Source organism: Silene latifolia, chromosome 1, assembly GCF_048544455.1.
Source record: "Silene latifolia isolate original U9 population chromosome 1, ASM4854445v1, whole genome shotgun sequence".
Taxonomy (NCBI): Eukaryota; Viridiplantae; Streptophyta; class Magnoliopsida; order Caryophyllales; family Caryophyllaceae; genus Silene; species Silene latifolia.
This window is the reverse complement of record NC_133526.1, coordinates 166,281,899-166,353,987: the sequence shown is the minus strand read 5'-3', so window position 1 is coordinate 166,353,987 and position 72,089 is coordinate 166,281,899. Positions and strand designations below refer to the sequence as shown.

The following is a 72,089-nucleotide window of genomic DNA, read 5'->3' as shown; positions in this document are numbered from 1 at the left end:
CCTTAAATAAATGGGGGTGTTACAAAGTGGTATCAGAGCGAACGATCCTCGGGCCTAAACCAATGAACCCAATGAACGTAGGATGTGTCTAAATAAAATGAACCCCGGGAATAAACGGTAGGAGCTCAAGACGGTTAAGAAGGCGCCCTTAATGCGTGCTCTTTTGCCCTCTCAGTTTTGAACCAGGCAACCCAAGAGAAAACGAGTGAATGGGGTAGTTAGAAGGAAAACCTTGGATATAAGCTAGTTGATGTATACCTTGAGACCTAGTGCTGAAATTATGATATTTCTCTGGATGGATAATCAATGAAGCGTTGGATTGTGGTAATCGTGAGCGTGAGAATAATTGCGAATTTATGATATTTATCTGGATGGATGTGAATGACGTGTTGATAGTGCTATTATGTCTGGTAATATGTGGTTATGTGATCCCAAAGCCATGCTAGTATAGTATCGTGATCGTAATGAGAGACACCATTGAATTGCTTATTTCTAGTCGTAGCAAACGTGATTAGATGTAAGGGGTAGGTCGGGATGCGAAAGGACTTCTATGGGATAGATGTTTACGTAAATACAAAAGTGTGAGATTTAAGTTAGGATGAGTTAGTATCGATAGTATGGTTGTAAGAGCTTGGAACATGGAAAATGAATGATTTAGTGTTGAAATCCGTTTTGTTTGATTTATACTCTGTAATTGATCTTGCTGTCATTTCCTTTCTGTTAATTTTCTATGGATGAAAATTTTATGAGAAATAGCCTCGTGAGTTAGTGTTCTTTTGGCGTTGGTTTCATGCTTATAGGGTATACGGATTAAGAGTAATAAATGTTTTAGTGGGCTGTGGTCGGGAAGTTCCTGTGCAGTGATGTGTTGACCAACGGTTTTGTAAAAATCCTCATTTAATTTGTGTAAATGATTTTGCGTAATTCCAACTCCATCGACTAGAGGTTTCGCATACGTTTCCAAGTTGATAAGCCACGAAAATTCTTGATGTCTCTATATTAAATGGTAAGCTTTGCAAACTGGCCCAAGTTTCGGACCAATTGCTGTCACATACTTGTTTGGACCAACTGAGTTGTAAAATTCTTTAAAAATTGAATTCTTGAACTTTCGACCTCCTTCTTTTTATCACGAACTATTAACTCTCTGTATGTTATGAAAAGTAATGTAACCCAAGTTTTCGTTGAACGGCTGTTTATTCGTGATTTTCGAAAGTTATAACGTGAATCATGACCGGTAAAATGTGCGTACTATGTGAGTTTTCATATAATTGTTTGGTTATTTCATGAGCCTTACTAATGTGATCTTATAATGTTTTATATGATGATAGTAGCACGCGTGTTCAGTAGTTATATATCTTAACAAGTGATAAAATTAAAACTTAGCTGATAACATTGTTGACATGATAGCATGAGCAAAATTGGGTAGCGTAACTTGATTATTAATCGAGGGTGAAATGTTTGTACGAGTCCAGTTGTTTGCATATTTTGTGGCATGTTGTAATACCTCTGTTGTTCATCATATTCGTATAGTGGTCGGGTATACATAAATATAAAACTATATTATCATATCTTGGTAAATTTGGTGGCGTTAAATGTCCTAATGTACTCGCATGAATATTTGCAATAATGATGTTAAATATTTACACATGAACGGTAGTAATGGTTATGTCTAAATGTTCCCACATGTAGGATGTCATCTGAGTCCTAAGGTCCTTTATGTGAGTCTGTGTGCCTATAGTTATACTTATTGCTTTCATTGCATTAAGTTATTTCAGTTGAACCTAAAACCTACAACATGATAATAAACAGTGTTGTTATTCTTGTTATTGAATATGTTCGTTATTACAATGTCGTAAAGCACTAAAGTGATTCTTGCAAATGCATGGGTATGATATAAAGGAAAACTGTTTGATATAACACGACAATTGGCATATTTATATTCTCGTGTCGTTACTATCAATTATATTAACATGAAGATTGTTATGATAACTATATTGACAATTATAATAGGATAACCCTTTGATGATTCACATGATATGCATTGGTTTAAATGATAGTCGTTATAGTTACATTTAATTGAGTCTACGAGTGTCTAAGTATTTAAGTCGTGCAAATCAGTGAAGTGTCCAAGTTGCTAATCTTTTACTATAGCTAGAATTCTACAAAGTATAAGATGATGCATGTATGTTTAAACTCGTTATACGATATCGTTTGTTTTGCTGAAAATGAGTTGTACTAAGTTGCTGGACACAATTGAACGATATGGTTGCTATGATGTCAAACACATGTGGGATATGGAAGTAGTGTTGCGTTGGCATGGATCATATGTTGTTACTTTTATTAGCGAATATGTTTCAGAATTTATATCAACAAGTTGGCCAATTCGTGTTGTATGTCTGATGAGTAAAAAGGTCTTGATTACGTGTTATGTTTTCTATGGTTTCGAGGTGTTTAAGTAATGCTCATGTACCGCATATTTTAATACTCCTGGTGATTTATTAGTGGTAGGGCGGGTCAATTGTTCGAAATTAGTAATGGTTTTGACTTGGGAGAGGAATTTGGTGGGGTCAATGTTAGATTGTATGTTGGTTTACGTGTATTCTGCGGTTGATATTCCTAAAGTGGTTGTTTCCTGGTAGATAATGCGAACCTGTGATGATCCCTGAGTTGACCAAAACCCTGGTATTACAACAGATTACCCGAAAACTTGTTATATATCTTTCGTACACTTAAACCTCGAGGATGAATCCCTTGTCTTAACACCCTTGTATCTAAATTTGTTAACCTTCCATTTTGTAGGATGGATCCCTACAATGTACACCCGCAAGAAGATTACATGTCACTTGATGCCGACTTTAATGAACATTGTGAGAGACTTTGCACTTTGCCATGGACATGTATGGCCATAATGGACACCCCGAGTATTTAACTAATACTCGATTAAGAGCGTATACCCTTATCGATTCTATTCCCGACTACGGCATACTAAAGGACAGCAAACGCTTCTATATGAGAGAGTTGACCACCCATTGCATGAGGCTATTCCGTGACCCCAATTTCTGCGGCGGGGCCAAATACCCGCCCGAGCATACCTTCGACTTTATAGCAGGCGACCTGAGATACGAATTTTACGCTAATGTACACGATGCCGAAAGTACGTTGAACCACCCATGCCAGACTTCGGGGAAGAGGTGAACCAGAAAGGGAATGACATAGAAGTCACCAGAAACAGAGGAAGCGCGACCTAAGGACCGTTAGGTTAGGGCTAGTAACACCATGATTGGTCTGTTGTGAAACCGTGTAAACCTTTGGTTCCTTCTTGTTGTTCTTTTAGTTCGATGTTGTGTTTTAAGTCAAGCATGAACTAAGTAATAAGTGATACTTGTTGACAATCAGTTAATTTCATAATAAAACCTTGTTTTCAACTTTAATGTTACTGCGCAATCTTTTGGTCATGTGTTCTTTTCTGATTACATGTTGTTGACAGTGTTTTGCTACTTTGGAATATGAAAGTTGAGGAGAGGTTACGAGGACGTAACCATGTTTTTAGTTGGGTAGGATTGTAAAATCTTAAGGTTTATGTCCCACTTGTGTATAGATTGTGGTGTTGATCAGGTTGTAGATCGTAGTTTGTTCAAGCTAATGTTTCGCTGATGTTTCGTTGCGTGGTACCCATACAAATGAGTTCTCTATGTTGTGTAATTAAACTGCTGCTGTTATGGCGCTCTGATAGTTGCACGAGTTCATGAGTGGTGATAGATTTGCATGAAGTAAGTTCCGGGACGTAACTTCTTTTTAGGAGGGTAGAATGTAACATACCGTTTCACCCGCTTAAGTTCATGAGTTCTGGTACTAGGAAATCTGTTTTGGTAACCGCGGTGGTACTTGGAGGTTTGGTAGATGAGCGAACTTCGGGACGAAGTTCATTTTAAGGGGGGAAGACTGTAATACCCCGTATTTTATATAATATAATTAATTAAACGGATATTATTATATATTAATTATTATATATATTATTTTACTAATTATGTCGGGATGATAGTTGAGTCGAGTTAATGGTGTAGTCGTGTTGATATCGTGAGACCAAGTTACTCGTAAACTTGTGAGACGGGTTTAACTGAATGATAACTTACCCATACCCATGACCCATATCACGTTACCCATACCCATGACCCATTTACCATCTAACTTAACCTTTTAACCTAAGTTTAACCTAATTTTACCCTAACATTTCTAAACCCTACTCCCTCAACCCGCCACCCTCCTTCTCCAACACCTTTCTCAATCTTCACGCAATTCGAGGGAGAGAGAGAGAGCGTGGGCATTAACGGCGCAGCAAGGAAGAGATAGGGACGTTTGTCGACACTCATAGGCGGCTCTGGCGGCGGTAGTGGTGGCAGGAAAAGGTAAGAACGCAACCCTCTCCCCTCTGTTTTCTTTGTTTCTGTCGGGTTTTGGAGGGGGTTGTGCGGGTTTGATTGAGGATGTTAGTGGTTGTTGGCAGGGTGAGGGGGTAGAGTGGTTAGTGGCGAGTGTAGTGGTGGTGGTCATGGTGGTTATAGGTGGTGGTTGTGGTTGTGCAAGGCGGCATCGACATGGGGGTGGTAAACGGGTTTAGCGGCGGGTTTCGAGGTGGGTTTAGGGGTTGAGTTGGGGTGGCACCACTGTGGACTCGGGGGAGGTCGAAACAGTGGTGACACGGTGTCTGGGTTCGTGGGATGACGGAGAGCAAAGTCGTGGTGGTTGGCAGGGGTAAGGTTGTTGGCTGCGGTGGTGGTCAGGAGAGAAAAGGAGGTGTTTGGTGAGGCTCGGGGTTGAACCAGGCCAGTTGACGGCCGTGGTTCACCTCGCCGGCGAGGGTCGACCCCAGTGGGGGTGGTTCTTTGGTGGTTGGGTCGAGTGGGTGTTGGGGTGGTGGTTGACGCGGCCCCACGGTGGCTGTGGTGGCGGGTGAGTGCGTGTGAAGGGGGTGCGGGCTGTTTTGGCTTTGAAACGGGTTTTTCATAATTTAATCGTTATGTTTCGTAGTGGGGCGTATTCTAAATTAATTAATTAATTCCCGAGTGCTTAAAATGTTTAAAGACGGGTTTGAGTCGGGATGGTTGAATGGTTTAAAGTAATTCGGGTATTTCTTAAATCATGTAACTCGTCTAATCTTTTATTTATCATATTAGTTATTTAATTTATTCTAGTCGGTTAAATAATTCAAGTCTGGTTTTGAGTGGATGATTATAATATTTAAGTTACAATTTCGGGAAAGTTTCTATTTTGGGAAATTCTGTATTTAGTAGTTAATAATAATAAATATTATAATTCGTTTAGGTGACGGATTCGTGAAGGATCGATAATCAAATTCATTGCCTTAGTTCGACTCGCTTAATCGCTTAGTTGGATTTTTGGCACTTTGAGGTAGGGGAAACACACTTGACTCCTTATTGTATTATTGAATTGAGTTGACTTGTTTGTGTTTCATATGACCAAGCTGAGATCGTTGACTTGTTCGTGGTTGTGATTGATGTTGTGTTTCATGTAATGAGGTGGGGTTGACTGAACTGTTAGTGTTGAGTATATTATTCCAATATTTTGATAGCTGGCATGATTTCATTCATTAATATACACATTGTGTTGCATTATTACTGTTGAGCATTTCATATGCATTGGAGTTGGAGGATGGTGAAGGAGTGACGATGTTGAGATACGATGTGGATTGTGATAAGGCCCAGGCGGGTTCTGCAGGACTTGCCCTGGTGTCCTCAGCTGCGAGCTGGCAGATCGGCTACGGTCGATATATATATAGTCTACCGGGGATCGGTATGGCTGGGTTGTCCGGGTTATGAGATATGAGAAATGAGATATGAGGTATGAGTTGAGATGGAGATGGAGGTGACGGAGGATCATGCATATCATATTTTGTTGTTTAATTGCTTTCCCTACTCAGCTTCGCGGCTGACCCTGTGTATTCGTGTACGCCTGTGATGATCCAATTATTGGGGAGCAGATTGACAGGTATTTCAGAGACTGATGGGAGATGGCCGGGAAGAGAGTTGGATGACGGACTTAGTGCCTAGGCCACCTTAGTCTTATTAGTAGTTTTATCAGACTGTATCTTTTGGGCATATTTTTGGAGGCTTTGTTTTTTTTATTCCAGTTGTAATATCACTTTAAACATTTTAATAAAGTACTGTGTTTCTTTCCTTTGTATCTACTACCTCGGGTTTCCGAGATGGTAACACCGTCATTTATCTGAGGAGACCTAGTTCAGGCCCTTAAATAAATGAGGGTGTTACACCGCGGGTCATGAGAGGAGGGAGTGGGCTTTCCACTTTCTCCTCATTTAACTCGTGATCCGACTGATCCGACTCGTCTCGCTAAAATGTATATGACGCGGTTTTTATTATAAATCGTCATCGGTTATCGGCTATTAAAACATCAACTAATAATACGGGTTAGTTGAATTATTAATACATGTCCGACAAAGACGATATTGTATAATTTACTCAATATACATTAATTAAATATAATCGTTTATATTTAATTTGCGAATTAACTGTTTAATTCGCCTTAGCCCATAATATTTAATCCGTATTAAATATAATATCTCAACATCACATTTTGACTAATTACTAGTCAAATAACTCGGACTAAATGGTTAGTCAAAATTGGCATCTACATGACTATTTTCATCATCACGTCTCTCAAACGTATCCTATAGGTGTGACTTTTAGGGACCAGTTGATCGCCATATCCGTATGACAATAACGTCAAACTTATCTAGCAAGCCAACCGTTATTGATAAACGTGGATCAACTGATAATAATACCAAAAGTATGCCCTTTGATCCTTTTAGAGATTTATAAGTCCTTGCACTAACTGTTAAGGACACCAGCCCCAACAAGCTCCCACTTGTCCGTACAAGTGTATGTGCAATGCCGTTATCCGCACTAACTGGAGGACACAAGCTCCAACAAACTCCCACTTGTCCGTACAAGTGTATGTGCGATAACCGATTCTCATATTCATTTAAAATTTCTCCCACTCAATGTAAAACAATTTGCAGATCCGGATCCGCAAAGGTCGTATTTTACAATCGATCAGTATCAAGAGTGGTTTCCCCGACTAGAGAGTAACTTAACCGATAAAACGAATCCGTATCCGAGCATGGCCATGCATTTCGATTCTGACTCCTCGAGTGGCCCCGAGAAATATCGAGTACGATAAAGGCTGAATATTTCCTTCAACTCGACTCCTTCCGATCTAAGCACAACATGAAATGACCCAGAAAAAAATCTACTTGGCCCCCTGTTACGGATGACCGTGAGAAAGAAACCAAAGTCACCCAAAATCTGCCGTAGTCTCAAGAGACAGTCGATAGTCAAAAGAATCGACTCTTAGGATCACCATGGAGGTCCTATCCACGACCGGGCACGGAATGTTATAAAACATTTAGGACTCCACGTCGATGTCACAATGGTGTCCTACGAAATATCCGTATAAATCGCCTCTGTGATTGGTCAGTCAACCGGTTGACTTATGGCTCGTTGAACCCACCATCAACCAACGTCACAAAATAATTGCCAGAGTTATCAGCTCATGTGGGCAATTAAGGACTGAAAAATATAATGTTCGTTCAGTTCACTTTTAGTGTTCAAAATTGTCGTACAATTCCACATGAAAAACAAAATATATATAAAATATCAAAACGATGATGTCGTATAGAGTACAAAAGCAAATGAATCTAATCCATAAAAGAGTACTACAACTTAGGAACACGTTTAATTCCCATGGAATTAACGTGCCCTTCATGCTTATCTTGTCGTAATGGTTTAGTGAGAGGATCTGCTATGTTATCATCTGTAGCAATCTTGTGGGGTAATATCTGTATAAGACCCTCTAAATTTAGGACTATAACGTAAATTTAGCATGTGAAATATTGTCATAAACGAAATACAATAGAAAACGATAAGGATTAAGAATCAACTATTACAAATGAAAATCCAAGTTTGTCAAGTGCAGAAACAGAAATAATGTTTTTAGAAAGACTGGGTACATAATAGCAGTTATATAGAAATAACTCAAATCCGCTAGGAAGCTGGATCACATATGTTCCCCTCGAGACGGCAGCCACTCGTGCTCCATTCCCGACACGCAGGTCCACCTCACCCTTTACGAGGGGTTCGATGTTTCGGAGCCCCTGCACATGATTACACAGATGAGAACCACAACCAGTATCTAGTACCCAAGTTCCGTAACTTGCGTGGTTAATCTCAATCATATGAATAAAAGTAGAAGAGGAAGAAAACATACCAACAGGTTTAACACGACCTGCCTTTATGTCCTCATGGTATACGGGACATGTACGCCTCCAATGCCCAGTCTTGTGGCAATGGTGACACTCCATGTTACCATCCTTGCTCTTTGTCGCGCCTGATGAGTTGCTCGACTCACCAGGACCACTCTTACCTGAACCCGACTTCTTAAACTTCGCCTTACCTCTGCTAGGTGCTTTAGCTTTGCCCTTACCCTTGCCTTTGTTTGACACAACGAGAACATCTGTTTCATGCTCCTCTGAACTTCATGTCCTTCTCGGCCCCGTACGAGAAGGAGTGCGAGTTCATGGGGAGTTTTCTTCAAATCATTCATATAGTAATTCGCTCTAAAGAGCGCAAAACCATCGTGGAGTGAATGAAGCATGCGGTCAATCACAATGTTCTCGCTGATTTTACAATCAAAGGTCTCACTTCTCGACATTCTCAATCATGCCGAGAATGTGTGGGCTAACTGGTTGGCCCTTTTCGAGTCTCGCATCAAAGAAGCGAGTGGTATGCTCATAGGTCACGATTCTCGGTGCTTTCGAGAATTCCTTAGTGAGCGTGGTGAAAATCTTGTTTGCACCATGGGCTATGAAGCGTTTCTGCAAATTGGGTTCCATTGCAAAAATGAGTACGTTTTTAATCGCACCCGCTTCCATACAGAAATCGTTAAACTTGGCGATTTCATTAGCTCTAGCCGTGGGACCTGGGTTTGCCGGGATGGGCTCTAATAGATATTTGAGCTTCCCGTCGGCGCGCAAGACATTCCGTAATGCCGCCTCCCGGTCCGCGAAGTTTGATCCATCATTCTTGATCGAGTAGCGATTCATCTGATTCATGAAGATCCGAAGCCAGGACTCACGGTCCAATGTGGCACTTGGCATTGGGTCGTTAGTAGGACCAGCCATTTCGTTATAGCAGTTATGAAAATTCGTGTTCTACACTGAAAAAGAAAGGAAAACAAAAACGAAATAAGCAACTCATCGAGGTGATTTAAGTCTATTTAAAATTCATTTTAACGTGTAGACTCTCGCACTTGCATAATTGATCTCCCTCAAGAATCATACAAGTGATCCCAAGACTCAATTTCTGTAAATTGATAAGCCAACTGTTTAGCTAATTCTTCCGTAAGAACTCTTGGTCGATAGATTTCCATAAATCCTATCTATAGTCCACCATAATCACAGGATCGTACGAGTGACCATAGTGTTGAGATAAAATAGGTCAATCAGTTCCAACTTACCCGACGTAGAAGGGGTCATATTATGCCTACCGACGAAGAAGGGACTCATTGGAGTTTGACCTATAAAGACCGTTCTCAATTTTTGTTTATACGAGGAAGATCCCATCAACAAAATTATAATTCATTTTAAGTGAACGAATAACTAGCGTCTGCGTGAATGAATTAATTTAGGTGATGGCTTAGCATTGATCGTGTGACATGAGAATGTCAAAGAAAACTAACTCGTGACCTCTATATGTGTCAGTTTTCATGCAATAAATAGGTGGTTTGGTTTTTAGGCGGAATATGATGCATATTATCGTTACGAAAAATAAATAAAAGAATGCAATACGTAAATAAAAATTTCCTAGTGTGGCCTATCCTAATAAAAAGAACATAAAACAACTTTGGAATCCACCGTTGGACCCGAGAAGCTTGTCTTGATGTTCCATCTTGATCCATGTAGCGGGAGTGAGCATCCGGTCTCCATCTTTGGTCTTCTCAAAATTACAATTTAAAATTTACAAATATAAACCTATTTACATTCTAAATAAAAACTGTAATTACAAGTGAAAAATCCAAAACGGAGATACGAGATCTCAAAATACAACCAAGACCGTGTTCCATCATTACGGTAACACGTTCTACTAAGGCCACACTAAGTTACAACAGATTGTAAAAATAAATACGTAATAAAAGGCATTCAAAAACATTCAAAATTAACGATAAATAAAAATGCATCAACTAAAAACAAATTCATTCGTGACATAATTCCGTAATTATGTTAAATTTATCCAAACCACCTTTTAATGATTAAAATTCATGTGATAAAACCGCTTCTATCAATTTAATTTTAATCCAATACAATCCGTTACTTTAAATACGCTTTAAAATAACTTAATGGTACGTGTGTGAACCGTTTCACAATCATAGCGAGTGTACAATATCCGTATAAAGTACATATTAAGGCCAAAAGAAAATTTAAAACAAAAGAATAAATTTTCAAAGCTGCCAAACCAAAATTCACTCGATCCAGGGACATAAGTGCTCGACCGAGGAATAAAAGAGCTCGATCGATCGAACGCTAGTCGATCGAGAGGATTGCCAAACGAGAAAGTGCTCGATCGACTACACACCTTTGGAGGTCGATCGAGTACTTTTATTAGCAACACTGTTCGATCGAGTACGAGGAGGTCTCGATCGAGCAGTCAGGGTTTTAAAAGCGGTCGATCGAGTGCAGCAAGGACTCGATCGAGTAAAACAAGACAGAAAAACCACTCGATCGATTTAAAAACTTGCTCGATCGAGTACAAAAATTTCTGGAAAACTTAAAACCCTCGAGAAACAGTTTGTCAACACAAAACTTATTTCAATTTTGATCAAAACCTTGTAAAATTAAATCAACAAATTGCAAAACATAAACATATTGCTACAATGATCGTGTAAAATAACAATATGCAACGGACTATAACCGTATCAGCCGTGTAAACACAAGACACGGTTATCAAAACACAAAAACGCAACAGGCAAAAAAAAAAATTTCTGCCGTGAGAAATAGGCTGATGCCGCACGGTTTTTAAGACAAAAACAAGATCGTTTCAAATCGATTTATGAAAAATCACAATGAAAATTTACGTGGCCTCGCTCTGATACCACTTGTGGGGTAATATCCGTATAAGACCCTCTAAATTTAGGACTATAACGTAAATTTAGCATGTGAAATATTGTCATAAACGAAATACAATAGAAAACGATAAGGATTAAGAATCAACCTCGGGTCCTTTGTAGTGCGGCGTAAAGAACAGAAATCAACAGAGATTTCCTCCTAATAGTTGCACCCAAGACCGTCTGAGACTATGCCCTTGTGCTAGAAATGCTTTCTAATTGACTTGCAATATTGAGAAAGCTATTGTGAGTTTTGTCGATGTGAGATCTAGGTTTCAGAGAGAAATGATCTCCAAAACCCTAGTTTTTCTGTAAATGAAAATGTCTAGGTCAAAAGGAGAGGGAGCCTCTCCTTTTGTTGTCTCGGTCCGCGGGTCATGAGAGGAGGGAGTGGGCTTTCCACTTTCTCCTCATTTAACTCGTGATCCGACTGATCCGACTCGTCTCGCTAAAATGTATATGACGCGGTTTTTATTATAAATCGTCATCGGTTATCGGCTATTAAAACATCAACTAATAATACGGGTTAGTTGAATTATTAATACATGTCCGACAAAGACGATATTGTATAATTTACTCAATATACATTAATTAAATATAATCGTTTATATTTAATTTGCGAATTAACTGTTTAATTCGCCTTAGCCCATAATATTTAATCCGTATTAAATATAATATCTCAACATCACATTTTGACTAATTACTAGTCAAATAACTCGGACTAACTGGTTAGTCAAAATTGGCATCTACATGATTTGTATTTTCATATCATCACGTCTCTCAAACGTATCCTATAGGTGTGACTTTTAGGGACCAGTTGATCACCGCCATCTGTATGACAATAACGTCAAACTTATCTAGCAAGCCAACCGTTATTGATAAACGTGGATCAACTGATAATAATACCAAAAGTATGCCCTTTGATCCTTTTAGAGATTTATAAGTCTTTGCACTAACTGTTAAGGACACCAGCCCCAACAAAAGCTCATATCATAGAACCAACTATAATTTTTATTCCTTTCTTTATTGAAGTTTGGTTCATTTATAGGAACATCATTTTCTTCTAACACCACGTTGGATTCTTTAACAAATTTGACACCTTCATTGAAATCTTTCATATATTTAACACAGTAGTCTGGAAGATGTCCAGTATGACCACAGTAATTACAAACCAAATATTAAGGTAGATTCACGTATTTTCTTTTCCTGAAATCTCGTTCGGAAGGAGTTGATTTGCACTTAGCGTGGTCTCTACGACCATACCACTCATGTCCTAAACCCATTTTCATATTATTATCTGATTGCTCAGTCAGAAAATTTAGGACACGTGTGCTACCTTCCCACTTATCGTGGACCTTTCTAGCATGTAAAAGTAAGTCTTTTAGAGACCGAATCTCTTTATCACATTTAGAATGATCTGACTCAATAACCTTAGGGGGGGTGAGTCTCTTCATAGGTGTCACAAAAATTTTGGAATCTATTATCAAGAACTCGTACCATTTCAGTATGTAATTTTTTAGTGATTGATAGTATGGTTTTAGATTCATTCAATTGCTGAATTAGAGACTCAATTTCCTTCTTTTGATTTGAGATCACGGCTTCTCTTGCTGTAGCCTTTGATTCTAGAAGCTCTCTGACTTTCTTCCATTCTAAGGTTATAGCTTCATTAGCTGTAAACTTGGCTTGAAGATGCTTAATGTTGAGTTTCAGATCTGAGGTTATAGCTTCATTAGCTATAACTTTATACTCAAGAATCTTCTTCTCAGCATTTGTCGTTTCTAAAGTTGTAGCAATATTAGCTGTAACTTTATATTTGAGCTTCTTAGCCTTAGCCTTAAGAAGTTGATTCTCTTCAGCAATATCAAGAATCTGTTCTTTCAGATCTTTCAATTCCAAATCTTGTTCATGACATTTATCAAGAGATCGCTCAAAAAATTCAATTATGGCGTTTTTGGACAATTTCTTAACGCGTTTTTTAAGCTCAAGATAACTTACCTCCTCTTCTTCATCTGAGCCTGATTCTCCTAGAAAGCAGCAGTTTGAATCCAAGATGTCTTCATCACTGTCAGAAATTAGGTCAAGACTTACGTTGCTTAAGCACAGATTAGCAACTTCTTCATCTTCAAACCCTTCTGACATGGCTGTAGCAACCCTATCAAAAATAAAACCAACCGGTCTTTATAAAATGTAGTAGAGGCAGTCGGGTATCATATCCACAGGGAGATGGGAATTCTATAAGTTAAACTAAGTCTGTCTAAGTAACCGTTTCTTGGGGGTTTTGAGTTGTTTTAACTGAACTAAGGAGCAATAAAAGAGGAAATAATTAAAACAGCAAGGATTGAAATAGATGTGAGCAAATAGAGAGAAATATGCTAGGATGTCGGTTCACCGTGATATCACACAAATCAGCTAAAGGTAGGTCAGTCGGTCTGATGTGAGAAGGGTAAAGGAAAGGTCCTCTCGGTCCGCTATCCGCCCTAAAATACTACTAACTTAGCTTTCACCCTCATTAGTGTAGTCTATTGTCCATAACAGGTCTATTCATTCCGATCTACGTCTGAATTTAACCAGTTTAATTACTTCAGTTGCATGCATTCAACCTAATAATTAAAATTATATTGCTATCAAACAATTCTCACAGCAAAACCTCCTAAACTGATTAAAGCATCATCGTTTTACTATCATGGTTCCCCTAATCCTAGCATTAGAGAATTTAGCTACGCATAAATGCAAATAAAACAATAATGAAAGATAAAAAAATACTAAACATGGTATAAAGAGATGTGCAAAAGAGAATTAAATTAAATAGGAAGAGAGTGGAGAAGTTACACAAAACAAGATCCGGAAAATTAGAAGAGCAGAGTGACGTCCAACAGAACAAAAAAAGGTAAAAAGAGGAACTCCCAAACCTAATTAACTCTCTCCTATTTATAGGAGAGATATTTATTGAACCTAAGATACGATAACAAGATATTAAAATCTTGCGTCAGATAGAAAAGTACTCGATCGAGGACATTAGAACTCCTCGATCGAGTAACTCCTAGAAAAAACCTCTCGATCGAGCACAAAAAGTACTCGATCGAGGACCACCAAAAAGGCACCTCTCGATCGAACAGAAAAAGTACTCGATCGAGCACTATAGGACTCGATCGAGTGGTTTCCAGCGCGTAATTCCTGCTTCGCGCACTGAACTTCAAACGGCCGCCATTTCTTCGTTACTTTTCGAAAACAAGAGATTTTTGTGGCGTTGGAAAGCTAAGAGGATACGCTTTCATCTAAAATTGGAATCACTTGAATATCTGTTTTAGAACTCGAGATATGGCTCCTCAAAGTAGGTACTAGTAATTTGAAGCTATTCTTTTGCTCGCCTAGCTTCTTTACTTCTACGCGCATCAAATAGTAGTTTCCAAGCTCCGACTCAACTCATCTCCTAAATGCATGCATAGGGACATGTTCTAAGCTTGATTTCGTTTCTCTTTGGTTCATTCCTGCAAATAGGACAAGAGAAACCAAAGTAGACAATTCGGGGGACATTTGTAGCTTAATACTACGTAATATGCATAGAAATGCGTGCAAATAAGGCTTAGAAAGACTATATAAAATTCACGCATCACCTTCATCATCTTCTGTGTCGAGTCCCCCAACATGATGCCATCATAACTTGTTTGAATTATTTCTTGGTCTTTTCACGTTTTGTTTTATCTTTAATTTTCTCCCATGTGGGACAATCCTTAATCATATGATCGAATTCTCCGCACTTGAAGCATCCTCTATTACCAAAAGTGTTTTTCGACTCTGAGACCTTTTTGTTGAAGGACTTATTGTTATTTTTAGTTGATTTTGCTTGCTTATTTCTAAAAATTCTTCTTTTAAAGCGTTTAGCAAACAAAACCGTTTCATCCTCAGTATCAGCATCGACATCTTCACTAGCAGAAGCTTGTAGAGCCATACTCTTATTTTTACTGGACTAAGCCTCATCATCTTCCAGGACGAGTTCATGAGTCATAAGAGCTCCAATAAGTTCTGCATAGGGTAAGGCTGTAAGATCTCTACATTCCTCCATTGCTGTGACCTTAGGACGTCATTTCTTAGACAAACTCCTAAGGACTTTCCTAGCAATGTCCTCAGATTCAAATTTTCTGCCAAGATTTTTCAGCTCATTAATAATGCTAGAAAAACGTGCTGACATGCTATCAAGCGATTCATTCTTCTCCATCGTAAAGAGTTCGAATTTTTGAATCAACAAGTCAATACGATATTTTCTAAGAGCTGACGTTCCTTCATAAGCCAATTCAAGACCATCCCATATTTCCTTGGCCGTAGTACAAGAAAAAAAAAAGTCGAATTCATTCGATGTCATGTCGTTTTACAACAGGCTTATCGCTTTCGAGTTTTTCTCAGCCTTCTTGTAATCAGCCTCCACATAGTCTTCTTCCTTTTTCTCATAGGTAGTGCCTTCTGAAGATCCGACCAAAATTTTGTTTGGTCCATTCTTAATAATCATCCAGCACTCCAAATCGTGTCCTATTATATAGTGTGTCATCATGTTCTTCCAAAGCCCATAATTCTTCCCATCAAAGACGGTACAGTTAAGTTATTTGGAGTCCATTTCACACGTGTAAAGCGGAGGAAAAATAAAATAAAAAGATAGACAGATCAGCCTCTTTGCGGTTAGGCAATCAAGAGCACGAGGCTCTGATACCAATTGTAGAGTCTATCGATCCGAAATACTCGAGAGAGGTTGGGGGGTGAATTGAGTATTAAAAATATAGCCCACTTTTTCGAGTATCTTATATAAGCGTGATTAAACAATTACTTAAAGTTTACCAATTAAACTTTAACTAATTAACTACACGATGAAAAACGTAAATAAAAGAACGCAAGGAAATGACACACGTGATTTTCAAGTGTTTCAGTTTCACAAGTCGAAACCTACGTCCACTATTCTCGATTAATAATTTTAGTACCTTTCTCCGGATTACAAAATTATCAACCCACTCGTACAACTAACTCTAGCTGTAACTCAAATTCGAGTACCGTTAAATACTCTGACTTGTCTAACTTACGTTAATAAGAAAGCACTTGATTGTTCTTCTAAGTGTTCACACAATTGAACGTATAAGAAACAATATAAAGTATTATGATCTAATAACGTAATCTTATGGAAATAAAAAAACAAATTAAAGCACGACTTTTCGTAAGAATTTCGAATTGCAAAAACAAATAAAATACTTGATAAAGAATTTTGACTCGATTTGTTTGCAAGGGAATTTTAATATCGCGAAAAGTTGTTCTTGAAATAAAAAGCACATGTGTATATATAGTGAAGGAGAGAACTAGGGTTAGACGAAAACCCTAGATGTGCCAGGAAGCACTCAGGATTGTTTATAAAGAAACAAATCTTATTTTCCTATTTTGATCCATAAATATTTCGTTTAGGTAAACTAAGATAAATCAAAATAATTGTTTAAGATATAAAAATATCTTATGTCAATCTATTTAAGATTTATCACAATAGATTACTTGTGCAAGGAGAGATGACCTAAACACGGCTCATAAGCCCACTACGGTCGAACCCTAGCCGAAACGAGGAAGTGGATTAGGATTTAGGTTTAGATAACTTAGCAAACCCTAGGTAGCATGATGACTCGTAAGTCGTTTTACTAACCAATAGGATAAACACAAATTATTCAACCTAATTAAACCCGTATCTCATGTCTATCATACTTACACATATTTTCGAAAATATACAAAGAATTTGAGCTTTCGAAAATTGATTTTAAAACCTTAAAATCGTGCCTTCAAACTGCAACCTAAAGTTATAGTACAAAAGACTATAACATTAAGCTTGGTTAAGTAAAGTCATAGGTGAAGTAACTATAACTTTACCTTCCCAATATTATTTCCAAAGATGCCATTATTAGATGACGTCCTATACTAGGTAATCTTCCTGGAGATCTTCAGTAGTAGGATCATCTCTTCATCTTGATCATAAGCTCTTCATCTTGAGCTTCTTATAGACTTGATCATGCCTTTTGCTTGAGTGATCATCATACTTGTGAATGAAGTAGTCACAATGATGCTTTAGGAATCTTAAATGTTATAACTCAAGCATCTATAACATTACTACAATGATACTTCACAAATATTCAAGGATATAGCCATGGATGCTATAACATTACTTGCTCTTATCGTACCCTTCATTAAATCTAACAAAGATTAACAAATGATTACATGCAAAGAGTATAATACATTACAAAGCACACTTGTCATTATCAAAACAAATCATATAACTATATGGTCCAACAAATGTGATTTCTTCTTAAGTTAATTACAAATAAGAGATTACCTTCTCATTAGGCATTAATTGTGATTTCATTGTATCTAATTAGCCTTGTTGAATATCTCATGCCTATATCTTCTTGTTGATTAACCTAATGTATGTGATTTCTACTTGGTAAATTAATGAGTTGGGTTAATTGATTAAGTGTGTATTCCTTATCTTTAACCATTATTAAGGAGATTTAGGGGAAAAATCTCCACAATAAGGTAATAGTAATTAATTCAGGAATTATTTGTGTCAATGATCAACCATTAGAGGACCACTAATAGGATTGGGTTAAGTCTTAATTAAACTTGATAAATTTTCATCTTAAAACTTGTTTGATTGATTACTTGCTACTAACTCTTATTTGAATGTTGTCTTGCTTTTGTTACTTTTGAAAACCAAACATGTAGATACCTCATTTCTACACCTCCCGCCAACCACCCGGTGATGATTGGGCCGCATGTTTGATACGCGGAACGATTTTATGACAGTTCGTAAGTTCATCGACAAGTGATAGCTCATACACTCGAGTCAACCCCTTGGTCGTCATCTACGCACCGATATGGTCATTTTGACAGTAATTAGAGTTCATTTGTAGTCTGGGTCAAAAACCGCTTCATTTTCTAAAAATCGTTTAAAATGCCGAGTCGGAATATTCCAGAATATTTTAGAATTCTCTGGATATTTATTCCTAATTTAAATTAATATTTTTTAAGTAAATATCTTCCGTATATTGTGTTTTATGGAATAAGGAAGTGTATATCTAGCGAAATTGCATAATAAAATGCGGAAATATTTCTTGCTGAGGAGGAAACCTGTAGGGAAAGGACCCAGCAGGTGATGCGCCTCTTCCAAGGGTCGCAGTGGCTGCTGCGCCTCTTCTCCAGCCCTCTTTTCACGCTTTTCAGAATATTTCCGTGATTTGTTTCCAAATTCATGTCATTCTTAAACTCCTCCATATGTTTAGTATAAATAGAGACCTTCGGTCTCCATATTTGGCACGCTAGTGTTCCGCCCCTTCTTTCTCTCTCTTTGCATTCTAGACCATGCTATTGCTTTCGACGCCTACGTGCTTGATCAATCGACCACGTAAGCTCAGATCCTTCTGAGTCCCAGTCACGTTGCATAGACCGACCAATTTGACCGACTCCACTTTTAATCAACCTAATCAATCTTTTAAATCCTCTAACAAGGGCATTTTCCACGCTTATTCGAGTCGAGAAATCACTAAACGATAATTTTAGTCAATCTCGTTTCGTCAAACATGTAAGTCTGAGGGTGTAAATCCCATTTATTTATTGTATTTTTATTTTGTATCATTAATGTAGATTTATGTCAAGAACACGTTCGAAAACCGATTTAAAATCCATCTTTTAAAACTGTTTTTACAAAATAGCGGAAGTCAGATGCCGGGAAGAAATGCAGGAGCAGTTGCGCCTCTTCGAAGGATCGCAGCATCTGTTGCGCCTCTTCCAGGGGTTGCTTGCTGCTCCTGCTCTTCTTCTTCTTCCTCGACTTCTTGCAATTTTTCTTTTCTCTTATTCTTTTGTTTTTCTTTCGTTCCTTTTGTTGTTTCAGTACATAAATGATGTTTTAACAAATCCTCTTAAATTACAATGCTTAAATTGTCTTAGTCCCGTGTAATTCAATACTTGCGGGTTTTCGCCGTTTTAATTCAAATCGATTCTTCGGGGTTTCGACTTGTTCATGTCAATGTTCTGGAATCCTAATTTGATACATAAGTTTTCTTACTTGTCAAGTTTCGTTAATCTAACCTCAAGTTTCATTCTTTTTGTATTTCCGACACGAGTTCATTATTAATCATGTAAACTGCTGTAAATTCTCGTTTTTAATTCGCTTTATGATTTGTCCAGATGCACGTTATCAATTAAAGCACTTCAATTTGAGTTTAAAAATGATAATCCATCCTAAATCTACCAATGAACGATAACAATCTGCGATTCTGACTTCACAGCCAGAACCCAACTCAAGAACAGACGCAGGAAGTGCTGCGCCTCTTCCAAAGGACGCAGCAGATGCTGCGCTTATTCTGGGTTGGCTTCTGTCCCTGAACTCTTTCTCGCTTTGACGTAGCTTCCAATTACGGTTTAAATCGACTATTATTCATCTTATCACCTCTAATCTGCCGTATTTTTGTATTTTAATTCCAATTTTGTTTTCTTTTTATTTTCTTCTTCGAAATCCCGTCTTTGAACGTGCTTTTGACGTAGATCAAATAAAATTTGTGATTATTGTAATTTTAATTATTGTAATTCATTTATTATTATTATGTATGGTTTATTTATCTGGCATTCACATGTAATTAATCTAACTTCCTACTTCGACTCAATTAATTGCTAAATTGTTTGTTAACCGACATAGTTTAACTTCACATGCTAGGATTAATCCATGTTTGTTGCATTGCATGCATTACATCGACGACATATCAAATATGAACAATTTCCCTAATCATTAGTAGAGGCCGCTATCGAGGCGGGCGGGATTAGGTGTTCGAATTAAAGAGCTTCCTCATACGTACCCTCACCCCTTACTCCAGTTATCTCTGGACATCCGTGTCCATCGGCATCTCGCGAGTCATTCTAGACATGGAATGCTAAGGGTAACGAGTTCTTATTGTTCATGTCATTACTTTGTGTCTTGACATGACACGAGGTATTCGAACGGTTTTCAATTTTTCCATAATAAATTGGTGGCGACTCCACAAATGCAGGCTTATTCAACCTTTCACCGGTTTTAATGCCTCACCAATCGGTAATGGCCCATGACGTACTTGGGTGAATTAATGAGTTGGCTTATTCAACCTTTCACCGGTTTCAATGCCTCACCAATCGGTAATCGGTAACTTCACATGCTAGGACATCCATGGGAGAAGTGTCGCCGCCTCGAAACCAACGCGCGGTTACGCGCGACGCGGGTGGCCCATGTCCATAAAACCAAAAACCCCCCTATTTACTTACATACTTGTTTGTTGATTACTTTACAACTGTTCTTATAACATAATTGAAAACACAATACAAAACCCCCCTTCTCTTGGGTACGATCCCCTTCTTACTACTTTACTTGTCTTATAATTAGTTTAAATTAGTATTAAGTGTGGCTTATAAATTGTTAATTTGGCCGTCTTAACTAGCGACATTTTAGGCGTGTCAAATTTTGGCGCCGTTGCCGGAGAAGATAACGGTTTTGTTAGTGTTTTTTGATTGTGTTTTTAGAGTAGTTGTGTGTTTTTGTGTGCTTTGTAGTGTAGCTAGTTTTTGTAAATATTAGGATTAGTTTAACTAGTTTCTATTGCTCTCTTGTTTGGTTTAATGGCTTCTCTTGATTTTCCTCAATTTTAGGATGAAAAATATTACAAGTATTTTGATAGGTTGGGTGAGTATGTCTCTAGATGTCGATACCCATATCGAACTTAGGAGCTATGTCATATGGTGTTTAATGGTTTGAATGATGAAACGGTGTTATATGTTTATCATTTAAGTGAGGGGAAGTTTAGATATATGTTTAGCTATGAAGAGAAGTGGGAATTTTTTCTATACTTGGCTAATGAAACTTATCATTGGGAGTTTCAAAACTCTCAACAACCCCCTCCTAAAACTTCATCCTCTTTAGAAGACATAATGAAGACTTGCTACAAATCAAGTTTCAATGCAAGTCACCACTAAGGAGTTTCAAACCACCTTGCTCCAACTTAATCAACTCACCAATTCTAGAATTGTTAATCTTGAAACTCAAATCAATCAAATTCTTAGTTATATTGAAACAAGTAATATTGGTGAAGAATTCGTCCACACTCTAAATGAGTCTCAATTTGAGGATGAAGATTTCTTTGATGATGAAGATGATAGGTGTGACTTGATACTTTCATTGGCCTCTCCACCCATTGAGCTTACTATTGACATTCCTTGTACCAAAGTTGATGTTTCATACCTTGGGGATGATTCCTTGATTCATAGTGACTCTTGTTCGAAATTGATTTTTGAGGAGTCGTTGAGTGAGGTGTTTGAGAAATAAAATCAAGAAGGAATGATTTGTGAGGTGGTTGAGGTAGAAAATGCGAAAGTTGTGGTTCTAGAGGATGTTGGTTGTGACCCTCATTTGACTAAGAAATTAGTAAATAAGAACTTTGAAGAGAATGTAAATGAGGGAACTAAAAATGTGTGTGTTGAGGTGTGGCCACACAAAGAGGAACCTCCCCTAGTTTTATTGAAAGAGCCGCCCCTTCTAATTCCTAAAGAACCTCTTGTGTCCCCTCACTCCTACTTGGTTTTTACCAAGTCCAACCCCTCTTTTAAGGAGACTTATTGTGACATTAATTTGTTTTTCGAACATGAAAGGTCAATGAATCACTTGTCATATGCATATGTTTTCATTGTTCATGCTTGGTATGTCTTGACTTTCTATTATTGTCACTTCTCTTGTTTGTGGGCTAACATGTTTGATAGGTTACTAAGAGCATTATATTGAGTTGCTCCACTCTTGACCATTGGTATAAGACGAGGCTTGAAAAGGCGTCGAGCAAACGACGGAAACCAAAAGCGCTTTACGAGAGGCAACCCGTACTCCTTCTTTAATGTTTTTATTGTCTTTTCCTAATAATGGATTATGAGTTGTTACTTGTGTGTAAAACTCAAGTTCTTGAGTAGTGCACACAAGGTGTTTATGAAATGGTGCAAGTGATTTATTAAAATCTTTTGATAAGTCCTTGCTTGAGAGTAAAAAGTATCATGCTTGACAATTCCACCAATGCTCCTTATCAAGCCCATTCAAGCTATCCTTGTGTCCCATTATTCCCAAGCTCACTTTTTGACACAATCACTACATACATCACCACTCTTCTTTGCCTAATTGTCTAAACACCTTATTTCCCTATCATTACCTCAATCATGTGGAATCACCTACAAAAAAATTCCCACTTTCACTCCCACAAATCAAACAATGAAAAAGAAGTAATAAAAAGTTCAAATATGGAGGAGTTTTGTTGGAAAAATGGTGAAGCATGTTGAGTTATCATTTTGCCCATGATTTGTGCTTGGTACACCATGATAATACCAAGTTAAGTAGATGAAGAGGAAGATGTAAGGTGTGAATCTTTGAGCTCATCATCGAGAGTCGAGGGTGTTGGTGGTGTAAGTTAGTGAGCTTGTGAGATGGAGTTGAACTTGTTAGAATTTGAAGAGAAAGAGGGTGTCTCAAGTCATTTCATTGAGGTTGATTGTGATGTTCACCTTCACTTTGGGGACAAAGTGAAAAACAAAGTGTGGGGTGGACATGAGTTGGTAATATCTTGTATTATATTTCATTCCATGCATTGCAAAAAAAACAAAAAAAAATGAAAAAAAAAGAAAAAATGAGAAAAAGAAAGACAAGAAAAACCCGGCTAGGATGAAAACACAAAAGGGCATCCTAGGCAAAAATGGGAAAGTGGCCGAGATCGGAGTGAAAACCCGAAAGGACGTTTCGGGCAAAAGAAGAAATGAGTGCGAGCCACGAGAGTAGAAGTGAGGAAAATGCTAAACCGAAAACCCGAAAGGGCGGTTTAGGCAAAATGAGAGAGCTAGGAAAAGAAAAATGATGAAATATTGATTTCTTGTCACATATTTTACTACTTCCTACATGGTGTTGGTGACATAAGAGGAGGAGTGAAAGAAGGTTGGAAGGATAGGTTAGAAGTGTGCCAAGGCTACGTGGGGGATTTGGAGGCCTATCTTATGACTAGCACTTGGTGCATTTGGTGTTTGAGTTGTTTGGATGATATTGTTGTTGTTGTTGTTTGATTTGTCATGGATTGTGTTGAAGTATTTTTGGAGGATTTTGAGGTTGTCTAATTATTGAGTTTGTAGGTGTTTGATGCTAGATAACCTTGTGTTTCAAATGGATGGAGTGATAAGGGGGAGAATAAGGAGGGTGTTATGTTGGATTGTGAAAATGAGATTGAATTGGTGGAAATTAGGATCATATTAGATGAGGGAAGACATAAGGAGGGCGCGTGAGTGAAGAGCGACTCTTGATTGGAGGATTTAGGTCACTTACATTTGTGATGATGTTGTAACGAAATAGTGACCATGTTGATAATGTGATGAGGGTGACATAAGTAGGATGAGGTGTGAGAGAAGAGGGGTGGATCGATTGAGCTTACCCATACTTATTTTGTGAGCCTTTTGTTGATTGATTGCTTCTATAATTGTTTGCTCGGGACGAGCAAAGTCTTAAGTGTGGGTTATTTGATAGGCTCGTATTTCTAATATCTATTTAGCATATTTTAAGTACAATAAAGCGACATTGGGATGCGGTTTTACATGATTTACGTCACTATTGCCGTTTTTCGAGTGTCGGGGTAATAATGGAGTTTTGAGCAATGATCGGAAGCAAAGGCATGTCTTGAAGTCTACCATAGAACAAAACATTTAAAAGCAAGAAATAAGACTAACTAGGACATGAAAAAGTGAAAGGATGAAGCAGTTGAAGATTTGAAGCTTCGTTTGCATAAGGATTGAGTTCAAATGAGTATAACTTGTGTTCTAAAGCTCGTATCGATGCAAGGTCAAGTGGAGGTGAAATATTATGTTCTTAGCTTTCCAACGACATGTCACACGCCTCATTTGGCCAAGTAACGAGAGAGATATGACCTTTTGAAAAATGCAGTCCATGGGCAAGGGCGCAACGTGCGCCTTTCCCAAAGCTATAGGGCGCACCGTGCGCCTATTCTGGGTGTTACGCGTTTTGATTACGGGCTTCCATACAACTTAGGCCCATTATTTCCTCTTTGACCTAGGACTATATATAGATGAATACCATTAGGGATTCATCATCATATGCTTTATTTTGTTAATCAAATTGTAATTGAAGAATTATCATCTAATTTGGGTTTGAGATCTATTATGGAGAACTAATCTCCTTGCTTAATCCAATCTCAAAGGTGTAATCTTTGGTTTTAAGACACTCTAATCTTTCCCTAATTATTATTATTATTATCGTTAATCTCTTGTGTTTATTGTGTTAATTGAGGAAACCTTGTTTAATACAAGCAATTAAGTGTGATTTCCTTGTTGTTTAATTAAATCAATTTCCTCAATTACATGTTGTTAGGTTGTTAAGTGTGATTTCCTTGCAATCTATTATGCAACACCTTGTTATTATCTTAATGAATGTGATTTCTTCTTAAGTTAATTACAAGTAAGAGATTACCTTCTCATTAGGCATTAATTCTGATTTCATTGTGTCTAATTAGCCTTGTTGAATTTCTCATGCCTATATCTTCTTGTTGATTAGCCTAATGTATGTGATTTCTACTTGGGTGAATTAACGAGTTGGGTTAATTGATTAAGTGTGTATTCCTTGTCGTTAACCATTATTAAGGAGTTTTAGGGGAGAAATCTCCACAATAAGGTAATAGTAATTAATTGGGGAATTATTTGTGTCAATGATCAACCATTAGAGGACCACTAATGGGATTGGGTTAAGTCTTCCTTAAACTTGATAAATTTTCATCTTAAAACTTGTTTGATTGATTACTTGCTACTCACTCTTATTTGAATGTTGTCTTGCTTTTGTCACTTTTGAAAACCAAACCAAAACCCCCCCTTTTTACTTACATACTTGTTTGTTGATTACTTTACAATTGTTCTTATAATATAATTGAAAACACAATACAAAATCCCCCTTCTCTTGGGTACGATCCCCTTCTTACTACTTTACTTGTCTTAGAATTAGTTTAAATTAGTATTAGGTGTGGCTTATAAATTGTTAATTTGGCCGTCTTAAGTAGCGACATTTTAGGCGTGTCACCTACCCTCATATATAATTGGCATGACATTAATTAGATAACATCCAATGAGCAATAAATATATTTGACCTAGTCAAATGTTGTTCTTACATTTGACTCTTATGTCCTCTCCTGCATGGCGCCTAGCCGGGGCTGCTACGCTGCTCTGACCTCATTGATAGCGGTAGCTGGAAATATCAGGTCCAACAATTGCCCTTTATCTTCTCATTATCTTTCTGTCAAGCCAATAATGAGGAGATAAATTCATTACGACCATAGATAAAGCTTCATTACGCGCTGACACCCATTCCTAGGTTGTTGTTTATCTTATGTTGATAATGGTTCATGCACCGGCACGGTATCATGGGCAGTTGTAATACCCCCTGGACACCTCAAATCACACGACCATCACCATTGCCCAAAAATGAACTTTCTTCATACCCACCATTTTTTGCCACACCTTCAATTCCTAGTTCATCATCCATGGAAAACGAAATCTACCCTCTCAAACAATCCTTAGAGCATCAACAATAAAGAGGAAGATATGATTCTCTTAGTTTTTATTTCACCCTCTCATTTGCTTACACATCACTTTCTGCATGACACACCTTCATTTCCACTATATTCATCCTCTTATATATTTTTGTCCACGAGAGGACCCTTTTATCCATGCTGTACCCATTTATTTGCATTTCAACTTCTAACAAAAGAAAAAAATAAAATGTAAATAATCAACATGAAATAATATAATAAGATAGTTGTCACAAAGGCCATGTTCTACTTCCTCTAATTTTAGAGAAATCAGTGCACATCATCGTACTAAGATAATGTTCTATGCATACTCCTCAATATAGAGGGCCTCCTCTTAGAGAAGAGAGAGTGCTAAGAGGATGCTTTATCCTCTCTATTGTGGCTGCCCTTAATTGCACCGATTATGTCTCAATCTACAACTGGTACCCCCCATCCAAATGGTCTAGAGCACGGCTTTCAGGCAACTGAAAGCCCATCTTCTGACACTGCCGACCCTGTCCAGGCCGACGCTGGGGGAGACGCTATATCTATATTTAGCAGTTACCTCGGCCACGGTCGTCGTAATCGTCGGGAAGAAAATAAGCAAAGCAATACCCAATTTACTTTATCAGCCATACACTGCTGGACGCCGAAAGAAATTACCCACTAATCGAAAAGGCAGCCCTCGCCGTCGTCGTTGCCGCAAGGAAGCTAAAACCCTACTTCGACGCACATCCCGTGACGGTCTTAACCGACCAGCCATTGGAGAAAGCCTTAGAAAAATTCGAAAAATCCGGCAGACTTATCAAATGGGCAGTGGAGCTCTCCGAATTTGGCATTCAGTACAAGCCGAGGCCTTCGATAAAGGGGCAAGCGCTTGCAGACTTCCTGGCCGAGTGCACATATCAAGAAGAATCACATCCCGGCGTGTGGGAAGTGTATACCGACGGGTCCTCCACGGCGAACACTCAGAGCGGCATCCTTATCATCAGCCCTAACGGAAACGAGTTTGAGTACGCCTTGAAGTTTACCTTCTCGGCCTCAAATAACGAATCCGAATATGAGGCGGTGATAACTAGAGTCGAGTTAGCTAGAGCTGCCGGGGCGGAGCATATTGTGTTGAAAACAGATTCGCTCTTAGTGACTAATCAAATCCGAGGAGAGTATGAGACTAGAGACGATGGGATGGTAAGGTATCTGGAGAGGGTAAAAGCTGACACCTCAAAATTGAAATCTTTCCAAATACAGTGCATCCCCAGGTCTGAGAACAACCGAGCCGACGCTCTCTCAAAACTTGCCAGTTCAAGCATCAAGAATGTCGGTCGAACCGTCTTTGGTGGATATCGAAATGCTAAAAGCATCACCGAGACCGTCGGCATGGTGGGCGACATCGAAGCCGAGACGACGTGGATGACTCAGATAATGAAATACAAGCCGACAAATGAGTTGCCGGAGGACCGCGATCTGTCTCGAGAAGATAAGAAGGATCGCCGCAAGGTACTCAGTGTTCGAAGGAGAATTGTACAGAAGGTCCGTAATAAGACCACTCTTGAAATGTGTCGGCCCAGCCGACGCGGAGGTTATACTGACAGAGATTCACGAAGGCATATGCGGACATCACATGGGGGCGAGAACGCTAGCCCACAAAGCTCTCCGAGCCGGCTACTTCTGGCCTACCATGCTGAAAGATTCTAGGGCAAAAACCAAGAAGTGCAAGAATTGTCGATGCATGCTCGTGTAATACATGCACCTTCCCGAGACCTACAACCAGACTTAGTCCCCTACCATTTGCACAAAGTGGGGGATGGATCTATTAGGACCATTTCCGACGGCCTCCGGAGGAAGGAAGTACCTGATTGTCGCCGTTGACTACTTCACCAAATGGGTCGGGTCGTCATGCATGCTGCCAAGACCACGACGGCCGTAAGAAAGGTGATTTGGGAGAACGTCATAACTCGTTTTGGGTTACCCCAAGTCATTGTATTTGACCACGGCCGAGAGTTTTGGAGCGACATGGTGATGAATTGGTTGGAAGAGCTCGGTATCAAATTTGCATACTCCTCCGTCCGCCACCCTCGAGCAACGGGCGGCGGCGGAGGCGGCTAATAAAACAATCCGAACGGGTTGAAGAAGAAGGTTGAAGATCTAAAGGGAAGATGGGTGATGAACTACCGGCGTCCTGTGGTCCCTTCGAACCACGGAGAGAAAAGAAGCAACAGTGGTACAGTCCATTCCACCTAGTCTATGGGTCCGAGGCCGTCCCGCTAATTGAAGCGGCGGTGCCGACATTTAGAACGCAAACCTTTAACTTGATCGAAAATGAAGAAGGCACGAGAGCCTCCCTAGACACTGGTCGAAGAAAGTCGAGATACGGCACGGCTCAACTTGGCAAAGTATATCAAAGCCGAATGAGAAGAGCCTACAACCGTAGGGTCCACAAAAGGGACTTAAGAGTAGGAGATCTAGTCTTGAGAAAGTCGGCCGCAACAAACAAAGGAAACATCCATGGTAAAATGACGGCCAATTGGGAAGGACCCTACAAGGTGGTTGAAGAAATGAGGCTGGGGACATACCGGCTGACAGACATGGAGGGTGTGCCTCTAATGAGCCACTGGAACACAGACAACCTTAGGAAATATTTTGTATAGCGGCGGAGGTGTCCGAGACCGTTGTGGGCACCCCAACGCGTGATTATACCTTATGAAGAGTGATCCAAGTTTTCCATCGAAATGCTTGTCCCCTCCGTAGTCGTACCAAAGTAGACGCCACGGCCAAAGCCGGCGATCACTACAAATGCGATTGATACTCGAAAGCGACCAACATGCTTAGTAGACGCCACGGCCAAAGCCGGGCGATCACTACAAATGCAGATTGATACTCGCGAAAGCGACCAACATGCTTAGTAGACGCCAAATGGGCAATCACTACAAATGCGATTGATACTCGCGAAAGCGACCAACATGCTTAAGAACGTATAAGTACAGTTGAGAAACGCAAATCTGACTGCCTCGGCCAATCCGGGAGTGGCAGAGGAAGCGATCAATATGTCTATAAATACGAATGCAGTCGAGCCGTAACCCCGATTGCCTCGGCCAAAGCCGGGAGTGACGGGGAAAAACGACCGATATGCTAACATGTTTACAACAGCAATTGGGAAGCGCAAATCTGACCGCCTCGGCCAGACCGAGAGTGGAGGAGGAAGCGACCGACATGCCAACATGTTGCTAAGCAAATTGGCACGACCAATATGCTAAAAACGTTTAAGTACAGTTGAGACACGCGATCTAACTGCCTCGGCCAAGCCGAAGGTAAAACGAAAAAAAGCGCTCAATATGTTTAAAAACGTAAGAAGACCACTGAATGGAGGGCAAATAAACAAACTTCATTAAAAATGTTTATTAGTGAGACAAAGTCGACGGCCGTCCCCATAGGGATAGCCTAAGCACAACCTACCAAAGTTTAACAAAAAAACGAAGGAACAACAAAATATTACAACATTAAGACATGAAGCGCCAAAAGGATGGCAGGGTGGAAAGGCTCAATAGTTGGCCCCCGAACAGCTAAAGCTGTCCGAAGGGCCGGGTGAATCTGGTGACGACCGCCCGTCTCCCTATGCTTATTCTTTGCTCGCCACCGGCAGAAAAGAATAAACATCACCATCGGTGGGCGGCCCAGAGGACAACTTGGCGCTTCACTTGCCTTTGCCCTCTCAGCCTTCTCCCTAGCCTCCTTCACCTTAGCAAAGATGGGCCGCCTTGGCGCAGCTCCGAGCGACCTTCGCCGCCTTCGCCTCGGCTGCGGCCTTGGCCTCCGCAGCAGCCGCCTTCTCATCCAGAAGCCTGTCAAAATCCTGCCACGGAAAAGTGCCTTCAGGAAGGAGCTCCTTAATCGCATCCCTTGTGGCATCTTCAGCTTGGTCCCGGTACCGGGCACACATGTCAGGGATGATGACGGTTTTCAGCGTCTCAATATCCATCTCCCTCTGAGCAAGGATAGCCTTGGTGCTCTTATGTTCCTTCGCCTCGGCCGAGTGCAGGGTCTTCCATCTTTCCCTCTGCTCAACCATGGCCTTATAACCGCCCTCAAATTTGTCTTTCTCCTCCCGCAGCTTAGCGGCGTCAGCCAACGCAGACTCAACCTTAGCTCTCTCGGCCAGGACCGCCTTCTCCGCGTCCTCCTTAAGCTTTCGCTCAGCGAGGAAGTCCTTCATGGTGGCCAGGAAGTCCTTCTTCGTCCTCTCGGCCTCCTTCCTAGAAGCGGCACGCTCAAGCCTAAGCCGTTCGAGCGCAGGGGCAGCTTGAGCCATGAGCTTTTCTTGCTCGATAATATGAGCGCCGGCAGTTTCAGCCCACTTCACCAGCCTTTTGGCCAACCTTATACCGTCCGCCCTGAGCTGAACGGAGGAAGCTTTCTCGGACGAGGAGTCGGCGGCGGCATTTTTATCACCCGTCTGCACAGGCTGCTTCTCCAATTGCCGTTCGGTGAGAACAACAGCTGGCGACGGCTGATCTATAAAAAACCCAGACAAAGCGTACATATCAATATTCATCGACATATCAGAAAGCCTGTCATCAGGAATGCATAAGGAACCTGCTAAATCCGAGCCATGGGTTAGATCCGTACCAGTCTTGGCCTTCTTGGATAGAGGGCCGGCTGACCCTTTCTCTTTCCCTGCCTTGGTAACAGCAGGAGCAGGCGTTGTTTCTTTCCTCTTATTTGAAGGAGGAGGACCCTCCAGAACGGTGAGGTCCTCGTCAACATTGACGACCTCTTTATCTTTTTGGATTATGGGGGCTGGAGTCGACGCCGTAGCCGTCGAAGGCGTTGCTTTTGGTCTTCGGCGCGGCACGTTACCGCCGATCTCTGCCTGAGTCGCCCCCACGTCCATTGCCTTCAACGCCTGCTCCATGAGTTCGTGTGGGGCCAGGCTGCGATCACGCGGCGCGGCCTTAGGGTGCAGCTCAACAACTCTCCCGTTCTGGTCAAGTCCCAACTTGTTTAGGATGGAGACAGACAGATCCCGGCCAAATCGATCTGCAAGAAACAAAGCAAGGGTTAAGCAAAAGAAGTAAACCGAGGCTAAAATATCGAAGCATAAAAGCAAAAGTGGGCCTCATACCGACCCCACTCACCCTGGCCGAGGGCCGGTATGAGGCCGCCGTGACAAAGCGGCTCGTCTTGAAGGACGATCTGCGTCGGAGGCATCCATCCCTTCGGCGTGCCATCCTTCTCAACGCGAACATGCTCATAGCCCGCACTTCGTCGTCGTTAAGATAAACCTTCTTGGCGTCCATCTTAATCTTATGACGGGAGACATATCTTTCATGCTCCCCCTGACTCTCACACCGGAAATTGACGCGGCGCTGGAAGGACCGGGGCAGTGGATAGTCCTCCGGAACCTCGACGTATACCCACCGCCCCTTCCAGTCTTTGCAGGATGTCAGCTTTGAGACGGTCACGTAACCCGGCTCAGTCTGCATGCTGTACCACCCCATGACGCCTTGGGCAGACTGACGAAGATGGTGGAGCCAGCGGAAGAGGTTCACCGTTGGGGCCTCCCCCTTAAAGAGACATAACCACACGAAGCCAATAATCGTCCTAATGGCCAACGGATGCAGTTGTGCCACGGCGACGTTCATGGCTTTGATTATGGCCGCGACGTGTTCATTAAGAGGAAAACGGAGCCCATACTCCAGATGCCTAATATATACGCCGATGCAACCTTCGGGAGGGCAACAGACTGCCTGATCACCCACAGGGACAATGATTCTATACCCCCTGCCGAAGTTGTAATGGTCTTCGAAAAGTTCCGGCCCGGCGGCACGAGCGAACTTGTTCGTCCAAACAAGATCAGGCTTAATCGAGCAGGCTTCGCCGTGCCAGTAGTTATGCGGCCTCTCTGAATCGGATTGGGCCTTTTCCTCCTCATCATCATCAAAATCCTCGAGAAATTTCTCATCAATTTCAGGAGAAGGCGACTTGCGACCCCCGAACCCTACCGGGGTGACAACCAGTGGCTCCTGTTCAACGAGATGCGACGGTTCGCCCCCGGGAGTTGAGGTACTAGGCAGAGCATCAGCAGCAGACATGGTGGCAACAATTAATTAACAAATAAAAGTTGGGGAAGAATTTGTTTGTTTACCTTGAAAGAAAGTGTTACGCCGAGTAACGCTTCGAAAATTAGAGACAAGAAAACGCTTCGAAAACTAGAGAGAGGAATTTTTTTTAAGAAAAAGAAGTTTGCTGGTCAAAATGAGGGGCAAACTGCTCTATTTATAGAGCAAAACCCATTCAATTGACCAATCAGAGCAAAGCCCATGAAGCATCCACCAATCAGCACCAGGCTACGTGTCAAGCATGCAGCCACGGAATGTCAATCGACATACAGTAACCAATCTTCTTTAACACGCTCCTTGGTATCCACTTGCCAACGGCCAGCTGATCAACCAAGCTTGGCAGCACCGGCCGGGGGCAATCAAAAGCACACGGCACTCTCAACCTTGGTCTCGGCCAGCGCCATTTCCTTTTCCACATTTGATGTCCATTACACAATAATGTGGAGGGGGGGATATGGTACGGCCTGAACAGAACCAAGCCGAGGAAGAAGTTCGACATGCGCAGAATACGCTCAACACGCATCGAAGGTCCATACCACGGCATAGACTACGCTGGGGGCAAATTGATGGGGCATATTCTGTACCTGCTGACCGAGTCAACATATTGACCAAGGTCAAAGCCAAAAGACAACAAGTCAAAGGAAAAGCGACCTAACCGACGAAGCCTGTCGGCCTGTCACTTGGGTCTCGGCTCGGCAACTAGCCGGCCGAGAGGCATATCCGTGTACTCACATCCAGTCCCCTCGGCATGGAGTCAACCAGGCCTGCCGGCCTGTCATGGGTCCCTCGGCCGAGGGTAAGACAGTCTTTCCACCTGCTACGACCACTTGGCCACTTGGCCACTACGTGACAAAAGGTGAAAGTCTATAAATACTCCACATTTCTCATTGAGAAATCCATCTCACAATCCAATAATCTGGTATAAACTCCCTTATCTCTCTACAATATACTTTGCCAAGTTAACATACAACTTATCTCTCTAAGTTTACTGACTTGAGCGTCGGAGCGAGTACGCTTGGCCCCAAGCCGAGCCCTCAGTTTGTTAATCTTTACAGGAAAGAGTGAAAGGAAGAGACGAGCAACGACATCATTCTACAAGCTCACGTGGTCACAATCTTGCTCCGAAATTACACCCGGAACAATTGTTTTAACCCTGACAATGGGGTGGACAATTCCTATCACACTATTCCCTTCGACTAGCCACAACTCATCATAACCCAAAATAAGCCCTTTTTTTTTGGGGGGGAAGGTTAAGTATATTATAATCAAAAATGAGAATTTACATCACTAGTGTATCACTTACAAAAAAACATCAAGGAACGAAAAAATAGAGTACAGCTACAAGTATTGTTGAATCCACACTCTATCCTTGCTCCTTAATGGCTGGCTATTGTGTTTCAAAAAACGTGTTTTGATATCAGCAACAATCCTTAGGATCACAACTTCAGGTCTCCAAATGCTACCATCCACCCTAGCTTCATTTCTAATGCGCCAAATCCAGTAAATCAAAGCAATATAACAGGCACCTATAATCCTCCTTTGCATTTTTGTCATTCTGCTAGTAGAGAACCAGGAAACCAGATGCAGGGGATTGACTGTGCAGCCAAGCTTTCTTTGTAATAGGCAGAAGCACGTTTTAGCATAGCTACACTCATAAACCAAGTGAGAGTGACTTTCAGGCAGAATACAACAAATAGGGCAAACCGGGTCAACAACCAGTCCCATTCTAGCCAATCTGTCTCTAGTAGCCCACCTTTGATGCATGAAAACCCAGAAAATAAAGGAACTCTTAGACAAGTTGAGGGAGTTCCAGTAGACAAAACGCCAGTCAACCTTAGGCTTATGCATCCTCAACCAATCATAACCTGCAACTACAGTGTACTCTTTAGAGGACTGCAACCATTTGTTGTTAGTATAGGCTTGCTTAAAAAGGGACATAATATGAGTGATCTTCTTCCAGGACCAACTACAATCCGAAGGGGCCTTGTAATCAGTCCACTCTTTACCTTTTATATAAACATGATTGATCCAGCGAACCCAAAGACGGTCCTTTTTATTAGCAAGCCACCAAACATACTTCCCAAGTAAGGCCCTGTTCCAAGTTTTGGCATCCTTTATCCCAAGGCCTCCCTCTTCCTTTGGTAAGCAACAAGTATCCCAACTGATATTAGGGGGATATTGATAATCAGACTTACCTCTCCAAAGATAGTTTCTACAGATAGCATTAATTCTATTCATAATCCCACTAGGAATCAGAAAAATAGTGGCCCAATAAGAATGAAGGTTAGCAAGGACATCATTAACTAGCACCAACCTACCAAAGATATGACAAATGTTTGGCCCCCGTCCTCTAATCCTAGCCACAATCCTATCAAGGAGCTTTTGGCCTTCATTCTTAGTTAACCTCTTAGAGGAGATAGGAACTCCTAAGTATTTAAATGGGAGAGCACCCTCGAAACCCAGAAACTTGAAGTATGGCATCCACGAGCAGTGGCAACCCCATTGAAATAAATATTGGATTTGTCTCTATTCAAACACAGACCAGAAGCATCAGAAAAAGTGGCAAAAGCCCTCAGAAGCCACATAATGGATAAATCATTGCCTTTGCAAAAGAGTAACAAATCATCAGCAAAAAGCAAATGGTTTAGCCTAGTATGTCCACAGAGAGGATGAAATCGAAAATCAGGTTGCTGAGCTACCACACCAAGTATACGAGATAAATACTCCATACACAAGGTAAAGAGAAGAGGAGATAAAGGGTCACCTTGCCTAAGACCTCTCTTTCCTTTGAAGAAACCAAATTTGTTACCATTGACAGATAAGGAATAAGAAGGACTAGTGACACAAGCCATAAGGAGATCAATGAACTTCTGAGGAAAATTAAGAGCAAGCAGCATTTGATATAAGAAGTTCCATTCCACTGAGTCATAAGCTTTCCTGAGGTCAATCTTGATTAAGCAACGAGGGGAGGCGACTTTCCTATTGTATAATCTCACTAAATCCCGAGATAAGAACATTCTCCACTATGTTCCTATTCAGAATGAAGCCCCCTTGACTTTCACACACAATATCAGGGAGTATTTTACTTAATCTGTTGCATAAAACTTTGGCAAGGACTTTGTAGACAGTGTTGCAACACGCAATAGGTCTGAATTCCAAAACACTAGTAGGATTATCAGTCTTAGGAATTAAGGTAATAGAAGTAGTATTCACCTGCTTAAGAAGTTTTCCAGTCTGAAAAAAGTCTTTAATTGCAGCAACAACATCACCCCCCACAATCTCCCAAGAGTCTTTGAAAAATTGGCTAGAATAGCCATCAGGTCCTGGAGATTTGGTAGCAGGTATAGAGAAAAGGCATTGTTTGATTTCTGAATCAGTTACAGGGGAAAGGAGAATAGAGCAGTGTTCAGTAGTGACCAGCTTGCCTTTCCTAACTGTAGGAACATGAACCTTAGAAGTTTGTTTTGATGTCCCCAGGAGCCCCATGTAATAGTCCAAAAAAGCTCTCTCAATCTCAGCACAAGAGCTATGAAGCACCCCATCAGCACCTTGAATAGAGAGAACCCTATTATGCACCTGTCTTGCTCTAATTTGGCTATGGAAAAAGCGAGTATTATCATCTCCAAAATGAAGCCAATCCACTTTGGCTTTTTGACTTAAAAAACTGTCTTTGAATCTTACACGAGTAATGTAAGATGCAGCAGCTTCCTGTTCAAAGACGAGTAAGGTAAGATCAGTGGGATTAGCATGCATTTGGCACTGAATGTCCTCCAAAAGAGCTTTAGCCACACCCACAGATTTCTCAACATCAGAAAATCCATTCCTATTCAACATCTTTAGGGGATTTTTTAGATTCCTCAGTTTAGTCACCAGCCTGTACATTAGAGTCCCAGATATAGAAGTACTCCAGGAAGCTTGCACAATGGTTTTGAACGAAGGATCAAGACTCCACATATTATAGTATCTGAAATGTGATTTCCTCTTCTCCCCACTAATTCACCTGTAACAAACACACGGATTGTGATCAAATAATCCCTCGGGTAGGAAGTGACTATAGGCATCAGGATATAACACCATCCAGTCATCATTCACCATAAATCTATCAATCCTTGAAAACCATCTAGATGCAGGAACTTGTTTATTGTTCCAGGTAAAAAAAGAACCTTGTCCTTTAATATCCATAAGACCACAAAAATCCACACAAGCCCTGAACTCAGCAATGTCAGCCCAGCCAACCTCCCTTCCAATTCTTTCATTATAGTTAAGGACATTATTAAAATCTCCACAGACCCCCCATGGTCCTTGATAATTTCTTTTCATATCCTTCAAATGATTCCATAGCTCCAGTCTCTCCCCATCATCATTGGACCCATAAACAACAGAGAGTATAAACTGATCACCAGAATTAACTTCAGTAACCTGAACAGTAATGACCTGAGCATTCTTAGCAAGGAGGACAATTCTAAAAACCTGAGGATCCCAGATAACCCACACACGACCACCATGATGAAATTCATTATTGTTAATGCCCTCCCAATGAGGTCCTAACCTACCTAAAACCATATCAAAATCCTGAGTTTTAATTTTTGTCTCAACAAGCCCACAGAGACCAATATTATTATGAAACAAAAACTTTCTAACATCTAATTGCTTATTGGCCCCATTTATTCCTCTCACATTCCAACATCCCACTTTTACCATTAGACACTAATCCAGGTGGTTCCTCCAGTCTCCCTTTCAATGACCCTTCACTACTAGGACTTGTGAGGGCAGCAACATAACTTTTGGAAGGTGATACATTTACAGAACCACCATGCTCTTGTCTGGAAATTTGCTGAATAACAGAAACTGGAACAATAGCAGCTGAGTTGTGATAAGTAGGACCACCAAAAGGAACCTCAGTATTTGGAGCTACTGAAGAACCCTTAGTCCTCTGAACAGGCCTCCAAACCTGTTGTGGAGGTTTAGCAGGCTTAGTCACAGGAACAGTCACCGTTTTCTTCTTACACATCTCAGAAGTGTGCCCTATACCTTTGCAAATACCACAAAGATAAGGCTTCCATTCATACTCAACCAAGATACTTAGTTCTCTTCCCATCTCATCCTTAAAGTAGAGTTTCTCAGGTAAAATTTGCCCAATTTCAACCTCAATCAGCAGACGAGCATAGCCCAGCCTGGTTTTATCCTCTGTAGCACCATCTCGTTTAAGAAATTTGCCAATTAAACCAGCTAATTTCTCAAGGCGGTTCTTACTCCGAACTGGGGGTAAGCCACAAAGTCGGATCCGGTAGGGACAAATTGGACTTTCTCTTTTAACAACCTACATTCCTCAGTCCATGGCTTGACAACCAAGGGCTTATTGTCAAACATGGGGAAGCCTTCTTTGGAGAACTAGAGATTGATATTCCTTAGTAGGGAAACGCACTATGAAGACACCATTAGGAAGGAAAGAGATTTTATCAATTTTATACGCGACCCATATCTTTCGACAAAACCCCTCTAATGACTCCCATGGTGGGTTTCCCCCAAAACATAGCAAACAAGCTTTGTATCCCAGTGCAATTCGGACTCAACATCTTCCTTAGAAAATTGTAACATGGGTGTAGCCGAAGATGAAGCTTTACTAGAAGATTTGGATTTCTTACCAGTAACTTCCGTCCATTCAGCGGCGTGCTCAACATCCTCCGGTATAGGTACATCCTCCTCAACTAGATTGTCAACATCCGCCTGTGTAAGATCTTCCTCCTCGACTATGTTGTCAAGATCCAACACCGGAATGCCCACAATTTCATTAACATCTCTCGTCTTATGAGCATCTGCAGATGTAGGAATACCAGATGAAGAGGACGACGAAGGATCCATATCCAAGCGAAGATCAGTACAATTAGTGAATGAAAGTCGAAGCTTTGCTTTAGTTTTAGTTTTAGTATTTTTGATTTGGGATTTTTTACGATTGATTTTCCTTGCCATTGTGCAAGTTAAAACCCTAAAAAAGCTAGAGAGAAGTCAGAGCTTTCTCTCTCTAACCCCATTTTTTACTTTTTGTTTAGGTTGTTTTTAAATAAGCCCTTTAAACCCCATTTACGAAGGTCGTAGGATCATAGATCAAAGTTACTCTGAAACTGTGCCACTTTAGGCGAACAGTCTTTAGTCAAAAGAATCGACTCATTAGAATACTATAGTAGCTCTCGCCACGACCAGGCTATATGAATTTGCCAGAACTCTATAAGCGGTCATTGGCCCGACAGAGTGTTCCCAACCGTCTGCCTATGTGATCGACTAGTCATCTCATATGACTCTATGGCACTTGAACTTGCCATCAATCGCATCACACTCTAGTCACTTCGAGACGTCACCTTATACAAGTGATTATGGGCAAATACCATGTTAATCCGGGTTCACTTTAACGGGGTTCAATATTGTCTCTACAACCCGTTTGGATGTAACAAAGTACAAGATGAGTTAATGATAACTCAAATAATAAATGTAGACATTTCACTTGAGCAGTCAATACCATATTACTACCATATGTCTTACAAGTGTGTTAACACTTGTTGATGCAATAAAAGTTCAACACACCGTGTGTCCACGTGCTCAAACTTTCGAATTGCGATTCCCCTTATTTTCATGTCGTCTCTCATAGCATGAACTCTACCAAGCACATGTCTAGTCTTCGAACTAGACTTTGGTTCTTTAATTTTGTAAGAAACCCTTTTGTTATTATCACATAACCAACAATTTGGATTATGGTGGATGATACAACTTGCACTACTCAAGTGTTCCACCAACTCACAATGCACTAGATGTATGTTTTATAGGATCTTGCAACAATTGTCAAGATGATTAGTCTAGGACTTCTCACAAATCCTTGCATATTAGAAAATACTAGTTTTGTGTAACTTCTTACCACAACCAAGTATCCTTCCAAATTCGTATTTCTCTCTTAGCGTAATTGGCTTAGGATCTTCATAAATCCTTATGTGTTTGGAAACTCCGGCATGTGTAACTTCTTATCACACAACTGAGTGTTCTTCCAAACTCTAGAATAGCTCATTAGTTCTCCTCGAGAATTCATGACGATTCTTATATGGCTTACCAATGACTCATCATGCTCTAAGCATATGATTTATTTAAGACATGTGCATGATTATTCTTATGGCGGAAACATTAGTGATCTTAATCATGTAGTCAACAGTTCTTAGGTTCAATGAATGACCATGAACTTCTCATGGTAATTCCATCTTCATCGATATGAATAACCTACGTATCTTGTTGATTTGATGTCCGCATATTAATGCCAATCCAACATCCCATGTTTTAACTGGATTCATCTTAGTCCATATTCATCCAAAATTGAAAGCTTAAGTGCTTTTTTTATCAAAGATAGTATATGCTCGTCATTCTCAATGAGTAATAAGTTGTAAAATTCATGGAGGATGATTACTCCCACTAAATCTCATGTCTACACATGACAATTTCAAACTCCCACTCAATTCCACATGTTTCGTGTTTGACCACTCAATCGAAACATTTCATGAATTGAAATAAGTTTTGCTTTCCTAGGTTGTTATGATAAAACCACATATGTTATCAACATATCCTTTCAAAATACCTATTTGGAAAGAGGTTTCGATCTCTAACAATGGAAAGAGATTTTAATCTCTAACTTATTCATTCTTAAAATGAAGCGAAGCAATGTCATTACTAAAATGTAAAATTCAATATGGAGTTCATACGTCCCTCTCAAAATACTCATTTCGGAAAGAGGTATAACTTGTCCATTTTCATGAAGTTTAGCAATGACTCTATCATGGTTAACCATTAACTTAGCTATTATAGACATCGATATGTCTTTCTATGCAACTTTTAATCATAAATCTCATTTATATTCAAGGATGCATTTCGTTTCATTAGGCTCTTAAGTAAACGTTAACGTTGAATCTTTTAGTTTGATCATAATCAAACAAGAATCTTTATGTTAAGTCTTTTCATTAGTCATGTTCCTTTAAGTACTTTCTTTTGGTCTCCTTACGTAGTTTCCTTAAGAACATCTTTTTTTGGTCTCCTCACGTAGTTACTCTAAGAACATCTTCTTTTGATTTCTTCACAAGGATCCCATCTATACATAATTAGTAATGTATACAAATTATTTTCTCTTATATAGATCTCATCTACTCAAGGTATACAAATCATTCTTTGTGTCTTAATATTACTCCCACTCTATCTTTAGAATAAATACACTAAATATTCAAAAAATAGCTTTTGTGACACAAATGATGTTTTGGTGAAGAAGGAGAGATGTCACATAGATTAATAGACTTATTCGATTTTTAAAGATTTAATGGGTGTATGTAGGTTATTAAGTTTTCCCTTAAGTGAGCTCATTAACTCAATATTACTTTATAATCGATCATACACAAACTCCAAGCTTATGGACATATAATGAATCTATCATTATAATTGTCTATTGGATCAATTTAAGTAGATATTCATATGTTTCTATGTGAAGCATATAAAGATGAATTTTAGAACAATTAAAATACGATAAACGTAGTGACTTGGGTTGCAAACCAAGTCACTATTAATCCAAAATTACAACCATTGTTCAAAGGATTTAAACAAATTTCCATGTCAAACAAGGAAATTAAAATAGTTCTAGAATTCAAAACACAACATGAAATTAAAGACAATAAATAAATAATGCCAAGCTTCATGGGTGGCTACTCCTAGCTCCCTCACGATCTCTTAAGCTTGCTTTTCCTTGCCCTTGTTGTTGCTTGGAGGAGGCCCTAATTACAATAAAAGGGATACTTTATCACAACTTATATCAAAATACCAAAGTTGAATTAGAAACATAAAAGAAGGGATAGTCATTTACCTACTGGAGCGATCTTTCCAGATTTGATGTCACCAAGATATTTGGAACAATTCCTCTTCCAATGTCCAATGCCATTACAATAATGGCACTTGTCTAGGGGACCCTTCTTGGGTTTGGAAGTGCTAGCTTCAAAAGTTCTAGCCTTGGTTTTCATGGGAGATTTCCTCTTGCCCTTTTGACCACCTTTCTTGAAACTCCCTTTGCTCTTTTCATTAATGTTGAGCACATCCTTGGTGGTGCTAGCATTTAGCCCCATGTCCCTTTCGGCTTGCACAATCATTTTGTACAATTCATCGAGGGATACTTTCAAGTTTTGCATATTAAAATTCACCCTGAATTGAACATATGCCTTAACCTTGTTCAAGGAATGAAGAATTCGATCAATGATGGGTTCCTCGGGAATCTCTACCTTTTGCATTTTCAAGGTCTCAACATGCTCCATCAACTTGAGCACATAAGGGCTAACTTTTTGGCCCTCCTTGATGTTGAGATCAAAGAATGCGGAAGCCGCTTCATATTGAATGATCCTCGGAGCTTGTGAAAACATGGTCACAAGCTTCGTATAGATCTCATAGGCGGTGCTAATCTTTATAGCACTCCTTTGGAGTTCGGCCTCCATTGAGAAGATCAACACACTTTTGATCGCGGCCGACTCCTTTTGGTAAGTCTGATAGGCTTGCCTAGCGGTGGGAGTAGACCAAGCGGTAGGTGTGGCGGGAGAGGCCTCGGTAAGGTAACGAATCTTATCGTCACCCACCGCGGCCAAGCGAAGTTGTGCGTCCCAATTGGCGAAATTTGACCCATTCTTTTCAAGTTTACATCGATCCATAAAGGATCGGAGCCATGAAACATTAGTGAGAGTGTTTGCGTTGGTGTTTCGTGCAGCCATATGTTATTGAGAAATAAAAGCGGTCTGCAAAACAAAATAGAAGGAATAATAAAGCATTTATTGTTTTAATAATACTTGTAAACATTTTAAACAAGTTTTAAGCATTTATATAGTGATCTCTACCCAACTATTATAAATGATCCGGAGATCCAAATTCATATCAATTTGGGCACGGTGAGCCGATTCATCCCTTATCAATATAACTCGGTGGATTAACTCTTTAATCGATTCTACTTCTAGAACTCTCGGTCGATAAAATTACTCTAATATTTATCTTTAGCCCGGAACACATGCGACTACGGTCACGGATATTTCCGTTGAGCTCAATCCAAATTTCGATGTAATAACATTTTACTACCCACTTACCCAACGTAACAAGGTTTGTATTACGGTGAAGCCGGATTAACTCCCTTATGAAATTGGGATTCATGGTTTCTACTATTTGGTAAGGCTAAATCTCAATTATTGATTTAGCGAGAGGTCATGTCAATTTATTATCTATCACGTTTTAAGTGAACTAAAGCGTTGAACTACGATAATTATAATTGACACGGTCGATGACTCGATTAAATATAATGCATGTTTAGTTATGGCGACTTAGCGATGCATGCAAACATATAAATAAAATGCAAAGCATAAATATAAAATCCTAGTATGGCCTTCCTAAAAAGAAAATTTAATTAACTATTACAAATTCGTAAACCAACTCTATTGGTCCCTTGAACTTCACTTGGCACGCATTCCAAGGCAACACCGTCTTGTCGGAACGCCTTTCCAAATGGCACCGTCTTCAAGGATCTCCGGAATTACAAGTAATAATTAAAATTACATAATTTCCTATTATACATATGTAATAAAAAATAAATCTATTAAATTACAAAACGGTGATACGAGATCACAAAAATTACAACCGAATCGATATTCCCATACTTTCCGGGTAATACCAATTAAAACTAAGGCCATACTAAGTAAAATTACATAATTCAAAAATTATATAAATCAAAAAATATGACAATCATAAATAAAATGCAGCATTAAAATATGTATGAATATGCTTAATTTTATCCTAAATCGCCTTTTAAGAGCCAACATCGTATATTACATCGGTTTTTATGGATTTGCGTGATTTAACTTATTAAAATCACAATATGTTACATAAATTCATATTTATGTTCAAGTTAATTACCCTAACCAACTTAGGACTCAAAACTTAGTCCGCACTAACATTTTGACAATAATTCAACTTGATTTCTTAATATAGTTCATAATGGACCCAAAAATACAACTTTATATTATAAACTCCAAATTAAATTATAATAATTTCAAATAATTTCAAAATTTGAAATTCAAACTCATGAACATTCTGGAAAAATACCATGACACTCATAATATTCAAAACTTAGGTTAAAAATTTTGAAATTTTTTTTCGAGAAAAACATCGTTGCGGTTTATCGGTTTTATCAAATATGACCATTAAAATATGAGAAAATTAGTTTTAATCAACTTTTCACTTTTAGATCTGAAAATGTGGGATAAAATGCAACATTTGACGTTTTTCTTTAGTCATGAAATATGTTTTAGCATTATAGGCTAATTTAAGTCACTATTTATTGAATTTTTACTCAAAAATTCATAAATCATGCAAAATGAGTTCAATCCATCTAAAAATTTTACACACACTGAGTAAAAATGCATGTGACAACATATTAAATGTTCATGACCAGATTCGAAATATAACTCATATTAACCTAATAAACCCTTTAAATTCGATTTTGACTTATAAAATCCATATTTTATGCAAAATAATTTAGTTTTTCACGAAATTTAACATGCAACCAGTAATCATATCCCAAAATCACTAAAAAATTCGAAGTTTAGCTATTTTTCGTCCAAAAATGACATTTTTCTCATAAAAATCACATTTTAATGCCAATAATATATATAATGAACAATAAAATCCATAAATCATCCCATATGACCTAAAATCCATTTAGGATCAGAAACTTTTAACATGCAAAATTATTTCGTGATTTATCTTCATAAATCATAAATAACAAGTTTTATTTGTTAACTAATTAACTCGGAAAAACAAACCCGATTTTGCATGCAACAACCTTATGCTCTGATACCACTTATTGGGATTCATTAATCTCATTTGTTTACATATCCAATATATGATAGTTTAATTTAGTCATAAAATTAAATCGGATCTTATGCATGCAAAACAAATACAAGTATAAGGAGAAAATCATTTCTTACAATGAGTATTTCGGATCAAAGGGCACTAGCAAGTTCACCTTCTTACTAGTTCTTGAGCTTTCCAAAGGTGGAAGAATAAGATTCAAGTGGAGAATCTCTCCCAAGGAATTATACCCAAAGTAACACCCTTAATAATTATAATTAATATGATCTAGTATTAATTAAAATCTAACTTAAACTTGACACAAAAATTGGATTTTTGTTCTCTTCTTTTTCGGTTAAAAGGAGAGGATTTTATGAGTGTTTCTTTCTCTAAAAATTTCACAAATGTAGAGAGTTGTTTTATTTTTTTCTAACACTAGAAAAAGTAGTGAAGTAGTGAATAATTATAGAGGAATCCCTTGGCTTCCTCTAGGTAGAAAAACCGGGTGGGGGGTGGGATTTATGGGAGCCAATGCATGCAAAAGTTGCTCTTCTCAAAAGCTATAGGGTTGCATGGCTATATACTAGAGTAATCATTGTGTTTTCAATTTAAAATAATCAACACAATTTAAAACCCTAACCCTCCCCATTTTCGGTACACCCAATCATAAAATGGAGTTCCATTTTATCTTTGTCAATTGTCAATTTTGTCTAATGTCACATGTTACATGACATGTGACAATATAATGTATTTTTAACATATTAAAAATCAACATATTAATAAAATATGTCATATACAAAAATTAACTAGTAATTCATAATTACTTGTACCAAAATGGTTTATATAATTATAAATCACAACTACTTGTGTTCATAATAAATTATTCATCCTGTTTTAATTGTTTCGTAAACAATAATTTAATTTAAGTAATAAAACGATTCGATTACTTAGATCGTATCTTATTTAATCGAATTACAATAAGATACGTAATTTTACTCACAAAATCATCCGTCAATTTTAAGCAATTTAATTAACTCGTATCGGCATACGATTAATTAAATAATCAATTAAGAGCATTACCCTATAGTTATGACCTTAGGGGATCAACTGATCACCACCGTCGTACGACAGTAATGTCAAACTCTAGTCAGCCAATCATTACCGATATGTGTGGACCAGTTGACTAAGAAGTATTACTTTCCCTCATGTATTCTTAATATGAGATTTAAACATGTGATCTCAATATGATCAACAATGTGATCGCATTATTGTCGGGGACACTCCAACACTTTGTGACTACGATATTTAATTACATTAAAGATCGACTTTTCCTACATTATAATTTGCATAAATTGTTAATCTGATTCCCTTGGGTTCAACCCTTATTTCCGATTTACTACTGTTTAGTATTTGGATTTATGTGATATAAATTGTTAATTTGGGGCATACGACTTTAGCCTGTCAAATTTTGGCGCCGTTGCTGTGGAGTTGGCATTAATTATTTTTGTGTTTTAGTGAAGGTTTATGCATAATACTCGTATTTCTAACCTGAACCTCGAGCCTTTCGATCCAGAGATTGAGCATACTCTTTTCAGGTTACGGAAGAACAAATGAGGTGCAATAGTGGATATTCCTGAAGGCAGCGAGTTTGACGATCTACATTCCGATTCTAATAATTCTGAAGTTTCTGAAGTATCCGAAAAGTCTTTGAATATGGCTAGAGAGACCCGGACATTGAGGGAGCTCACAGCTCTAAATTTTAATGTTCAACCATTATGTATCACTTTTCCAGCATTAGATGATGGAGTTACTTTTGAATCGAAATCTGGTTTGATACATCAATTACCAAGTTTCAGCGGGACGAGTACTGAGGATCCGAATAAGCATCTTTCAAACTTTCATATTGTGTGCACTAGTATGAAGCCACCTGCTATTACAGATGAGCTGTTGCAATTGAGAGCTTTTCCTTTCACCTTGAAAGGAAGTGCGAGAGACTGGTTAAACTATCTACCACCGGGGAGTATCACTACTTGGGTAGGTATGAAAAAGGCATTCTATGAGAAATATTTCCCTCCTTCCCGATCAGCTCACCTGAAAAGAGCCATCAACAATGTTGAACAACAAGACGGGGAGACGATGTATGAGTACCTTGAAAAGTTTAAGCAGCTCTGTGGCAGCTGCCCTTACCATGGTTACTCTGACCAAGATCTCATTTTGTATTTTTGTGTTGGACTGAACCAAGATGACCGCCGAATGATTCACTCTGCTTGTGGAGGAAATATAGCAAATAAAAATCCAGATGAGGCTTGGGAGGTTATCACAGAGCTAGCTGAAACCTCTAGACAGTTTGAGAGGAGACCATCTCGAAGAGGAGTGAGTGCTATGGGTGTTAGTCCTGGCTTGGAGGAAAAGGTTGATAACATTGCCTCTACCCTCCATGATATTTTATCTGGGAGACAGATGGCTACTGTTTGTGGTATATGTTGTATTGAGGGTCATCCTAGCGATTTATGCCCTTATGTACAAGGAAGTAGCCCTGATGAGGTGAATGGTGTTTGGGAGAGTACTATAAATAACAGGAAATGGGATCCATATTCCAAGACCTATAATGAAGGATGTAAGGCTCACCCTAACTTTCGTTGGGGAAATTCTCAAAATGGTCCATCATCTGGCCCTCCTAGAGGTCAGTTTCTCCAAAGTCCACAAGGACAACAATTTAATCAACAAGTGCCTCAACAAGCAGTTGAACAAGCACCACCGAGTTCATCAATGTCCACGGAGGATATGATTCGAGTTCTTACTCTCAGTGTTACCCAAGATAGAGCAGACAATAAGCACAATTTCAAGAATCTTGAAAATCAGGTGAGTCAGCTGGCTACTGCAATTAATCGGTTAGAGGCTAGAGATTCTAATGCACTACCATCTTAAACGGTGGTGAATCCAAAGAATGTGAGTGCAGTCTCTTTAAGAAATAGGAGACAATTAGTAGAGGCTGAAAAGGTGAAAAGAAAAGACAAGGAACCGGTGATTCATGAGGTAGAGGAAGAGATAGTGATCGAGGAAGGTGAAAGAGCTTCTATTGTCAAGGAGAAGGAGCAGATTCCCTCTCCTATACCGGTGGTGGAACCAGAGGTACCCTTTCCTGATGCACTTAAGAGGACTCACCACTTTTAGCACGACAAGGACATTTATGAGGCATTTCAAAAGTGTGAGGTAAACATTGCCCTTCTTCATATTTTGAAAAGTATTCCTAAATATGCAAAATTCTTAAAGGAGTTGTGTAATATTAAAGGGAATAACAAGTTGAAAGGGGTGAAGAAAGTGAAGGTTAGTGAACATGTGTCCGCTATGTTTCAAAGAAAATTACCTACTAAGTGTAGTCATTCGGGCATGTTCACTATCCCTTGCACCATTGGAAACACTAAGATTCAAAAGGCCATGTTAGATTTAGGAGCTTCTATTAATGTGATGCCTTACTCCTTGTACCAATCTATGGAACTTGGTACTTTGCATGCTACTAGTGTTGTTATCCAGTTAGCTGATAGATCGAATGTCTACCCAAAGGGGATTATCGAGGATGTGATTGTTTTGGTTGATAATCTTATCTTTCCTGCTCATTTTTATGTGCTAGACATGGAACATCATAAACATGAGGCTCCTATCTTGTTAGGCATGCCATTCTTGAAAATGCTAGCACTAAGATTGATGTGTCAAGTGGGTCGATGACTATGGAGTCTAGTGGTCAGGTGGTGCAGTTTAACATCTGTGATGCTATGAAATATCGTGATGACTACCACTCTTTGAATTTTATTGACATTATTGACCCTTTAGCCTAATATTTCTTTGGTTTTAATGGTGATGATGAGTTGCAGGTAGCTTTGGAAAATAGTGTGGATGGTCAAGAGGTAGAATATGTTTTTTCTGCTAACTTGAAGGAGGTTGTGGCCGACTTACATAAGTTGGAGGAGCTTCCTTTGGATTTTAATAATAAATTGCCACTAACTGTTCATTCGGAGAAATTGTTGCCATCTGTTTTGCAGGCACCTGTGGTAGAACTTAAGGCTCTTCCTGAGCTTTTGAAGTATATTTTCCTTGGTGAGGGAGAAACACTTCCTGTTATCATCTCTAGTAAGCTCACTGAGGAACAAGAAGCAAGGTTGAAAGATGTGCTTGTGGAGAACAAACTAGCTATTGGTTGGACTATTGCCGACATCAAAGTTATTAGTCCAAGTACTTGTATGCACCGGATTCTACTAGAGGATGATGCTAAACCGGTAAGACAACCACAACGTCGATTGAACCCCCTATGATGGAGGTAGTGAAGAAAGAGGTTCTCAAATTGCTTCAAGTAGGTATGATCTATCCTATTTCTGATAGTAAATGGGTGAGTCCTACCCAAGTAGTCCCTAAAAAGTCTGGGGTGATCGTAGTTGAGAACAAAGATGGTGAGCTTGTACCCACTAGGATCCAAAATGGGTGGAGGGTTTGTATAGATTATCGTAGGTTGAATGCGGTAACTAGAAAAGACCACTTTCCTCTTCCTTTTATTGACCAAATGCTTGAAAGGCTAGCGGGGAAGGCTTATTATTGCTTTTTAGATGGGTATTCAGGGTATTTTCAAATAGCTATTACCCCTGAGGATCAAGATACAACCACATTTACTTGTCCTTTTGGTACCTTTGCATATCGACGCATGCCTTTTGGACTTTGTAATGCACCTGCTACTTTTCAGCGATGTATGGTTAGCATATTTTCTGAGTATGTTGAACGCTTCATTGAGGTGTTTATGGATGATTTTACGGTGGATGGTGATTCTTTTGATACTTGTTTACACCATTTATCTCTTGTTCTTAAGCGCTGTATTAATACTAACCTTGTTTTGAATTCTGAGAAGTGTCACTTTATGGTGGAACAAGGTATAGTACTTGGACATGTTGTGTCTTCGTAAGGTATTGAGATAGATAAAGCTAAGATTGATACTATTTCTTCTCTACCTTACCCTACTAATGTCCGTGAAGTTCGATCTTTTCTTGGCCATGCAGGTTTCTACCGCAGGTCCATTAAAGATTTCTCTAAGATCGCTTCACCCTTATGCAAGCTGTTGCAAAAGGAGACAGAATCCATCTTTGACAAGGCTTGTAAGGAGGCTTTTGATGAGTTGAAAGGTAGGCTTACCTCCGCTCCAATTATTCAAGCACCGGATTGGTCTCTTCCCTTTGAGATCATGTGTGACGCGAGTGATTATGCATTGGGGGTGGTGTTGGGTCAGAATAATGGGAGGGCTTCCCATGTTATTGATTATGCATCCATGACCCTAAATGAAGCACAAGGGAATTAAACCACAACTGAGAAGGAGTTTCTAGCAATTGTTCTTGCTTTGGAAAAATTCCGGTCCTATTTACTTGGTATGAAAGTGGTGGTATTTTCAGATCATGCAACACTGCGCCATTTGATGGCAAAGAAAGAGTCTAAGCCGAGGTTTATAAGATGGATTTTATTGCTTAGTGAATTTGATTTGGAGGTGAAAGATAAGAAGGGAGCAGAAAATGTTGTAGCGGATCATTTAAGCCGACTGATGGATGTTGATGTGAATCCACATGAGAAAAACCCGGTTAAAGGATTATTTCCTGATGATAGCTTGTTCGCTATTCGTTCCGTAGAGCCATGGTATGCCAATCTTGTCAATTTTCTTTGCTCCTCTAAATTTCCACACAAATCTAAAAAAGACAAGCTTCGTAGTGATGCGAAGTATTATGTGTGGGATGAGCCTTATTTGTGGAAGCATTGTTCCGACCAAATCATAAGGAGGTGTATACCGGAGAATGAGATGACTTCATCCTTACATTTTGTCACTCACATGCTTGTGGTGGCCACTTTGGTGCAAGAAGAACTGCGAGAAAGGTGCTTGATTGTGGATTTTATTGGCCTACTTTATTTAGAGATGCTCATGGATTTTGTCAAGCTTGTGACAATTGCCAAAGAGTAAGCAATATTTCCCGAAAGAATGAGATGCCCCAAAGTTACATGCTTAACTGTGAGATTTTTGATGTTTGGGGGATCGATTTCATGGGTCCTTTTCCAAGTTCATATGGAAATCTTTACATATTGTAGATTATGTGTCTAAGTGGGTAGAGGCTATTCCCACTAAGACCGATGATTCCAAGGTGGTGGCGGATTTTATCAAGGCTAACATATTTGCTCGATTTGGAATTCCAAAGGCCTTGATTTGTGATCGTGGAACACATTTTGTCAACAAGACAATTGGTGCTTTGCTGAAAAAGTATTGTGTTACTCATAACGTTTCCACGGCATATCATCCGCAGACTAATGGACAAGCTGAAGTGTCCAATAGAGAAGTTAAATCCATCCTTGAGAAGACGGTGAATCCCAATCGGAAGGATTGGAGCTTGAGATTAGATGATGCATTATGGGCTTATCGGACGGCCTATAAAACCCCAATTGGTATGTCACCTTATCGACTTGTCTTTGGGAAAGCGTGTCATTTACTTGTAGAATTGGAGCATAAAGCATATTGGGCAATAAAAAGCTTCAATACGAGCTTGGATGATGCGGGGTTGCATTGGAAGTTGCAATTGCAAGAGTTGGAAGAGCTCTGACTTGAATCATATGAGAATGCAACTACTTACAAAGAAAGAACGAAGGCTTGGCATGACAAGATGATCTTGAGACGGGACTTCAAAGTTTGTCAAAAAGTCTTTTTATTCCAATCCCGCTTTGGTCTATTTTCAGGTAAGTTGAAATCTCGTTGGATCGGTCCACTTATAATTACTAACACTACTACAAAACTCGTTATGGACATTAGTTGATGGACATCTGATTATTTAGAAAACTGATGTACAAATTATACACATCAGTTGTTTGCAAAAAACTGATGTACTTATAATTATATGTACATCAGTTGTGTTATAAAACTGATGTCCATTATTTCTGATTTTAGTGGACATGGGATTTTAACAAAACCCATATCTATATGATAATCAAGTACATCGTACATAAAATTTAACCGATGTACATATACATTGAAAATTATAAGCGCGCAAAATATTTGCCTCACCGCCCTATCACTTATATATAATTTCGAGTATAAAAAAAATCATATTTAATTAAGAATGTACATCAGTTGATAAACCTAATAATACCCTCATCCCTCATATCAGTATACAATTCAATACCCTCATCGTCCCTCATATCAATACTTACTCTCCTCCATCAAATTCATTCAAAAACCAAACCACCACCAGCGATCATCTCCCCAGGCGCACGTCAACCACCAGGTGCTCGTCAACCACCCTGTGCTGTTATCTTGCGCTGTTATCCCTCACCATAATTAGGTATTTTTCGATCTTTTTTACTAAAGGCTTAATTTTTTGTTAATTTGATCAATTTACTGCATGCATGTTTAGATTTTGTCATTTATGTGATATGTTTTTAATTTTAATTGAAGAATAAATTATGGGTTTATAATAAAATTTGGGTTTATGCTTAATAAAATTGTAGTTTTGATAATCAAATTGGGGGTTTATGCTGATACCTATTAATTATTTCAAATTGGGGGTTTATGCTTTGTGTGAGATGTTACCGTATGCAATTTTGGTCAATTTACTGCATGCATGCCTGATTAATGGATTGTAAGAAGTGTTAGAAGTGTTTTTTTTTTTTGGTACTTATGAGGGGCGAAGTGTGCAATTTTGATGCACTTAGTAGCTGTTCAGTCAATAAAACAGATAGGCCAGCTATTTAGACTGCGGTAGTGGTATGGATTAAGAAAATCACCAGTTTAGCTGTTCAGTCATCCTCCCTATGCCAATTTTGATGCACTTAGTAGCTGTTCAGTCAATAGCATTGACGATTCATCGCTAATTGCTGATCGCAATACCCTCTCTTTGTCATGCTTTGATCGTATGACATTTTGATGTGCATCAAATTATCAGTTGAGTGTTAGAAGCTAAGTGTTAGAAGTGTGCAATAATTATCAGTGGATTGTTAATTATGGAGTAGATGTTAAGTATTTAGCTGATTAATGCCTGAGTTTTGAATTATTCGTCCTGAACTTTTCAATAATAACCTTTTAACCTTATAAACTATCGTAGTGGATCTTGAATATATACGGAGATTGGGAATATGGATCGTGAATGGATGTTTGTTGACCGTTTGGACCCTAGATATAGGAAAGGGGTTGAACATTTTGTTAGACTTGCTATTAATAATGCGGAGAATGTTGAAGAAATTTATTGTCCCTGTGTTAAATGTGGGAATAATGTGTATCTTGATTCTGAAGAATTGAAAAGTCACCTCTTATGTAATGGTATTGACAAAAGTTATCCAAGGTGGATTTGGCATGGGGAGGATGTGTTGCCTACCTTGAGTAGTAATTTAGAGGATGATAGCGACATTGAGGGAGATGATTTTGATGAAAATTTCGATCGAGTAGACGACCTGATTAATGATTTGAAACAATCCACTGAAGACCCCACACAAGTAGAGATGTTTGATAGGCTAGCTGGTGATGCAATTAAACCCCTATACCCAGGTTCAAGTTTGACACGCCTATCTACAACTTTAAAATTGTATAGTTTAAAGGCGAAAAATGGTTGGAGTGATAAAAGTTTCACAAGTTTGCTTCAGTTGTTGAGTGAGATTTTACCAGATGGCAATGAACTCCCTAAGCGTACCTATGATGCTAAAAAAAATTTGTGTCCAATGGGAGTTGATTATGTAAAGATACATGCATGTCCTAATGATTGCATTTTGTATCGAAAAGAATATAAAGATTTAAACGAATGTCCAAAGTGTGGGGCTTCACGTTACAGGTTGCCGAAAAAAATTCCAAAAAAAATATAGGGGTCCCAGCTAAAGTCTTGTGGTATCTTCCCATTATCCCATGATTTAAACGTATTTTTGCAAATGTAAAAGATGCAAAAAACTTAATTTGCACGGCATTTGAAGGTAGAATTTAGGATGACAAAATTCGTCATCCGGTGATTCAACACATGGAAAACAATAGATCATTTGTTTCTGAATTTGGATCCGAGGCTAGAAATTTAAGGCTTTGACTTTATGCTGATGGTATGAATCCGTTTGGTAGTCTAAGTAGTCAGTGGAGCACATGGCCGGTTTTGCTAACAATTTATAATCTCCCTCCTTGGTTATGCATGAAGCGTAAATATCTTATGTTGTCACTACTGATTTCGGGGCCTAAGCAACCTGGAAATGATATAGATGTTTACCTAGAACCCTTGATCGATGATTTGAAGTTATTATGGGATGAAGGGGTAGAGGTATATGATGCTTATCATGGTGAGACTTTTAACTTACATGCCATGATATTTTGCACCATTAATGATTTCTCGGCTTACGGCAACCTCTCTGGTTATACTGTGAAAAGGGCTAAAGCGTGTCCAATTTGTGAGGAGGATACAATTTCTGACCGTTTAGTTCATGGTGGAAAGAATGTGTACCTTTGTAATCGAAGATTGCTCCGCCGGTCACACCCTTATAGAAAAAAAATGAAGCCTTTTAATGGGAAACAAGAACTTAGAAACCCTCCAAAGATTTTAAGTGGGAGAGAGGTTTATGAAAAAGTGAAAATCATTGAAAATAATTTTAGAAAACCATATAAGAAGCCAAGTAATGGGACCTTATACAAAAAGAAGTCCTGGGATTTACCATATTGGAAGCATTTGTCCGTGAGACATTGTATTGATGTCATGCACGTGGAGAAAAATGTGTGCGATAGCCTCATTGGCATACTTCTCAACATCCCTGGTAAAAGTAAGGACGGTGTCAAAGCTAGAGAAGATATGGTCGCACAAAAGATACGACCAGAATTAGCACCACAAATTAGAGGTTCAAGAACCTATTTACCCCCAGCTTGTTTTACTTTGTCACGAAAGGAGAAAAAAAGTGTGTGTGAATTTTTACATGGGGTGAAGGTTCCTCAAGGCTATTCATCGAACATAAAAAATCTTGTGTCTTTGAAAGAGTTAAAACTGGTAGGATTGAAATCACATGATTGTCACACTTTAATGCAACAATTACTTCCAGTAGCTCTTCGTGGAGTTCTGCCTAATCATGTTCGGGGAGCTATTACTAGACTTTGATATTTTTTCAATGCAATATTTAGCAAATTTGTTGACTCAGATACCTTGAATACATTACAACGAGATGTTGTTATAACTATGTGTGAACTTGAGATGTTTTTTCCTCCTTCCTTTTTCGATATAATGCAGTATCTAGTAGTACATTTGGTGAGAGAAATTAAAATTTGTGGACCAGTATTTTTAAGAAATATGTATCCATTTGAGCGATATATGAAACCCTTAGGCAGCTACGTAAGAAACCAAAATAGGCTAGAAGGGTGCATGATTCAGGGGTATGTGGCAGAAGAGGCGCTAGAGTTTATAACTGACTACTTGTCAGATGTTGAATCTATTGGCCTTCCGACATCTCAACACGAAGGAAGAATAGAGGGACAAGGTACGCTGGGAAAAGCCGTAGTCACTATTGATCGAGATACCCTTGATCAGGCACACTTCTATATTCTCCAACACATGATCGATGTACATCCGTATTTAGAGAAGCATCAAACCCTTCTAAGTGCACAAAATCTTTCTAAGGGAGAAAGGTGGTTAGCAATGGAGCATAATCGATCATTTCTTAAATGGTTTACTAATGAAGTAGATATTGAGCTGGAAAACGACCGTGGAAAAGTATCCGAGGAAGTAAGGTGGTTAGCCCATGGACCTGGTTTGAACGTGTTATCTTATCAAGGTTATGACATCAATGGGTATTCATTTTATACTAAGGCTCAAGATGATAGAAGTACTATGCAAAATAGTGGAATAGCTTTGATGTCCATGTCAATGAGTGTTGCTAGTGCTAAAGATAATACACCTGCTTATGATGCTCAGCCATATTTTGGGGTCATTAATGAAATTTGGGAGCTAGACTATGCTCAGTTTAGGATACCTGTTTTACGTTGTATGTGGGTTGATCGTAATAAGGGTGTTCGAGTAGATGAGATGGGATTCACATTGGTAGATTTAGCACGTGAAGGATACAAATCGGAGCCATTCATTATGGCTAGTCAGGCCAAACAAATATTTTATATTAAAGATCCAGCGGATGAAAAGTGGTCGATTGTTCTTCATGGTAAGAAGAAGTTTGTGGGTAAAGAAGTCATGGATGAAGTGGATGACGAATTGCCTCCTTTTTCTTCTGGATTGCCGTCTTCTACCACTACTGACGACGTAGATGATTTTTATCTACGAGATGATCATGACGAAGGGTTATGGGAATAATAGACCTGCTTATGTAGAAGATGATTTTTATCTAGTTACCTTTTTACAGTCTGTTTTGTAAAAATAATAGACCTGCTTATGTTTTTTTTTTGCACCCTCATATGTTTTGCTTGTTCCATTGTCTTTAGCAAGGACACATTGAAGTTAATTTATCAAATGCTCTTTCCCTCATAGTTTCCTCCATCATTTTAACATTACTTTATTTTTATACAAGTAAAATTCTATCAAAGCAAGTATCCTGCATTGTTTAACAATATAAATAATTTCTTGATGCAGGTCAGCATGTCTTCTTCCGCAGCTGCCAGTACTACTGCCCCTAAAAGAAAGAGCAAAAGCGTAGTACTTATGAAGGAACTGCCAGCATTATGTGTTAAAGGGATAAAACTTGATGTTCAATTTGATGAAGCTGGTGAGCTAATTGATAAAATTGGTGCTAAGTATACGAGTTACGCTGGTCTAATGGGACGCGCAAAAGTGCCGATTGATATTCCTACATGGAAGCATGTAGGTTAGGATCTTAAGCTGAAGATTTGGGAAGAGGTTTTGGTAAGAACTCCCTGCATCTTAAGACCTTTTTATTAACACTTACACATACTTTAAGTCAACTGACTGTTTATAACCTGCCATTTGCTTTTTGTAGACAATTTTTGGGAAGAGGTTTTGGTAAGAACTGACTGTTTATAACCTGCCATTTGCTTTTTGTAGACAATTTTTAACGTTCCAGATACGAAGAAGAAGCAAGTTATCAGCATTGCCAATACTACATGGACAAACTTTAAGTCAAAGTTGACTTCGTTGTATGTGTACATAAAACCTCCAAAAAAAAGAAAGCTGCCTGTTAAGACTGATCCGACAAAGAAGTATCCTTACATTACATCTGAGGTATGGAAAAGGTTTAAAGAGAAGCGTATGACGGCAGAATTTCAAATGAGTAGTTAACATGTAGTATATTTTTTAATTTTTTAGTGAACAATATTATCATATTTGATAAGATATTTGATAAGTAATTTAAAATTTGCAGGCTATAAGTAAGATTTTTGCAGAGAGGCAGTTTAAGAACAAATACCCCCACAGGACGTGTCGTGGAGGATATAGGAACACAAGGCGGAAATTGGAAAAAAACTGAAAGAAAAAGAAAAAGGCAGAGCTGGTGATGAGGTCGACGACTCAGGGGAAAGTAGTCAATCCCCAACTACTTTAAAAAGAGGTGACCTATGGATAGAGGGAAGAGTAGACAAAGATGGTGAATGTTAAAATTCTGAGACAAAAAAAATAGAAGACCTTGTGAGTATTTTGTTTATAGCAAATTTCTTTTTTTTTTTTTGTTTTAAGGAATTTTTACAACTAATTTCTTTTTTTTTCTGCTAATAACGATATTGTATTTGCAGAAAATGGTGAATGAAATGGTCAAGAAAGGGGAGTTTGTACCTAGTAGAAAAGTTGATGAATTAACAAAAGCACTTGGAACTGATGAGCATTATGGTCGTGTAAGAGGTGTTGGGGGTCGAGTGGGGCATAAGCAATATTTTGGCAAATGCAAAAGGAGTCGAAGTGAGGGAGTAATGTCAAAGGAGTTTGTGGAGAAGCTTACTCAGCAGATCACAGAGCAAGTCACAGAGAAAGTGAGGGCAGAAATGTATAAGGATATAGAAGTGATGGTGGAGCAAAGGACAAATGGGAATATTAGTTATTCGGTTGAAAAAGAAAAATATGTTGAGGTTGAGGTTGAGATGAATTGCAAAAGTGGGAATGGTAGTTATGATAATGTTAACCATGACCCTGACCCATTTGCTGACATACCTGAGAAGGTAAATTAATTCTGATACTTTGTTAAGTAATTCCTGAAGTTGATTTCAAGTGTATTAATTAAGCTAGGGCAGACCTTAGCTTGTTTTTTTATGCTGGCTATGATGTTGTTCCTCAGGGAGTTGAATGCGAGCTAGCTCTGAAAGATACGCAGTTGAAGAAGGTCGCACTTGGACGAGTATTTAATACCCCAACTCAGGCATTAAGATGTCACGGTCGAGCCTTTGGAGCAGATGAGTTAAGGGTATGTATTGACGTTGTCATGGAATATATGGAGGACACACCATTACCTCTACCAACTGAAGAACATTTTACTGTTGGTGAGGCAATTGGTTCATTTGTTCCCTGGCCGAGAAACTTAATCAGTTTACGCTACTTAGAGGTATGGATGTCATTTTAAAGTTGAAGTTACATTATATTAAACCCTTCTATCTTGAACCGTAATACAATGGCACGACAATATTATTCTAGGCTTCAACGGCCTTTGCTGGTGGCGCAGTAAGGGGGTCAGATATGGCTAGCCTTAGCTTACCCCGTCTTCAACACATAAAAGATGGTTCTGATTGAACCATACTGAAAATTGCATTGTCGGTGAGTAATCAGTTTGCGCCATTTTCTTTCCAGAAATCTCAGAAAAACCATGAAGTACAAGCAGGAGAAAAGTCACTGATGAGTAAGACTAAATGCAAAAGGCAGAAGAGAGTTGAAGAGAGCACTAATTCCAAAAATTTAGAAAGTGCTAAAAGTAAAACAAATGATCCAGTGGCTAGTTCAAACAATACTTTGAAAGCACTTTTGGAACAAAAATATGATTCTAGACGATTCTTGTCCAAGGTAGTTAGTATGATGGGCGAAAATCAAGTAACGGATGTGCAATTGAGCGAGGATGTTGTAGGATGTAAGCGAAGGCTACGACTCGCCAAGGAGGACATTACTGCATTGTTGTGTTGGAACATGTGTCCTCCGACAATAATGCGATCACAACTGTTGATCATGATGATCACATGTTTAAGTCTCATTTTAAAGAATACAATTGGGAAGTAATATTTTACTGTCAACTGGTCTACACATATCGGTAATGATTGGCTGACTAGAGTTTGACATAACTGTCGTACGACGGTGGTGACCAGTTGATCCCCTTAGGTCATACCTAAAGGGTAACACTCTTAATTGATCATTTAATTGATCGTATGACGATACGGGTTAATTAAATTACTTAAAATTGACGGACGATTTTGGAAGTAATGTTTACGCGTCTCATTGTAATTTGATTAAATAAGATACGGTCTAAGTAATCGAATTGTTTTATTACTTAGATGAAATTATTGTTTAAGGAAACAATTGCATTTGAATGAATAATTTATTATAAATACAAGATGTTGTGATTTATAATTGGTAAAAAATTTTGGTACAAGTAATTATGAATTACTAAGTCAATTTTGTATATGACGTATTTTTATTAATACGTTGATTTTTAACACATAACAATTTTACATGACATGTGACATGTGACAAATTGACAAATTGACAAAGATAAAATGGAACCCATTTTACCTTCATATGTGCCGAAAATTAGGAGGGAATATTAGGCATATTTGTGTTAATAATGTTTAAGTGGAAGGCATAATCATAAGCCCTAACTTATAGCCTTACATGCATATAATTCTTGGGAAGAATACTAACTCATGGATTGGCCATACCCAACCCCTCCTACCCGGTTTTCCTTGTCAAAAGGCCAAGGGTCTTTTGCTCATTTTATCATCTAATTCACTACATGCAAAACAAGTGAATTATTATTCATTCATACATCTAAAATAAGAATTTTAGAGAGAATAAAAGCCTTCCTTCTTCTCCTTCTCTCAACCGAAATTATTGAGAGATCAAATAATATTTTGGGTCAATTTTATACAAAAATTAATATTGTTCTAGTAATAATAATATTAATTTTATTAAGTTGTTACTTTGGGTATAAAACCTTTGGAGAGATTCTCTACTTGAATCCTTGTTCATCCACTAAAGGAAGCTCAAGAACAAGTGAGTAGGAGAACTCACTTGTGCCCATATAAACCGAAATCTTCAATGTGAGATGATGATTTCTTCTTTAATTATTTTATTGTTTGCATGCATAAGATCATCTTTTAATTTTATGACTAAATTAAAATCATAACATATATGAATATGTTGAGTAAAGAGATATAGATTTCCTACATGTTGAACATGAAAAGATCTCCCTTCCAGTCATTCATACTTTTGTTGGGTATGTATTGACTCCGAATTTAAAGTTAGCATCTTATAGCTAGTTTTACATTGGATCAGATGATGATTTGAAGTACATGCTTGTTATACTTCTATGTATATTGTTACAGGTACTTGTCTAGCGTTTGTGACATTAAAACATATGGGTTTTTATGTCCAGAAATGACTTCACAACTAGGCAGCCTTGAATCAGAGGGAGCAGTAACATATATTTCAAACTGGATGAAAAAGAAGAAAAGCCATATTTGCATCGCCCCATATTACAAAGAGTAAGTACTCACCCTTATGTAAAATAAAAGTGTCAACAGTTTGATTATTTTGAATACTTAAGTGACTAATTATTTATAGGGATAACTGGATGCTTGCTATAATTGACATTGTTGAGCATAATCAAGTATATTGGTTCGATTCAAACGGGAATTCTGTTCCTTCAACATTGAGAACTTTAATTAATACGTAAGTTCGACTTAGTAGTTATTCTTGATATGCAAGATGTTCATTGAAAGAACACTTTTCAACTTAGCTGATAATTTTTTGTTGGAAACTTTATATTAGATCTGTAAGAACATACGGCTACACGGGTGGGTCAAGGAAGAGTTCTCAAGCATCGCAATGGGTGAAAATTGATGTAAGTTGTTGATATGCAATAGTAGACTCATTTATATTACGTTTAATTTACAAAGTGTGTTGGTTTAATTCGTCGTCATGTTGTTTTATTAGTGTGCTCGTCAGCCAAGTGCTATAGAATGCGGTTACTACATCATGAGGTATATGCTGGAAATCGTCACTCGTCCTAATCCGTTGACAACTATCAACGAGGTCAGATTATCCCACTCGCCTGTATGTTGTCATACAAATCTTTGTGTTGCCTTGCAAATTTTCCCCCATACAATCCCATTATTATAGCTAGAATTGAACTCTCCAGCTAGCTCAAGCCTATTATGTGTGTTATTATCTAATTAGAAACCTTTATGTGCATGATTTACAGCTTTTTTAAGACAAAATGGCTTATTCAGAAGAAGAAATCAATGAGGTTTGGGACTTATGGGCGAACTATTTTCTTAATATCTAGTGATATAGTAATGTGTTAGCTAGATTTTGCACATTATGTCTTGGACCTTTGTAGGTTGTTGAATTTGGACGACATTTGTATAAACTATGTTTTGGTAAGGTCGTTGTAAGAAACTATGATGAACGACCATTCTTGGTTATTGAATTTGGATGGCGTTGTATGAATCTATCTTTTGGTCGTTGTATGAAAGTATGACGAACGACCTTTGTTGGTTAGTTGTTGAATTGTGGATGCAAGTGTTTTTTGTTATGAAATGGGCTAAGTTTTGATATGCAGATGAAATGGCTTGATTTAGATTAGCCAATCCAATTTTTAAAAAAAAAATTGGCAAGGAAAAGGACAGTGGTTTTATTAGTAGAGGATGTAATATCATTTATAATGCACATGAGGTTTAGGTAAAACACTGATGAATATAGGTACATAAAGACATCAGAGTTCTATGTAAACTGATGTACATGACATAAACAGACATCGGATTACTACTAAAACTGATGTACATAATACTAAAAGACATCGGATTATAAATATAAACCGATGTATATTAATAGTTATGGACATCAGATATATAGAAATCCGTTGTGCAAATATTAATGGACATCGGTTTAAAATCCGATGTACATTAATCCATAATGGACATGACCAAACTCTACATCGGGTGTGTATCCGATGTCCATATACCAAAAAGTCCGATGTGTATAACCAGTTTTGTAGTAGTGTAATGTTTATCCTCATGGTGCAGTTGAGGTACGTGATCCAACGACGAATAAAACTTTGAAAGTAAACGGGCAGAGACTGAAGCCCTATCATGACATTGCTGAATTGGAGGTGGTAGGGTCACTGGATCTCTATGACCCGATTTACGAAGATTAATCTCTTCACTAAGTCGAGTAAACGACTATAAACAAAAGCGCTAACGGGAGGTAACCCGGGTTTTTTATCTCTTTCCTTTGTAATTCTTTCATATTATTTAGTAATTTAAAATATTGGTATGTGTATGTTATTACTCGTTTTAATTAATTTTGTTTTGACGGTTTATTATATGTGCTAGGAACCCTGAATGATGTTGCAAGATAAAGGAAACGAGTCAAATGTCACGCGTTCGGGGCTCACCTGGCGCGCGTTCGATGCTCGACCAGTGTTCGACACTTATTCACGCGAATGACGCGCTAATCCTAATCAGGTAACCTTCCTTCTTCAGACTCTTTTCTTTTATTTTCCTCATATTTCCTAAAAACCTTCTTTCCAAAACTTAAACCCTCTCTTAATCCCTAAATCTCTGCCGCTAAATTTACCAACAACTACTCACAAATTGTGCGTGATTTTATTCCTTCATCATTGTTTTCGATTTTTGTCACAAATCTTGCTGCAATTCGTCCCAAGGTTCTGCCGTTTTATTCGAAAATATTGGGATTTCTAACCCTAATTTCTGCGAAATCGACAATCAACCACGATATTCCCCAATTCGTGTAAAGTTTTCGACTCTTTTTTGCTGCAATTCGTCCCAATATTGCTGAAATTGGTGAGCTAATTTGGGGGTTTTCAAACCCTAATTTCTGGAATTCTAAATTGCTGTTTCAATTAAGACGATTTTGGGCGTGGGTCTCGGTTTCTTGCGTCGGTTTCACCGGGCTTCTAGTCCATCACGATTCCTTTCGCATGGTTTTATAAGTACTCATATCTTCGTGTTCTATATCTCCTTTTTGCATAATTTCTGATTTCCATTGCTTGAGTAGAGCACTTGTGAGTCCTTCTGCTTACTTTCGATTTATCTGCTGGGAACTGTTATTGAATTGTTGGCTGTTGTACGGATTTGGGGTTGTGTCGGGTTCTGAAGTGTCGTGAGTATTGAGCTGGGCTGTGTCGTGCATGTTGCTTTTGGGTTGCTGTATTGTTGTTGCAGGTTGCCGAAAGTGTCGTAAAATGACCACAAAACGAAAAAAACCCGCCTCGAAAAGCTACAAAAACTACCCCAAAGGCTAGCACTAGCACCTCACGTGCTAGTGCCAACCGTCTAGCTGTGGATTATATGGGATGTACTCTGACTGAGGCTGAAAAGAAATACTGGAGAGCCCTTATACTTCCCAATAGAACCATTCGGGTGACCAAATTTTTTGACCGAGAAGCTTTCAGTCAGTTGGGAGTCCTTGAGGCGGTTGAGGTGTTGTTGAGAAGGGCTGGGTTGAGTGAGTTTTTGCATAAAAAGGCTGAGACATATTGGAGATTAATGTTGGAGTTCTTATCCACCGTTGAGCAGGTGCCTGAGAGTGACCCCCCTAGCATTAAATTTCAGTTAATGAACAAAGAAACCGTCTTGTCCTATCCTACTTTGAGGGAAATATTTGGTGTAGCCCCGAGAGCTGATACAGAGAGTTGGGCTGGTCCTTCTTGGGCAGCAACGAATGACTTTTGGTATGCTCTTACTCATCAGCATCGCACTGGTCGCACTCAAAAAAGCTCTCGAATCCCTCACCCGGCATTCCGCTTTATTCACCGTGTCCTTGTCATGACTTTCTTGTGCCAAGGGGAGCCTACAAATATCACACGGAGTGAGATTCAAATGTTGTGGGGTATGGGGCCGGAAGGAGTGGGTCGGCCAGATTGGGTGAGTGAATTTGTTCAAATATGTATTGAGATTCGGGAAGTGACAACTGGTAAGATTGCTATGGGAGGCATGGTGACGTTGATTGCGATTCATTTAGGGTATGAGTTAGACCTTAGAGATCAGGTCCGCGGGGTCTCTTCTCTGAATATTGCCTCCATGTGTTGCCACATGAAGACAATAGCTCGCCTTGACTGTGAGGAGTTGGCCTATGCTTTGCAGTTGGGCACTGTTCTAAAGACACCATACTTGAGGCTACCTAGGCCGGAGGGATTCTTGATTCCAGTGGGACCGCGTCACAGCGATCTATTCGTTCCCATGGACCCTTCGGAACTGCTTGCTCTAGCTGCCTTAAAGAAGAGTAAAAGAGTTTCTAGTAAGGATTTAGTGATGGCGGAGGCTGATGGTTCGGAGGAACCTGAGCATGATGACGAAGAGGAGGCTGATGATGGTGAAGGTAGTAGTGGTAGAGAGGCGTTTGGTGATGCTGCTTGGAGAGACCATGTAGAGATTGATTTAGAGGAATTGCGAGATGAGATAGAGAGTGTTCATGATGCGACCAGGGAGTGTTTGGCACTACATCGTGCCATGAGTGACATGTTCACAGCTATGTACCCGAGTTCTTACACACCCCCTGAGGCTACCTTGTATGCGGAGTTGGCTAAGAGACGTCTTGACAGAGGGGCTCGTGCTAGAGCTCGGCAGACCCGTCGCTTCGGGTCTCCTTCTTCCTAGCTAGTGGTATGCCCCTTCCCTTTTCTTTTGTGTTCTTTTGTGTTCCCGTACAACATTGGGGACAATGTTTAGTACAAGCATGGGGAGGGGAATATGCACTCTTGTACATATTTTATTCTGTAATCCGTCGCTTGTAATTTTGTTTTTTTTTTTCTAAAAAAAAAATTAAAAAAAAATTAAAAAAAAAAACAAAAAAAAAAAGAGAAATACCCGGCTAGGTGAAAACCCGCAAGGGCGGGCGCCTAGGCAAAAATGGGAAAAGTGGCCGAGGACGGAGTGAAAACCCGAAAGGGCGCTCCAGGTAAAATGAAGAATTGAGATGCGTCCCACGAGAGTAGTGTGAGGAAAATAGCTAGAGTGAAAACCCGTAAGGGCGGGCGCTCTAGGCAAAATGAGAGGAATAGGAAAAAAAAATCCATTTCACACTAGTTTTTTTTTGTCCTGTTTTTGGTGTGGCGTCATAGGAAGGGTGCTAAAGAAGGTCGGTCGGGTAGGACTAGTGGCTAAGGTGAGAAGAATCGCTGTGCTTTGTTGTTGTTGTTGTTTTCACTTTCTTTATGCGATTCTTGGCTTTATGTTGTTGTGCGCTGAGGTAGAGGAGGTTAGCTTGATTCTCTTGGCTTGGAGATTCTAGGAGTAAAACATGTCTTGCTGGTTGTGGGCATGTCACATTTTAATGCCATATGAATGTATTTAGGTTGGAGCGATAAGGGGCGTAGCATTGTTTTGTATCGGTGTATTGTGGTGACCTCTTTTCACCATGACTGCTATGTTGCTTTATTTTATTTTGAAGATGCGGAAAAACAATTATGTATTGCAGTATACATGTTGTGTGTTGTTGTGTTGCTTGTTGTTGTGTTACTAGGCGGTGATTGTGATGTACACTAGAAGGTGTTTGGAGGTTGAATGAGGGAAGAGAGCATTATTTGTTGTGAGTCATTTTCTACCATGTGCTGGGTTTGAGCTTGTGTTGGTATACATTTCATTGTGTCCTTTCGTTTCACATCGAGGACGAGTAAAAGTTCAAGCATGGGGAATTTGATACGACTCATTTAGTCGTAGTTATTTGGAACGAATTAGTATAGTTTTGACGGTTTGAAGTAGTGTTATGGAGCTTAATTGCAGGTTATTTGTTAGTGAGCTTTGGTTAGCTATTGAGCCGGTTTTACAAGTTTAAAACGGACTCCAAGTCTGAGGAAAGATGGGCCCGGATACCTATGAAGATACCTGAGACGTGTGCGCTTAAGGTGCACTAATCGTGCGCGCATGGGACAAAAACTAAGACGCGACGGCAGCTTTCGCGACCTGCATTCAACACAGGTGCGACTGAGGCGCGACTGGAGCGCGAGCCTGCTTGTTTCAGCGTCCAGCCTTGCGTAATTCAGTTTATTAAAGACTCGTGTTTTTTTTCTTTATTTGACTTGGTTTGTTCCGATGAATTTTATTATTACTATTATTATTATTATTATTATTATTATTATTATTATTATTATTATTATTATTATTATTATTATTATTATTATTATTATTATTACTTTATTTCCTACTTTAGTTATTTACCTTATTACTATATAAGTGATTAGCGGAGTTTTAGAAAAGGGGAACTTACGCAGCTTTAGAGAAACCTTATTATTATTACTGTTATTTTCAAGACTATGTGTAACTAATTCCTTATCTTGGATTCAAGCAATTGAAGCGCTCTTAATACGATTGTGAGTTTGAATGTTTTAATTTCTTGTCTTGATTATTGTGAATTGTTTGGTTATTAATTTTATGGGTGTTGATTGATAATTTCTAGGTGTACACTAGTAGTCGATTTCTTCATTCTAACGTTAGTATTGTTAATTGAATAGGATTTATTAATTAACTTTATGCCAGTAACAACTAAGAAATAATATTGAACGGGATACGTTGATATTAGTACTTAGAAGTGTGGACACGGGCCACGGGGGCGCTTGGGAACAAGCGTTTGCATTTGTGGAGTCGCCACCAATTTTGATGGGAAATTGGAACCGTTTGAATACCTCGTATCATGTCAAGACACAAAGTAATGACATGAACACTAAGAACTCGTTACCCTTAGCATTCTATGTCTAGAATGACTCTCGTGGATGCCAATGAACACGGATGTTCACAGAGATCTGGAGTAAGGGGTGAGGGTACATATTAGGAAGCTCTTTAATCGAACACCTAATCCCGCCCGCCTCGATAGCGGCCTCTACTAATGATTAGGGAAGTTATTTATAGTTGATATGTTGTCGATTATATGCATGCAATGCAACATCCAATAGATTAATCCTAACATGCGAGATTAAACTATGTCGGTGAGCAAATAATTAGCAAACAATTATGTCGAATTGGATTTAGGATTAATTACATGTGAAAAACAAGTAAATAAATCATACAAAAATAAATACGAAATAAAGAAATAAATTACAATTGATAAACTTGAATTTACGTCATAAACATGCTCAAAAAGGATTTGGAAATAAAAGAAAAGAATAAATGAAATAAGGAAAATTAGAAAATTGGAAAAATAAGGAAATTGGAAAATAAGGAAATTTGGAAAATAAGGAAATTTGGAAAATAAAATAAATTAGGAAAATAAAAATAAAGAAATAAAATAGAGAATATGGAAAATATGAATTATATGGAAAATATGTCGAATTATGTCGATAATAAGAATAATAGTTAATTAAAATCCTAATTAGAAACCCTACGTCAAAACGAGAAGATTTCAGAGGCAGAAGCCAACTTAGAACAGGCGCAGCATCTGCTGCGTCCTCTAGAAGAGGCGCAGCACTTCTGCATCTGTTCTCCAATTGGATTATGACTGTGAAAGTCATACTCGTGGGTTGTTAATGTTCGTTAGTAATTTTAAGGCTGATTAGAACTCGAGTTGCAGTGATTAACAGATTGCATACATACTAATATTGTTATAAGATGATGAAAACGGATTGAAACGAATTATTATAAGTTAGATATTATTTACAATGTCGGAAACGAGTTTATATGCGAACTTGAAATTAGAGGCGTAAATTAAAGATATAAGAATCAAAGACGAAAACAGAATTGAAACATGTATCCAAGACGAATTCAAGGGACTTGATATGAACAAATCGAGCCTCTTAAACCCTGCTTCGAATTTGTGACGAAAACCCACAAATATTGAATTATAAGGGATTTATGTCGAATTAAGCATTATAATTTGAAAAGGATTGATTAGAACATGATTATATACTGAAAATCACAAGAGAAACGAGCGAACAAGAAAAATAGAAAAAGTTGCAGAAGATCGAGGAAGAAGAAGAGCAGAAGCAGTGGTAGCCTCAGGAAGAGGCGCAGCATGTACTGCGACTCTTCGAAGAGGTGCAGCTGCTTCTGCGTTTCTTCTCGACGTCAGATCTCAACTGATTTGTAAATACGGTTTAAAAGATGGTTTTTAAAGATGGTTTTGAACATGCTTATGACATAAACTCGTACATTAATTAATTACAATAAAATAAAATACATTAAATAAAATTGGGATTTTACACCCTCAGACGTACATGTTAGCGTCGCGAGATTTAACTAAATCGGTTTTTAGTGGTAACTCGACTCGATCTATGCAAATATGAAAGTGCCCTTAAAAAAGGAATTTAAAAGATTGATTAATTGAATTATTGATTGTGTAGTGGTCAAATTGGTCGGTCATGCAAACGTGACTGCTACTCAGAATGATCTGAGCTTACGTGGTTGATTGATCAAGCACGTAGGCGTCGAAAGCTTAGAGCAAGGACTTAGAATGCAAAGGGAGATGAGAAGGGCGGACACTCGCGTGAAAAATATGTGAGGCCGAAGGTCTCTATTTATACTAAACACACGAAGGGATTATGGTAATGGTAGCATTTGGAAAGGAATAGGAAAGAAAGGATACGGAAATAACCGAACACGGAAACTTGGACAAAAAGAAAGCCCTGAGAAGAGGCGCAACATGTGCTGCGTCCTTTCTCGGGTAGGTTCCTCTGCGCGAGAAAACGCGTTTTGACAGCCTGTCGTATTTTAGGCATAACTATCTCTAAAAGACTCGGAATAAGGTAATTTCGGTGGCGTTGGAAAACTAAGAGCAATATCTAGAACTTTATGTGAAATAGGCCTGACCCAAAAAAGTCGTTATGACCTCGTAAAACGGGCCTAAATGTCGGGTTGTCATTTTAACTAAATGAAATACACATTTTGTAATGCAGACTTTAAGTTTAGCCCAAAAAAGTAACATGGGACTCAAAATGAGATATACCCATAACATTTTATGACATCCTAACCTTAGGTAGACAAGCACATTGCTCTTACTCGGGATTTGACGGTTTTAGGAAATGAAGACGGTTTTTGACTCGGACTCCAAATGTACTCTAATTACTGCCAAAACGACCGTAATGACACAAGTGTATGAGTTACCTTTTATTAACCGATTTACGAAACGTCATAAAATCGCGACATATGCTAAACATGCGGCACAATCATCACTGGGTGTTTGGCGGGAGGTGCAGAAGCGAGGTATCTACAGAGCCCCCCCTTTGACTGAGGCTTGGACATGGCGAAAGTCAAATTATAGCCTTCAGGTCAATCGAAGATTACAACCGGAAGACTATGGCGACGCAAGGCGGTTCAAGGGGTCTGAGCCAAGGACCTGTCGTTGGGAACATTTTAGAGTCTGTCGACTTCCGGGGAGGGTCGTTTAAAGTCCATTACACTACGTAAGGAAGCTCGCCAACCATAAGAAGAACCCATACCTGAGACTTGTTTCTCGGAATATGCTGATGATTCTGTCTGGATTGAATCATTTTTGGGAATCTGCTCGTGTCTGCTTCCAAACAAACTCCATCTCTCGAGAAGTGCAATCGGCTGTCATGAACTCTCGACAGGAAAATAATAAGATGTCGATGAAGGTGTGTCTCAACGCCTCGGGAAATCCGCTCGTTGTTGCAAGCGAAGTCCTGATGAAAGATCCTTGCTGGAAGATAAAATATTGCGACGGTTCACAGTCTGCTTCGGGAGAATACACGGACTGATAAAATACTGCGATGGTTAACAGTCTGCTTTGAAACCTGCACGGGCTGATAAAATACTGCGACGGTTCACAGTCTGCTTTGAAAATTGAGCTCGAAGGTAGCTGGGGAATATCTTGACTGTCGCTGGGGAGAACGAAGACTTGAGCGAAGCCCCCAGTTGGAGCGAGCACTGCTTCTGATACTTACCTGCATGGTTAGTGGCCACACAAGAACGCAATCTAATAGAAAAATAACACGTAACACATACGCATGTAAGCAATTAGCGCATGGACCTCAAATGAGGACGCACATAGGTTTTGCAAAATTTGTTTCTTTATAAAAGTTGTTTAAAACTTGCTCGATGAAATTTGTTATTTATAATGCATTATGTATATCCAACGGGCTCTAGTCTCAGGACTTGACGTGGACGCAGACCCTATACGGACGCGACACGAGGGTGACTCTGACGGACTTTGCCTAAGTATGCGCAACCCCTAGCCAAGTATGGGTGACAACGCGTATCAGTTCCAAAGGTAGAAGAACTGCAAGAATGATGACAGCATATAAAGGCAAGGTATGAGCCATGGATCGGTTGTCTACTTGGACACCTTTTGACACCGTTTGCTGTAAAAGAGACCCCTCTTGAGGCACGATAACTTGGAAAATCGATCTAAGACTTTGTCATTCTCTGGACCGAGTACTAGTTTGACTTAGAATAAGGAAGGAAAGGGTGGCATCTTGGAAGAGAAGCCCCCAGGATGAGAAGATGTCTCTAGACTTTGGTAAAAAGAAGACTCGGCGACAAGAAGGAGCCCTCAGTAAAAAGGTAGAAATGGAAATTTTCGTTGGAAGGTTATGAAATGGAAAGGGATGGTTGTAAAATGGGTGTCGAATGTTTATGGTTGGTGTGGTTGGAAATTAAAAGTGAGATGGTTGTGTCCATGAGGACTGCCTACGTATTCACGTGGAGTGAAATCAAACCAGACCGTAGTTATGCAATTTGGTTAATTTTGTTTGGGTGTTGTGGTTGTATCCTTCTTGTGTAAGAAAGGACTGCCTACGTATCCACCTGAAGAGGTGAAATCAAACCATGCTCGTAGTTCAGGTGTGTGCCTAAGCTATGTTGTCAGGGCCTTAAAGTGCATGGGTCATAAGGGTATATTCCTTTGGTGACTCGAAGAATTGATTTGAGATAACTCCCTCTGATCATAGACCAAAGAGGTATAGTTAAGTTTGTTAAAATTTCCTTGTCGTGTGAGCGCACCCAAAAGTGGACCCTAAGGATGGATATGGGTTCGTCCCGTCCTAGGTAGAAAAGTATTTGAAGACTTCGTGTCTGGGTCAAGGTGAAAATGGATTGGATATTTGGAATGTGGAGCTCGGACATAAGAGGCTTTGATGAGCAAATCTCTGGAACTTCGTTTTGTGGAGTTAAGGCTTTATGGGATTATTGTAACAGCCCGGATTATAAAACAAAGGAAAAACCTTATATAAAGTAAATATCAGAGTACGATACTGATAAAAGGGTCAAGGTGGCGGAAACACCTGACCAATCCGGTTCGCTACTAAATCCAAAACCAAACTAACACATTATTCAAAGGTTCTTAAAACATAAGGCAAACTCCTAATTTATTATTAAGCTCGCTTCGCACATTCCCCAAGCAAGCATCATCCAAACAGCAAACATCTGAACAACCTGAGAAGGGGGTCGACAATCAGTCGGGAGTAACTAGATGCTCTCCCAGTCATGTTTACAACAATTGAATATAATCAACAATCATTAACAAATGAAATGTAAAACCAGTAAACATGTGAGATCATCTATACTCATGAAAAACCCAACAAAGCTTACCATGACTTATCAATCTTAGACGGAATCATGCAAACCTAAACCATAAGCAAGAACTAGACCATGTACACTAATAACCATTGTAGCACACGACCCCTAAAAACTTAAGGCACAATGCTAGCATTAAAGCATAGCGAATACGGTAACACACAATCCACAGTAACAGAAGGCACAAAGCTAGCAACAAAGCATAGCGAATAGAGCGAACGCCCGTTAGAGCGTATCACCACTGCCTCTAACTTGTCGAGCGTATCACCACCGCCTCGATCGACGGAGCGTATCACCATCGCCTCCATCGGTGTGGAGCGTATCACCACCGCCTCCACGGTACTATGTATAGCGTATCACCACTGCCTATATGCCTAAGACCTGGCCAGACCTCTCGATGCAATAACTGTACACCGAACGACACTCGGGACCCAGAACGTATAAATGACGAATCTGGCCACCCCCGAACATAGACCAAAATAAATCCCGCATCAACGAGTGGCGTTAGTTCATTCCGATAGTATATAACTGATACTACCGTCATCTATTCAAACCAGCCAACAAACAAATGCACGGTATAACTGAATGTACTAACATGCGTGAACAACGTCACGACTCAACCCATAGGATAGTATAACTGACCATCCTACTTATCATATGAACAAGAGTAACCAAATACATATGTATACATTGTCATATAATAACTGAACACAACACAACATGTGAAGCAAGTATAAACAACCAATGTTATAGTAACTTCAACTATAACTTTAGTATTTAACCATGCAATGTTATAGTAACCCTAACCATAACATAAACTCTGGATGCGAGGTTATAGTAACCTCGACTATAACTTCAACACATATAACTTGAAGTTATACTTACCTCAACTATAACCTTGACACGAAACTCAAAGTTATACTAGTTCCAACCATAACCTTGAGCCATAAATCTCAGGGTACGTTAGTTCCATCTATAACCTTAACTCGTACTTCAATGTTATAGTAGCTTCAGCTATAACCTTGAATCATATTTCCAAGGTTATGCCTCAAACAGCCATAACTAGAGTAACGACCCAAAGTTGTACTAACTTCAGCTATAACACTTGAATCATCATCAAGGTTATACTAGCTTTAGCTATAACTTTGAACCCCACTCTTGGCCGCCTATCATGCCGCCATTAGGGCTTATTCGTAAACCCTAATTACGCTCATGACACCCATAATAAATGTATAAACAACATAGATATATAATTAATGCATTGAAACATATATAAACATGAGAAAACATAATTAACATGATAATAAACAATCAAACATGTACTAATCATACAAAACATTCATTAAATCATATTAATTACATCAATTGGCATAAACACAATAAAAAGAAAACACCTAGTTACCTTATTAAGCAAATAATCCTAAAGATCGTCTTCAACGATATAAACGTCTTCTCCTGGAGCAACTTCCACGCCTTCATAGAATCACCCACGTGCCAAAGATAACGAATCTAATAAATATACTAACCATATATATATATAAACTATAAAAACTATAAAACTATACGAAAACATAAAACTTACGAAGAAGATAGATAAATCCAAGAAGTAGGATT

General features: G+C 39.0%; 3 protein-coding genes across 3 annotated transcripts; 2 read left to right on the top strand and 1 right to left on the bottom strand.

Moving 5' to 3' along the window:
• Positions 1 to 34,912: 34,912 nt before the first annotated feature.
• LOC141586807 (uncharacterized) lies at positions 34,913 to 37,903 on the bottom strand. The gene is made up of 4 exons (XM_074408171.1): positions 37,475 to 37,903; positions 36,611 to 37,253; positions 35,934 to 36,486; positions 34,913 to 35,807 (listed from the first exon to the last, which is right to left on the bottom strand). Exons 1-4 carry the CDS (start codon positions 37,901 to 37,903, stop codon positions 34,913 to 34,915), a joined length of 2,520 nt encoding a protein of 839 aa, XP_074264272.1.
• A 7,632-nt stretch (positions 37,904 to 45,535) lies between these two features.
• Positions 45,536 to 48,132, top strand: LOC141586802 (uncharacterized). The gene is made up of 4 exons (XM_074408156.1): positions 45,536 to 46,684; positions 46,769 to 46,954; positions 47,096 to 47,536; positions 47,695 to 48,132. The coding sequence occupies exons 1-4, from the start codon at positions 45,536 to 45,538 to the stop codon at positions 48,130 to 48,132; spliced, it is 2,214 nt and encodes a 737-aa protein (XP_074264257.1).
• A 3,832-nt stretch (positions 48,133 to 51,964) lies between these two features.
• Positions 51,965 to 53,943, top strand: LOC141586784 (uncharacterized). The gene is made up of 2 exons (XM_074408124.1): positions 51,965 to 52,653; positions 52,929 to 53,943. Exons 1-2 carry the CDS (start codon positions 51,965 to 51,967, stop codon positions 53,941 to 53,943), a joined length of 1,704 nt encoding a protein of 567 aa, XP_074264225.1.
• Positions 53,944 to 72,089: the final 18,146 nt, after the last annotated feature.

What these genes read in the sequence shown, in the direction of transcription:
- LOC141586784 (XM_074408124.1), top strand. Translation starts at nt 51,965, where the DNA reads ATGGATCGTGAATGGATGTTTGTTGACCGTTTGGACCCTAGATATAGG. An exon ending in TGTGGGGCTTCACGTTACAG is followed by an intron (nt 52,654 to 52,928) that starts GTTGCCGAAAAA and finishes TCCGTTTGGTAG; the next exon opens with TCTAAGTAGTCAGTGGAGCA.
- LOC141586802 (XM_074408156.1), top strand. Translation starts at nt 45,536, where the DNA reads ATGGCTAGAGAGACCCGGACATTGAGGGAGCTCACAGCTCTAAATTTT. An exon ending in TCAAGAATCTTGAAAATCAG is followed by an intron (nt 46,685 to 46,768) that starts GTGAGTCAGCTG and finishes GTGAATCCAAAG; the next exon opens with AATGTGAGTGCAGTCTCTTT. An exon ending in CACTAAGATTGATGTGTCAA is followed by an intron (nt 47,537 to 47,694) that starts GTGGGTCGATGA and finishes GATGAGTTGCAG; the next exon opens with GTAGCTTTGGAAAATAGTGT.
- LOC141586807 (XM_074408171.1), bottom strand. Translation starts at nt 37,903, where the DNA reads ATGGCAAGGAAAATCAATCGTAAAAAATCCCAAATCAAAAATACTAAA. An exon ending in TAAAAGTGGGATGTTGGAAT is followed by an intron (nt 36,487 to 36,610) that starts GTGAGAGGAATA and finishes ATATGGTTTTAG; the next exon opens with GTAGGTTAGGACCTCATTGG. An exon ending in AATCCGTGTGTTTGTTACAG is followed by an intron (nt 35,808 to 35,933) that starts GTGAATTAGTGG and finishes TCTAATGTACAG; the next exon opens with GCTGGTGACTAAACTGAGGA.